The sequence below is a fragment of the Pongo pygmaeus genome, chromosome 22 (genome assembly GCF_028885625.2).
Source record: "Pongo pygmaeus isolate AG05252 chromosome 22, NHGRI_mPonPyg2-v2.0_pri, whole genome shotgun sequence".
NCBI lineage: Eukaryota > Metazoa > Chordata > Mammalia > Primates > Hominidae > Pongo > Pongo pygmaeus.
Genome location: NC_072395.2, coordinates 998846 through 1070934, shown reverse-complemented (window position 1 = coordinate 1070934; position 72089 = coordinate 998846). Strand labels below are relative to the sequence as shown.

The window sequence follows — 72089 nt, the reverse complement described above, 5'->3', positions numbered from 1 at the left end:
ATAAGTGGCACAGAGAAAAATGAAGCGTGGAAGGGAGCTCAGGAATGCTGAGAGCGGGTGGATGTGAAGGTAGTTAGAATGCTCAAGGAGGGAGTAATAGGCAGAAGAATGGCCTTTCTACATGTCCATATCCCTATATGGCAAAAAGGACTTGTGGATGTGATGAAGTTATGGATCATGAGATGAGGAGATTATTCTGGATTACCCAGCTTGGCCCAATGTCATCACAAGAGTACTTAAAAGCAAAAGAGGGAGGCAGGAGAGTCTGAGGCAAGAAGCATGACAGCTAGGGTCAGAATGATGAGGTTGCTGCCTGGAAGGGGGCGAGGGGCCAAGGGATGCAGGCATCCTTTCAAAGCTGGAGAAGGTAAGAAAGTGTTCTCTCTCCCCTAGAGAGAGTGTGTGTTCTCTTAGGCTACTAGAGGTGTGGTAATTTATTCCAGCAGTCATAGAAAACTTATATAGAAGGTCTCACTGAAAAGACAACATTTGAACGAAGATTCCAAGGAGGTGAGGGCAGCAGCTCTGCAGATATCTGGGGGAGAGCACACGAGGAAGAAAAGGCAGGCAAACTGCAGGGTGCCTGGCCCATGTGCATGAAGTAGAGAACACTGGGAGTCAGAAGGCTAACAGGAGACAGGTCAGAGAGAGGGACTGGGGTGGGTCAACACACAATCAGCCTCACTGGCTATTGTAAGAAATTCGAGTTATTCTGAGACACTGAGTATAGGAGAGTCTATGAATATTTATATAAATTCTGAACGTTTACAAGATGAATAAAAGTTGTATGCTAGTAAACCTATGGGTTGGGTGGGGAGAAGCCCAGATTTGTAGCATTTGCTGATTTCCATTGTGTAAATATTTCTACTGATGGTTTGACAAACACTTCATAAAATTTCTGAGTACTTAATTATCAGCTCCAGTAGAGCGCTGCATGTATGACACCCCATTTGCCAATTCTACACTTGGTTCTATTGGGAACAAGCTGTATGAGAGACAACTGGTGGCAGAAATAAGGAAGTCCTCAATAAAAATCAGCATTTACTTTTGACAGATGTGAGATTCTGGAACTTATTTATCTTTACTTGCTCTGCCTGGTGATTAAATTATGATTTTAAAAGAAAGAGTTTTAATTTCTTATCAGAATGCTGCCACCAAATAAATAAAATACGTACTTTAACTATGTGCAATCTTGTCTATATTATACTGTTGTCAACAGAAACATTATCAGGGGCCAACTTCATGAAAGGAGATATGTGATAGAAGATGGAGTTGTTGGAATGAAAAAAAAAGTCAAATTTTACTTTGGATTAATCAGAGGGAAGAAAGCAGACAGATAGGAAAGGAAAGGCAGGCTCAGCCAAGTTGAAGAAAGAGGCTGAACTCAGGAGGCAGTGGGAGAATAGGATCATAGTTTGAAGAGAGCTGCGAGGCTGTTTAGTCCAGGTGAGGATCATAATCCCAGAAGACCCAGTGACAAACACCATAACCCTGAATGTTGAAATCCTGAAAGATCAAAATTCCTAAGGTCTAAATTCTTTTTCTTTTAATGGAGACACAGTGAATTGGTTCATTCTCCTGCTCCCAATAAAGACATACACGAGCCCGAATTTATAAAATAAAGAGGTTTAATTGACTCACACTTCAGTATGGCTGGAAAGGCTTCAGAAAACTTACAATCATGGTGAATGCAAACAAGAAGCAAGGCACCTTCTTCATAAGGCAGCAGAATGTGCTGAGCAAAAGGAGAAAAGCCCCTTATAAAACCTTCAGGTATCGCTCACTCTCATGAGAACAGCACGGGGTTAACCACCCCCATGATTCAATTACCTCCAACTGGGTTCCTCCCACAACATGTAGGGATTATGGAAACTACAATTCAAGGTGAGATTTGGGTGGGGACACAGCCAAACCATATCATTCTGCCCCCAGCCCCTTCCAAATCTCATGTCCTTACATTTTAAAACATGATCATGCCTTTCTAACAGTCCCCCAAAGTCTTAGCTCATTCCAGCATTAACCCAAATGTCCAAGTCCAAAGTCTTATCTTAGACAAGGCAAGGTCCTTCTGCTTATGAGCCTGTAAAATCAAAATCAAGTTAGTTACTTCATAGATACAATGAGGATATAGACATTGGGTAAATACCCCTGTTCCAAATGGGAGAAATTGGCCAAAATGAAGGGATTGCCGACCCCATGAAAGTCCAAAATTCAATGGGTCAGTCAAATCTTGAAGCTCTGAAATGATTTCCTTTGACTTCATGTCTCACATCCAGGTCACACTGAAGCAAGAGGTGGGCTCTCATGGCCTTGGGCAGCTCCACCCCTGTTGATTTGCAGGGTACAGCCCTCCTCCTGGCTGCTTTCACAGGCTGGTGCTGAGTGTCTGTGGCTTTTCCAGGCAATACGGTGCAAGCTGTCAGTGTAGCAAGCTGTCAGTGTATCTACCATTCTGGAGTCTGGAGGATGGTGGCCCTCTTCTCTCAGCTCCACTAGGCGGTGCCCCAGTGGAGACTGTGTGGGGGCGCTGACCTCACATTTCCCTTCTGCACTCACTGCCCTAGCAGAAGTTCCCCATGAGGGCTCCGTCCCCGTCACAAATTTGTGCCCGAACACCTAGGCGTTTCCATGCATCCTCTGAAATTTAGGCATAGATTCCCAAACCTCAATTCTTGACTTCTGTGCACCCACAGGCCCAACGCCTCATGTAAGCTGCCAAGGCTTGGGGCTTGTACCCTCTGAAGCCATGGCCTGAGCTGTACATTGGCCCTTTAGCCATGCTTGGGACACAGGGCACCAAGTCCTGAGACTGCACAGAGCAGTAAGTCCCTGCACCGGGCCCATGAAGCCATTTTTTTCCTCCTAGGCCTCCTGGCCTGTAATGGTTTGAGTTGCCGTGAAGGTCTCTGACATGTCCTGAAGACATTTTCCCATTGTCTTGGTGATTAATATTCAGCTCCTCGTTACTTATGCAAATTTCTGCAGCTGGCTTGAATTTCTCTCCAGAAAATGGGTTTTCCTTTTCTATCTCATCATCAAGCTGCAAAATTTTTAAAACTTTTATGCTTTGCTTCCTCGTGAACACTTTGCTACTGAGGAATTTCTTCTGCCAGATACCCTAAACAATGTCTCTCAAGTTTAAAGTTCCACAGATTTCTAGGGCAGGGGCAAAATGCCGTCAGTCTCTTTGCATAGCAAGAGTCAGCTTTACTCCAGTTCCCAACAAGTTCTTCATCACCATACGAGACCATCTCAGCCTGGACTTCATTGTCCATGTCACTATCAGCATTTTCCTCAAAACCATTCTGCAAGTCTCTAGGAAGTTCCAAACTTCCTCACATTTTTCTGTCTTCTTCCAAACCTTGCAAACTGTTCAACCTCTGCCTGTTACCCAGTTCCAAATTCAGTTCCACATTTTTAGGTATCCTTATAGCAACGCCCCACTACCTCAGTACCAATTTACTGTATCAGTCCATTCTCATGCTGCTAATAAAGACATAACCAAGCTTGAGTAATTTATAAAGTAAAGAGGTTTAATTGACTCACAGTTCATCATAGCTGGGGAGGCCTCAGGAAAATTACAAGCATGGTAGAATGCGTAGGGGAAGCAAGTCACGTTCTTCACGAGGTGGCAGGAAGGAGAAATGCAAGCAAAGAGGGAAAAGCTCCTTATAAAACCATCAGATCTTGTGAGAACTCACTCACTATCATGAGAACAGCATGGGGGTAACTGTCTCCATGATTCAATTACCTCCCACTGGGTCCCCATCATGATATGTGAGAATTACGGGAACCACAATTAAAGAAGAGATTTAGTTGGAGACACAGCCAAACCATATCATGGGGTCTCACTTTATTACCCCAGCTGATTTCAAACTCCTGGGCTCAAGTGATCCTCCTGACTTGGCCTCCCAAAGTGCTGGGAATACAGGCATGAGCCACCATGCCCAGTCCTAAAGTCTAAATTTTTAACATCTAAAATCCAGAAAATCACAATCACGGGAGAGTTGTACCACGGTAGTTGCATCGTGTTAGGTACAACTGTTGCTTTGCTTTCTTTTTATTTGGAAATTATGTATGGTTTAAGGAGGTCCATATGGGTGCCAAATCTACAAGGGGTGGACTTGCAGACTTAATTTCAGGTGTCAACTTGACTGGATTAAGGAATCCCTGGAAAGCTGGAAAGCATTATTTTGGGTATGTCTGTGGTAGTTTTCTCAGAAGAGATCAGTGTGTGGGTCTGAGCAGACTAGGTGGGGAAGATCTGCTGTCACTGTTTTGAATGTCTTGCATATCACAGAAGAAGTGAAAATGAAAGTAAATAATGCACAAAATCTTGTCTGCCAAATTATGCAATCATGTACCAAGCACCTCTACACGTAGCACCATGCTTGCCTTCACAAAATGCCTTTTGTCAGATAATAAAAAGAGTTCAACAAATTCAGTGGCCTTCTGAGCCAGACACCTCCTGGCACACAGCTTCCTCCAGTGCTACAAGACATATTAAATCATGAACTATTCTTGATTAGGGATTTGACTCTTAAAAAAGATAAACATATTTATTTACCACTAAGTTTAACATAACAAAACTGGTGCATGTTTCACTTTGGCTGATGAACGGCACTTTCAAAATTGTCCCCAGTGGGTTTTTTAAATCAACTTCATACTGTTTATGCCCCCATTGGATTACAGAATTCTGTAATTTAATCTGCATGTTTATGGTTTAATAACTGGAAAAAGTGAAGTACTTTATAAAAGCTTATTTGAAGATTTGGAGGGCTTTGCAGAAGAAAATAGATTTCAATTGGATCCCCAAATTATAATGACAAGTTTTTAATTAGATGTGATCAAGGCTTCTAAAAGTGAATTGCAAGTTGTTACCTGTAAAGTTTATATCTTCCATTCAGCCCAGCTCATTTGCCAGAAAATTCAGGTGAGTGGATTGGCCAGGCCATATGGCAATGATGAAAATTTTAGTTTAAAAATGTGTCATTTGTCTGTATTGGCATTCCTTGCACCCGATAAAATTCCAGGAGCTTTTGATCAATTAAAACCACAATTGCCTGAAGAAGCCAGAAATATTACATACTGGTTTGAAAATAATGATGTGCAAGGTAGGATAAGAAGTCATTTAGGCAACGGTGTTGCTGTTCAATCAAGAGTATTGTTTCTGCCAAATGAGTGGCCTGTATATGAGGGCCCGCAAAATGGATTTCCACATACTCAAAACAATAGACAAGAATGGCATAGAAGATTGGAAAATGTAATAGGAAATTCTCATGTCAGTGTGTATCAAATTATAGAAGAATTTCAAAAAGAGCAGTGCCACATAGAAAATGAATGTGAATGTATTTTATGAGGAGAGTCAAACCCTAAAAACAAAATAGGCAACTATTCATCAAGATGCAAGACTTCAAAATATAGTTAATGATCATGAAAGCCAGCCAGCTATGATGAACTCTGCAATTGCCCATAATCTATCCATGTAATATACTTTTTATATGTCAATTTTCTTTTTAGTTATCTTTTTCCATTTTTTCCACTATTTTAAATTGTCAGCATTATTTTTTACAACTTGCTATGCTATGTATTTCATCCTAGTATCATTTCCAATACTGGAGGTATAAATTTTGCAAAGACTTTTAGAGAGTTCTAATTTGTTTTATGCATTTTATTTTTTTTGCAAATTTGACTCCACAAGAGTGCATTATCACAACACTGACTTTGTGTGTAAGCATTGTACATGTACATAAAAACATTAAAGTTTCCTCAATAAATGAGAAGATACCCTTTTTGCACATTTGCATTTGGGAAAGAGAAAATTCCTCATGATCTCAGCTCTTTGACTGCATATTAGATGGTAACCCATCCCAGCTTTTGATGAATCTGGTCAAAAGACTTAGGTTGTCTGTCACAGTATTCCAGATGACCTAAGTTATAAAGCTGAGTGGACCCAGTTACCAAGCATGCTTTTATACATTTTGCTTTTTGACCCATTTCTTTACAAATACAACTCATCTGCTCATTACCATTATACCCGTAAGACTATCGTTAGCATACCTGAGTTTTATGCTTGCAAATATATGTATGTTATTATTGCCTATTGATTGTGTAAAGTGGCCTAGGAAGTGTTCTGCTGTGTTTTTATACGTTTCTCAAATAAATTCCATCTTAAAAATATAAATAAATGCTTTCTTGTTGTTTTTAGACAGCGTCTCACTCTGTCACGCAGGCTGGAATACAGTGGTGCGATCACGGATCACTGTAACCTCCACCTCCTAGGTTCAAGTAATTCTCCTGCCTCAGCCTCCTGAGTAGCTGGGACTGTGGGCACCCGTCACGATGCCTGGCTAATTTTTTGTATTTTTAGTAAACATGTGGTTTCACCGTGTTAGCCAGGATGGTCTCCATCTCCTGATTTTGTGATCCACCCACCTCGGCCTCCAAAAGTGCTGGGATTAAAGGCATGAGCCACCAGGCACTGCCTAATAAATGCTTTTTAAAGAATGTGTTAATAATTTTTTTCCAGAATTCTATTTTCAGAATTTTGTTTTTTTAGGATTGTAATTTTCAGGATTTTAGACTGTACAGATTTAGATCTTTTGAGACTTCAACATTTGGGATTATGACGTTCAGGATTGTGTCTTCCTGGGCTGTGGCCCAAACCCGTGTGGTCCAACACTATTTCACATGAGAGGAAAGCAAGCCACGTGCACAGATGCAATGAAGGCTTAAATAGGCGTCATATATAGATTATATCCCAGGAAAATATGATTAAGATGATACACAGCAACTTTTTTTTTTTTCCCAGTGAAAAAGATCCATTCTTTTTCTTGTGTGGAATTAAACACAATTTCTGAATCAATGTAAGTGAATGCAAATCACCATGTTCACTTAGCTGATGCTCCTTTATTAACAGGGATAGAACGGAGGTGATTCGAAGAGATGATGGCGTGGGACCCAGGACCTGAGGAAGCTGCAGTGGGTGAAGGGGAGAAACAGAGGAGCAGGGGCTAGAGAAAGAGTGGGGAGTCACGAACTACCCTCCTTGCTCCTAGCGTCTGGTGTTCGGAGCCCAGAGGTCTTCTCTAGGGCCTCGGAGAAGCTTCCAAGTCTGTTCATTTCTCTTTCCCCACCCCTGCTTGTATCAAAAATAAAGAAGTTATTGACAACTGAGTTCCTGACTAGGTGGCAGGATTTTAGGGACCCTTCACCTCGTCTGAACCTCATGAAGGTAGTGGGAGTCCCATAGGTTAGTTAGCAATAGTCCTTGAGATTATTTGGTCATATAAATAATCAGAAAACTCATAGTCATCTTGCTTTTCTCATAATGCCCAGCTAAGGGATGGTGGGGACTGGGAAGACTGGAGTGAGAAGAGATAGAACAAGAGCTGGCTTTCATGTATGGGGCTGTACAGAGCAATCAGGCCTAAGTACAACCAAGAGGGGTCTTGAAGCAGCTCTGGCGAGGGCAGCCTGGGCTCAGGCCCCAGCTTGCACCAAGCACGTCACCTGTCCGACAGGGAAGCTTAAGCAATGTGTTCCTGTTTTTGTTTTTGTTTTCTGGTAAAGAATTCAATGTCATTAGCTACATTCACAATGATGTGCAATCGTCACCACTATCCATTTCTGAAACATTCTATCATCCCAGACAGGAAATCTGTGCCCATTAGACACTAACCCCGCCCATTTCCACCTCTTGCCAGTCCTGAAAACCTCTATTCTACTTTGTGTCTCTATTAATTTGCCTGTTCCAGGTTCTTCATGTAGATGGAATCACGTAGTCTGTGTTTGACGTCTCACTTAGTGTAATGTTTTTATGTTTTATCTATGTGGTAGCAAGTATCAGAATTCCCTCCCTTTTCAAAGGTCACTAATATTCCATTTTATGTCTATACTACATTTTGTTTATCCATCTATCCCTCAATAGACTTTTTAGGTTGTTTCCACCTTGTGGTTCCTGTATATAAGGCTGCTGTGATGCTGCAATGAACACAGGTGTAGCAGCCAGGTGTGGTGGCATGCGCCTGTAGTTCCTGCTACTCAGGCTTCTGAGACGGGAAGATCGCTTGAGCCCAGGAGTCCTGGGCTGCAGTGTGCTGTGTTGATCAGATGTCTGCACGAAATTAGACATTAGTACAGTGACCTCCTGGGATAAGGGACTACCACTTTGCCTAAGGAGGGGCGGACCGGCCTGGGTTGGAGACAAAGCAGGGCACAACTCCCAGTTTGACCAGCAGGGGGTCGTGCCTGTGGACAGCCACGCAGCAGGGAGATCGTGCCTGTGGACAGCCCCTCAGCAGGGGGTCGTGCCTGTGGACAGCCCGGCAGCAGATGTCTGTGCCTGTGGACAGCCCCGCAGCATGGGGATCATGCCTGTGGACAGCTCCGCAGCAGGGGGATCATGGCTATAAACAGCCCCGCAGCAGGGGGTCATGCCTGTGGACAGCCTCGCAGCAGGGGGTCGTGCCTATAAACAGCCACTGCACTTCGGCCTGGGAAACATAGTGAGACCCCATTTATTTAAAAAAAAAAAAAAGGTGGGGGGATGGGGGAGAACACAGGTGTACAAGTATCTATTTGACTAACTGCTTTCCATTCTTTTGAAGATACATATAGGTAGATAAAGATACAGATATAGAGATTTATAGATGTGAGTGGGATTACTGAATCATATGGTAATTCTATGTCTAAATTTTTGAGGAACCGTATGTTTTCCACAGCTGATGTACTATTTTTCATACCCACCCTCAATGCACAAGAGTTACAATTTTTCCACATCCTTGTCAGCACTTGTTATTTTCTGGGTGTTTTTGATTTGTTTTGAGGCCGAGTCTCCTTCTGTCTCCAGGCTGGAGTACAGTGGCGTGATCTCAGCTCACTGCAACCCCCGCCTCCCAGGTTCAAGCGATTCTCGTGCCTTAGCCTCTCAATTATCTGAGATTACACATGTGTACCACCATGACCCACTAATTGTGTGTGTGTGTGTGTGTGTGTGTGTTGTTTTTTGTTTTATTTTATTTTTTTTGGTACAGATGAGGTTTCACCATGTTGGCCAGGCTACTGTCAAACTCCCGACCTCAGGGGATCCCAAAGGGCTGGGATTACAGGTGTGAACCAGTGTGCCTGGCCCCGATTTTTTTGTTTTTTCTTTTTTGATAGCAGCCATCCTAATGGGTGTGCAGTGTGTGTGAGTGTGTGTGTTTAATGTCACATTGGTGATTCTAATGTGTAACCAGGAAAGAAAAGCATGGATTCTGGGTCTCAATTTTTCATCTAGGTAAACCGGAGCAAATAAAACCTATTGAAGAGTTCTCCTGATGATTGAATGAGTTCCCCCATAGAAGGCAAATTCTACAAATGTTGGTTCCTCTCTTATTACCTTGGAATTCTACTAAACTTCCTGCCTCAACATACAGAGAAACTCTCTGAAGCCTAAAACTATGCAGATTTGACACAGGGCTGATTTTAACTTCTGTTTTCCTTTTACAATATAGCTAGCTGCAGATGTCACATGCGTCCTCCATGACATCTAAATAGCACTACACCTGCACCAGCTTTCCTCTCAAATTAACTACTCATCAGTTCTATTATTAAACAAACAAGGAGCAGCTGTAATACTGAAGGAGTGAGTGGGATTGTGCTTTAAAATTACATCTCTGCCATCACTTTTAGTTTTCTTGTTGAATAACTACAAGTTTTCCTGTTAAATTAATAGAATACATTATACCCATAAAATCTTGAAACACTTGGCAATACACACAACAAAATATTTTACAAGTAGAGAATATAATAAATGTATGACACCTTAGAAATGCATTGAGATAAGTTTAAACAGTGTTTACTTTTAATTGGTGTGCTTTCTTTCATCTCACAGTAATAAGCTGTGGTTTAGTTTATCGGCTGAATACTCACTATGCAGTCCTTTGTAAAATTTTGGAGGTCCACAGTAATGTGATTATTGAGCTTCAACAGAATACACAGAAGATCCCAGGAACCAAACTAAGGCATTCACTTGCAGTATCTAAAGTGTTTGCAAAAATTAAAACAAACAACAACAACAAAAAAACTGAACAACTGACTTGTAGCAAAGCTATCAGGTTAGTGCAAAAGTAATTGTGGTTTTGCCATTGAAAGTAATGAAAGTAATTGAAAGAATAGGTGTTCTAGCTGGACATTTTACAATGCATGCCACAACCATGGATCAATTATGTATTGAAAACCCAAACCAACTGAGGATCACTGCTGTGCATTATTCCCATCGTGTCATAATGTGGCAAACTAAAACTAAGGACCTGTAACAAGGGATTTTCAGAGGGAAAACAAACATATTGGTTAAAGCAAAGAAAACTGGAAATTTTCAATTTGCTCAAATCAAACTATTCACATACTTTGTATGCTTCTCTACAAAATCCAGAACTTTTGATAGGATCACACTTAGGTAAAACTCTTAAGTGAGCAGCTTCTGATCAATAGGCCTCAACTCCTTCTCCCTTCTGTATCACAGACCGTGTGGGTGAATCCATCACATGACCTAATACGATTTGGCCAGTTGGGAAAGGTCTCTTTAAAGAACTAGCACTCAGGCTGGGATCCAGAGCAAAGCACCGTAAACTTGAATGTGCATATGAACCACCTGGGGACCTTGTCAACATGCAGATTCTGATTAATTGGATCTAGGGTGGTGCCTGAGCTCTAGCAAGCTCCCAGGGATGCCTATGTGACTGCCTTGGACATCATTTACAGTAGCAAGAATATAAGCAGATACCAGCCAACAAAGCAGGAGTGAACGCATCACGGCCCAGGCAGCCCTGGACCAGGTCAGCTCAGGGATGTGAGAAAAGAGTAACTGGACTGAGGTCTATGAGTGCTTCCATGAGAGGTGAGGCTGAGAAGGTGGACAAGATCTAGGTCAATGTGTTAAGTTCCTACTAAATGCAAGGCTAGGCTCTGCATAAACAGAAACAAATAAGGCAAACCTAGTCCTTGCATCTTTAGAGCTTGCAGTCTAGCAGAATTATTTCGTGGGTAGAAAATCATTAAAGATTTTTAAACGAAGGAGAGACATGATCTAATTGAAATTTTTGAAGAACCTCTCTGGGTGTGCCATAGAGAAGGTATTGGAGAGGCAAAAAGTTGGAAAGAGGAGTATATGTTTGCAGACCAGGTGAAAGACGCGGATGACAGAAGCGGATAATTTTAACACATATTTTGAAGGTGAAATAACAGTACTTGGTTGCAAGTTGTGATGGTAGGGGGGTTGCAAGAAGAAGAAAGCATCAAGGATGATGAAGCTTTCTGGAAGAAGCAAATGGGTAAATGGAGATAATTTTTATGAAGAATGCTAAGACTGAAGAAGAAATAAACTAACAAAAGGGAAATGATTGAGGAAGTGGCATAGACGTGGGGGCAGAACTCATGAGTTTTGAATTCTGATTTTAGGAATGCCTGTGAAAATCCCAGTGGAGATTTCAAGATGGCAGGTGCACATAATCTTTTGGAGCTTGGGAGGAGATGTCTGTAGGAGCCATATGCATATAAATGGTATCTAAAGCCATAGGAATTAATAAAACCTTGTCTAGAGTCTGTGTAGGCAGGGGTGTCCAATCTTTTGGCTTCCCTGGCTGCATTCAAATAAGAAGAACTTTCTTGGACCACACATAAATTATACTAACATTAACAATAGCTGATGAGCTACAAAAAATCATAAAATATCTTATAATGCTTGAAGAATATTTACAAATTTGTGTGGGGCTGCATTCAAAGCTGTCCTGGGCCACACGTGGCCCACAGGCCATGGGTTGGACAAGCTTAGTATGGAATAAGAACAGAAGAGGACCCAGGATTTAGGAACTTCAGCATTTAAAGTTTGGGCAAAGAGGGAGAAGCAGATAAGAAAATAGTTCAAGCTAGATGAAGAGGTCAGGGGTCTACTCTACCAAATGTTCCTGAGGCGCCATTGGACTTATATATTACATAATATGTACAATATATGTTACTTGGGTGATGGATACACTAATAGCTTTGAACTGACCACTATGCATGGAACAAAATTGCACATGTATCCCACAAATTTTACATAAACAAAAGTAAATAAATAGAAGGAAGGGAGAAAGAGAGAAGGAAGGAAGGAAGGAAGGGCAAGGAAAGGAAAAGAAAGAAGGAAGGGAGAGCAAGGATAGGAAGGGAAGGGAAAGGAAAGGAAAGGAAAGAAGGAAGGGAGAGCAAGGAAAGGAAAGGAAAGGGAGGGAAGGAAGGGAGAAAGAAAGAAAGAGGAAAGAATGAAAGTGAGAGAAAGAAAGAAAGAAAAAAGAAAGAAAGAAAGAAAGAGAAAGAGAGAAAGAGGAATAGTGTTCATGATGTTTAGGAATCACCAATTCTGGGGGTGCTGAATTGTGTCCCCCCAGATTCCCATGTTGAAGAGCTGATCCCCACTGCCTCAGAGGGGACTGATTTAGAGAAGGCATTCAAAGAGGTAAGTGAAGTCAACTGAAGCCATATGGGTGGACCCTAAACCAATATGGCAGCTATCCATCTAAAAAGAGATTGAGACACAGGCAACACAGCCTGAGGACACAGCAGGAAGGGAGGTATCTACAAGGCAGCAGTTCTCAGAAGAAGGCAAACCTGCTGACATTCCATCCTGGATTTCCAGTCTTCAGAGCTGTGAGAAGATAAACCACTCAATCTGTGGCAGCTTGTGATGGAAGCCCCTAGCAGTCTTATATGGTGACCTTAGCACAACCAGTTTCACAGGCTTGGTGAAAGTGAAAGCCAAACTGACCTGAATAGAGTGAAAGGAAGATGAGCAAAAGGAGATAGTAAGTGTGGAAAATCCTTGAGAAAAACTTGCCAAGAAAGGAGGATATGGCTTGATAGCTAGAAAGACACACAGAGCCAAAGTTAATGTTCCTCCAAGATAGAAGATTTTTTAAATTAAAAATTTATATTTAAATGCTGACAGAATGCATCAAGAAGGAGAGAGATTGAAGATGCAGATGACAAATGGAAAAGCAATGAACAGAATCCCTGAAAAGTCAGGAAAAGAAGGGAGATTATTAGAGGGATGTCCTTTTACAGTAAGAGGAATACTTCCTCCACTGCTCCAGGATTTAAAAAGCTTATAAATCACAGGGAACATTCTACTTAATTATAGAGATTTATGCTTTTCAATAAATTTTGATGTACATAATACAGTCACTCTGTGAATTCAGTGAGACAGATAGTTATCCATATTTTACATAAAAAGAAAGAAAAGGCAGAAAAGAAGTGATTTGCTTGAAGTGACACAGAAATAGCTGGTAGAACCATGCACTGTGTAAATGGCAGGGCTCCTGACTTCTCATTTCACACCAGAAATGTAGACAGAATTAGATATAATGACAGTTATTATATTTTTAAACCTTTCAAATAAGAATATACTTAGATTTCCATTCATTAACAAAGCACAAAGCATGTGATTAGCATCTGAAAATGTTTTATTATACAATCACTAGACACCAAAAGAGGTTTCCATTTTCCTGTGTATTTGAAAGAGTTCAACAGCCCTAAGTCACACAGTTGGAGGAAACTCAAACAAGGGAAGATTCGTTTGAAGTGATGAAATTAGCATGATGAAGTTTAAAATACAAAGATTTTTATTTCAAGACTCTGAGGTTTGGTAGGGAGAAAGGGGAAAGGCAGATGACTGGTTGGAGAAGGGATAAGAAGAATCAATTAGAAAGCTATTCAAATTCAAATGGACCATTCAAACCATCCTGGGACTGGACTTCAATCAGGAAAGACTCTGAAGGAAATGATCTCCTACTCCCATGAGATGGCTAACGTGATTTAGGTAAAAAGCTTTTAGTTTTACGGCTGGGGAGGTAGCAAAAAAAAAATGAACCTCCTGCCAGTGATTCTTTTTCAAGCCCTGCCAATTCCTTTGTCTGGGGAAGCTATAAAGAATGTCCAGCCTCATGTCAAAAGAATTGCCACAGATCTCCAGCTCACCTGCATTTAAGCATTGAAACATCCCTAAGCCTGCTCCCAGGCCAGCCTGAAATGAAGAATCCAGGAGAGTCTTTTCTGTTCTGCTGCTGCAGCTACACTATCTACTTGTTAGCATAACCAGGGCCACCAGCAACAGATGCTAGAGAAATACAGAGAGCAAAAATCAACAGCTAATGAAAAGCAGAATCTTTTCTTTTTGGCAACAATACGAATAGCATGAAGCACGTCCCTTTTGGAGCTTTCCAAACCACTTCAAAAGCGAGTTTTCTGGTTTGGATCAAGAAAGCTAGCCAAATTGCCCCTGAGTGCATAGCCATTGGCCAAGATATTGATGACTGTAGGCAGCTCAGGACCCATCCCCGGCCCCAGTGCTGTCTTTCTCAGAGCTCTGTTTAATTCCATCAGGCACGGGCAGCATTTGGAGAAAGCTGTGTTGATTTTTGTGATCTTCAGCCAGCACAGAGGTGGCCAGTTCCCTAGCCTCCCAGCACCATCCTTCTCCTGCCCTGCTCCTTCATGGCCTGCCTGGGCTCACTGGACCCAGACTTGCCTTTCGCCCCTGTCAAAACCTCACAGTCCTGTGTGTCTGTTTCCCTTTGAACTACACAAACTAACTAATTTTGTGAATCTATTAAGTGAACTTCTTTATACTCATGGTCTAGAGTGCATTGAACGCTAAAGGGTTTGCTAGAGATTGTCAAAATCAATTCTGTCTTCTTCCAACCGGACCAAGGCTTCTTTGAGTTAATAAAACTCTGAGAAATCTGAGTTGATTTTTCATCGTATCTCTTTCTATTCTTTTGGGGGGTTTTTTGTTTGTTTTGTACTTTTCATGGAGATTTTCCTTAATTTAACCCAAAAGATATACCCATATGACATTTGAACTAATACAAAAGAGGAAGTAGGACAAATAATTTGAAGACAGTCTTTCAGAGCCCCACAAAGTACTTGAAATTTATCAATAAACCCCTCCAGGTGCTTCCCACCATGTTCCACATTCTATCTCCATTTTAAGCCATGAAGCTTCAAGTGGCATCTCCTCCTATGAAACCTACTGTTTGGAGATAAATTATTGATGACTAATGATTTAGAAGAACCAAAGAAAGGGTCCTCTAGTGGAGACACAGCATAGAAATGGTGGTCCAGGGTGAGACAGAACTGCTTCCAATCCCAGTGCCGCCTGTGTGGTTCCAGCTGTGTGCTTCTCTTCCTCTAATCTTGTTTACTCATCTCTAATACGGGACTAATAACATATACATCAGACTATTGTGAGGGTTGAATGTAACGATATTCCAAATTGCTGCATGTGTCCAGTACTTAACATAGTGCCAAGAACAAAGCATGTATCAGTAAGTATGAATAGCCTTCCCAGCGCACACCTCCAAACAGTGGATTTCTGGCCGGTGACAAGCAATGCTTCCCAGCGGTCCTACAGGTTATGGTTTAACTTACCACTAGCCAATCAATAAGTTTGCCTGAGACCACATCACAATTCTTTTGCAAACCTGGAGCTTGGTGAAAAACAAGGGGGAAAATAATCAATGTCCCTAAGGTAGATGCTGAAAGATTAACCTCATAACATAATTCTCTCACCAGAGTTGTTTCCTGAATGTCTATTTAAATTTTAATTCTGCAAATAAAATAAAGTTGGTCATAAAGAAGGTGATTAAGATGGTATTTGTCCAGGGAACGAATCTCCTCACAACATACCTAAGAAAGAGATATATGTACAGAAAACGAACACAGTAAAATACCACTTCATTACTAACAGAGATTTTCCCCAAACACAGAGAAAGCTCTACAGAGCTAAGCTTAAGCCAGAACTCTGTTATTTACTTGGTCTAATGCCAAAACAGTCCAGAGACCCCTTTCACCTACTTCTCTTTAATCCCAAACCCATGTATCGGTTTGATCTAAGAAAGAGCCAAATGCCCAGGAGGCACCAGGTTAAAGAAAAGCAGCCAGCCAGAGAGTGCCTCCGTGCCAGGGGAGTGTGTCTCAGCTTTGTTTTATTTTTCTTATTTGTCTGTAGTTGTGTGATTGGTAGAAGAGAGTAGATATGAAGTCTACTGACACAGGATTGGTCTTCAGGCGTGTCTTACCAAGCATTTGGGGGAACAGAGGGATTCCACAGATAGAGCAATGATAAGACTTTCTTCTAAAAGGAGCAGCCACAAGCTACCTTAAGTCTTCAACTTGGCCATTAATCTTCACCTAGAATTAGGAAGATTTCACCATTAGCTGTGGCCAATAAAACATCCTTAAGCTTGACCAACCACAGAGGTCCATCTCCTTGAGGAGGAATTGAAAGGGGTATGGACAGAAGCTGTGGGCTTTCTGTCCTCCACAGGCCCCCAACTGTGTCTTCTACTTCTTGTGCAAGATAGTCTCCAAAATTATGTTTTCTGGCTGACAATGCCACAGAATTGATCCTTATCTCACTATGGAAATGAAAGATTTCAAAGAATTTGTTGCCTGAAATATGGTGCCCTAATCACATATTAATAAAGCTGCTATCCAGAAAGAAGGCAGATTTCAAAAGAAAGGCTGTTAGCATTCTCAGGGACCTAAAAATTACATATTGTAGAACAATGGTAAATAGATCTTGGAATCAGGTAGACTTTAATTCAAACCCTAGCTATGCCACTTATTCACTTATGTGACATTGGGAAAGCCTCTCAAATTTAGATTTGCAAAATCAGAATAATATAAGTAGCCAACAAATAGGATTTAATGGAGGTAATAATGAAGGTGAAAAAGATGATAAAATTAAATAGTGAATATAAAGTGCTTAGCATTTAATAAATTTATTGTATTATTTCAAAGCACGTGCTTGTACCTACAGTGCTATAAAACTGCTTGCAATAGTCAAAGCTAATAGAAGCTCTCATCAGACCTAATAGAAGCCTTGGGTATGTAATTATTTAAGAATTCTGTAAATATACACAATAGGGTAGGAATGAGAAAATCTTTAGAGGAAATATTCAAGTATGTTTGATTTCTAGCAAATCCAGATAGACAGTTTTGGTAACAACCAATTCATAATTGTAAGTCTTGTTATAGGAGCTATAATTTTATTCAAGGGACAACTGATTTGATTAGATAAGATGTTGCGCACTGCATGTTTGCATCAACAAATGCACATGTTGAAACTCTAACAATAGAATGGCATTGGAAGGAGGACCTTTGGGAAGTAATTTGGTTTCGATGAGGATGGAGTTCCCACAATGGGGTTAGCATCCTAATAAGAAGAGGAGGAGACTAGAGCCCTCTTCTCTCAGCCATGTAAAGATACAACAAGAACACCTGCAAACCAGTAAGAGGGCCTTCACCAGACACTGGCTCTGCTGGCCCAGATTTTAATCTTTGAATTCCCACAACTGTGAGAAACAAGTGTGTGATGTTTAAGCCACTCAGTCTACAGTTGTTTGTAGCAGCAGCCTGAGCAGACAAAGATATAGGGTTCCTTTTATTTTCAGAATTCGGTTTAGCTGTAATCACCTACCATCCTGAGATGCGGTTTCCTCCCTCCTCCCTTGAAATATAAGCTCTAGGACTATAGCTTCATGGACAAATTCTGAAGAATTTGTCTCTGCTCTTGTGGGATGCTAACCTAACCAATCAAGGAATGTTTGCTCAATGGAATGAAACATCTTAATGCAGCTCGCCAGTCAATATCTGCAGAGCACACCTCATGGGTTCTGGCTGGCTTGGATTTCTGAGGCTACTTCATCCTACTCATCAGGCTGTGGACTCGGATTCAGCCAGGAGGCCCAGATTCTAGAGTCAGTTTTGCCCTTGGGATACAAATGCACATCCTGCTTCACTGAACATGAAACCCTGAATATTTGGCCATTACTCTGGCAATTGTCCTCTCTCCCTGTGCCAATTGCCAATCAACCCAACTCCCAGGCAGCCATGGCAGTTATGTCTGCTTGGCCTGCTGTAGCAGCCAATGACTTAGTAAAAGTCAGAACATAGATCTGCTAGCTCCCTGTCCAGAATTTCCCCATAACTCGTCCATGTATATATTAAACAACTAGCCTTGCTTTTAAAATTCCTTTTCATTTAGTCTCTTCTTAGGACTTATCATTTCGAGAATCCTGACCTGTCAACATTCCATAATCTTTCTGAAAGTGACACAGCAAATACGATGCATGCACACTGCTAACTGCAGCTGATTTCATTTTCCATCATCTATAAAGCACATAAGGTAATTCTAAACCAGCAGTAAAATCTATTTATAAAGAATGCTGATTTGTTTTCTGCACTTTCCAACACAGAGCTTCAATTTATTTCCTTACCATAAAAAACAATTACTTTTTAAAACAATCATAGTTAGCATATTTTCTAAATGTTTTAATTTTTCTAAAGTTCAACTTGCAAATTGGAGTGTAAATAGCTTTCTTAAAATGGAAGGAACTGTGTTAGACCCAGTATGCTGATTGATGATTTCACTGTGCCTCAAAGCAGACGATTTCACAGTCACTGAGTATATAATGTAATGAGTTTTTATAAAGCAATTGATATCACTAAAAATATAATTATAATAAATAAAATTATAGGGAAAATGAAATCTTCATTCTGACAATGCCAAATTTTTTAACTAATTCATTGTTAAAAGATTATGTTTCTACATGAAAAATTTTACACATTCTTTCCATGAGATACACATGATAACACCTTGAAAACTTAATAGTTATGGAAAAGGAACTGCTGTGATTTTTTTAGAGAATGTCGTGTTCTTGATGTTCTTGAGTGAGCTGTCTCATGTTATTAGAAGGGAAAGAGCAGCACCTTGTGGACAAACAAAGAAAGTGAATGAATTTTTAGGACCCGGTGCAGTGGTTCAGGCCTGTAATCCCAGCACTTTGGGAGACCTGGATGAAGGGTACCTTGAGCCCAAGAGTTCAAGACCAGCCTGGGCAACACAGCGACACGTTGATCTTTACCAAAAATTGAAAAATTCACTGGGCTTGGTGGCTCATACCTCAGGTCCCAGCTACTTGGAAGGCTGAGGTGGGAGGATCACTTAAGCCCAGGAGGTCAAGGCTGCAGTGAGTGTGATCATACCACTGCATTCCAGCCTGGTTGACACAGCAAGACCCTATCTCAAAAAAAAATATATTTACGTAGCACTTTCTACAAGGAATATAGTATCATGTTTGTATTTAAATGACATCAGGACCAGCATGGTGGCTTACACCTGTAATCTCAGCTCCTCAGATGGCGGAAGGCAGGAAGATCTCTTGAGGCCAGGAGTTGGAAGACCAGCCTGGGCAGCATAATGAAACCGCAATTTCTACAAAAATAATAATAGTAATCAAAAGCTAGGCGTGCTGGCACACACCTGCAGACCTAGCTACTGTGGAGGCTGAGTGGAAGGATCATTTTGAGCCCAGGAGTTTGATTGTATTGTGTAATGTGAGCTACGATCAAGCCACTCCACTCCAGACAACACAGCAAGACCCAGTCTCTAATCAAAATAAAAAGACATCAGAGCATTGTTTATAGAGATTTATAAATGATCCCAAAATGTCTTCAGGGAGATAAATCATCTAAATATAGCTATATCGACCCTTCCTAAATTCCAAATTTGGGTGGGAAAAATAAATGAGATAGAAGCAAGACTCAGGAAGACAAAACAAAAACTTTCATTAGGCAGTATCAAAAATGTTCATTAATGCAATTTCTAATTTATGATACGATCATCTAAAGAGGAAATCCCAGCAACAAGATGCCAAAGGAAAGGGAAAGGAAATGAAAACAACGACCATACTTTCTACACTTCCAACCTCTTCTCTACCACCTGTCAGCAAGACCTCCCACAGCCAATCACTGCTTTCTCTTGCGGACTTCCCCTCTACTCTGTGAACACATAAGCCAGAGAACCCTGAGAAGTCCCTGAGTCCCTTCCAGGGACTCTGCAAGGTCAAAAGTCTTTTCATAAAAATACACAAGTTTTGTTTACCTTTTCCACTTTCATTCTCTCACAAGTATAATTGGAGTTCCCCAGAGGCTACCAGACATGGGATGTCACAAGAAATTAAACATAGAAGCAGAAAGGAGAATCAAGTTTTCTTCTATTAAACCAGACATTAAAGACATAACTAAAAATATAAAACAATGTTACTGTTCTCACCAACTTTACTGCTTAAAAATGATAATTTTAAATAAACATGTGATTTATGTAAACATATAAGTATATTATTTTATTTTTTGTAATTTCTCAGTTTTAATGTTTACTATGATAAATATAGATAGATATAATCCAAATAAATAAAAGCTCTTTGGGTCCTCAATAACTTTTAATAATGTAAAGTGTTCCTGAAACCAAAAAGTTTGAGGACTGATGCTCTAAATCTCATAACCTTTGATGTAGCTTCCACCCAGGTCATTTCTTAAATACTTGATCAATCATTTCCCATGTGCCTCACCCTATCCTTGTTGCAAAATTCCATTTTCCTACTCCAGCCCTCCCTCTCGTGAGAAAGTTCCCAGGTTGTAGACATGATTTACTAAATCTTTCTTAACAGCTTTATGATGGTAACATGACATATACAAATTGTATAAATTTAAGGTAACTTAATATTTTGATATTTCTATATTTTTTGAAATGATCACCACAATCAAGCAATTAGCATATTATCTCTACATATTTACCATTGTGTGTGTTGACAGTAATTAATTTATGATCTAGTCCTTTAGCAGAACACAAGAATATGATACAGTGTTGTTCCATGTTGAATGTTATATCTCCAGAAATTATTATAACTTGAACATCGCACAATTTAATTAACATCACCCCATTTCCCCTCCCTGAGCCCCTGGCAACCACTGTCCTATTCTCTGTTTTTATGAATTTGACTGTTGTAGATTCCACATGTAAGTGAGATCATGAAGTATTTGTCTGTGTGTCTTGCATTTTTGCTTGGCGCAATATCTTCCAGCTCCATCCATGTTTTCACAAATAGAAGGATTTCCTTCTTTTTTAAGGTTGTATAATATTTCATTTTATGTATACACGCCGCATTTTCTTTACCCATTCATCTGTTCCTCTGCCAAAAGACATTTAGGTTATTTTCATATTTTGGTCATTGTGTGTCATGCTTCAATGAACAGGGGATGACAGACAGCTCTCTAAGACTCTTATGTCAATTTCACTGGACATATATCCAGAAGTGAAATTGTTGGATTATGTGGTAGTTCTTTTTTTTTAGTCTTTGAAACCAGGTCTCACTCTGTCATCCAGGGTAAAGTCCAGTGGCAAGATCATAGCTCACTGCAGCCTTGAACTTCTGGGCTCAAGAGATCCTTCTACCTCAGCCTCCTGAGTAGCTGGGACTACAGGTGTACAACACCATGTCTGGCTAATTTTAATTTTTTTCAGAGATGAGGTCTTGCTATGTTACCCAGGCTGGTCCGGAGCTCCTGGCCTCCTGCCTTGGCTTCCCCAAATCCTGGGATTACAGGTGTGAGCCACCACACCAGACCAGTGCTATTTTCAATTTTCTTTGGAGGAACTTCAATACTGTTTTCTGTGTTTTACTAATTTGCATTCCCATCAATAGTGTATAATGGTTTCCTTTTCTCCACATTCTTTCCAACACTTATCTTTTCTCTTTTTGATAATAGCCATTTTAACAGGTGTGACATGATATCTCATTGTGGTTTTGATTTGCATTACTCTGAAGTTTAGAGATGTTGAGCACATTTTAACGTACCTGTTAGCCATTTGAATTTCTTCTTTTGAGATGTATTTATTTATGTTCTTTGCCTTAAAATAAAATTACGTTATTTATAATTTTGGAATTGCTGCATATGTGTCCTTATTTTTTGAACTCCTTATAAGAGATATGGTTTACAAACATTTTCCCCATTTCATAGGTTGTCTTATCATTTCATTAGTTGTTTTCCTTGCTGTGCAGAAGCTTTTTAGTTCGATGTAATTCATTTATCTATTTTGCCTTTGTTGCCTGTGCTTTTGGCATCATATCTAAACAAATTATTGCCAAGACCAATGTCAAGAATGTTTTCTCCTGTCTTCTTCCAGGAGTTTGATGGTTTCAGTTATTACATTTAAATGTTTAATCCAATTTGAATTAATTTTTACATAAGGCGTGAGCTAGGGATCCGATTTCATTCTTTTACATGTAGACATCCAGCTTTCCTAACACCATTTGGTCAAGAGCATATCCTCTCCCTATAGTGTCTCCTCGTCACCTTCCAGGGTGATCAATTGCTGCAAATGTGTGGGTTATGCCTAGGTTTTCTATTTTGTTTCAATGGTTTATGTGTCTGTTTTTATACCAGTACCACAGTGTTTTTCTTTCTACAGCTTTGTAATTTAATTTGAATTCAGGAAGTGTGATACCTGTAGCTTTGTTCTTGCTCAAAATTGCTTCAGCCACTCAGGGATTTTTGTGATTCTATATGAATTTTAGGATTATTTTTTTTCTATTTCTGTGAGAGATACCGTTGGGATTTTGATATGGATTACATTAAATGTGTAGATTGCTTTCAGTAATATGGACACTTTAATAATACGGTACTAACTCTTTCAATCCATGGGTTGTCTTTCAATCTACTTTGGTTTAAATTTCTGTCATCAATCTTTTGTAATTTGTAATGTTTAAGTCTTTCACTTCTTTGGTTAGTTCCAAAGTAGTTTATTTGATACTGTTTTTTAAATTTCCCTTTCAGACAATTCATTGTTAGTGTTTAGAAATAGCAATGATTTTTGTATGTCAGTTGTGTATCCTACAACTTTAGTAAATTTATTGTATAGTCAGTCCTTCCTATCCATGGGTTCTGCAACCATGAGCTCAATCAACCATGAACCTAACTTGTACATATTTTCCATCTGCGGTGGTTTGAATCCACAGATGTGGACCCATGGATGCATAGGGCCAACTGTACAAGATTTTATGTGAGGAAGTTGATCATCACAGATTTTATTATCCGAGGGAGTCCTGAAACAAATCCCCAGCAGATATGAAAGACTGACTGTATTATTTCTAACCATTTTCTGTGGAGTCTTTAGAGTTTTCAATGAATAATAATCATGTCTTCTGTTAACAGAGGTAACTACATCTTTCCTTTCAATTTTGATGCTTTTTATTTCTCTTGCCTGATTGCTCTGGCTAGGACTTCCAGTACTATGTTGAATAGGAGTGATGAGAGTAGACATCCTTGTCTTGTTCCAGATATTAAAGAAAAAACTTTCAGTTTTTCCCCATTGATTATAATATTAGATATAAGTTTTCCATATACAGCCTTTATAGTGCTGAGGTAAGTTTCTTGCATACTCATTTTGTTGAGAGTTTTATCATGAATGTATATTGAATTTTGTCAAATGTGTTTTCTGGATCTATTGGAATGTTATATTTGCCTTTCATTCTGTTAATGTGGTATATCACATTATTAATTTTTACACATTGAACCATCCTTGTATCCCATAGATAAATTCTAATTGGTCATGGTGTATGACCTTTTCAATTTGCTTTTGAATTCAGATTGCTAGTTAGTATTTTATTGAGAATTTTTGCATGTATATTCATTAAGGAAACTGGTCTGTAATTATTTTTTCCTTGTGTTGTCTTCGTCTAGCTTTTAAGTCATGGTAACATCGGTCTCATGAAATGAGTTTGGGAGTATTCTCCTTCTATTTTTTCTAAAGAGTTTAAGAAGTTTTGGTGTTAGTTCTTTGAATGTTTGGTAGAAGTTGCCCATGAAAGCATCTGCACCTGGGGTTTTCTTTGTTGGGAAATTTTTGATTACTGATTAAATCTCTTTGCTTGCTTTTGGTCTGTTCTATTTCTTTTTTGTTCCACTTTGGTAGAGTGCATCTTTCAAAGAATTTATCCATTTCTTCTAGGTTATCCAATTTCTTGGCATATAACTGCTTAATTGTCCTTTATAAACATTTGTATTCCTGTACATTTGTTATAATGTCTCCATTTTCATTTCTGAATCTTTATTATTTACTTCATTATGCTAACTTTGGGTTTAGTTAGTTTTTCTTTTTCTAATTGTTTATTTGTAAAGTTAGGTTGTTCGAGTGAGATCTTTCTTATTTTTTAATGTAGGTATTTATCACTGTAACATTTCCCTCTTAGCCCTTCTTTTGCTGCATCCTGTAAGTTTTGTTGAGTTGTATGTTCATTTTTGTTTGTCTCAAGATATTTTAAAAATTCCCTTTTGATTTGTTCTTTTACCCAACGGTTGTTCAAGAGTGTGTTGTTTAGTTTCTGCATTTTTGTAAATGTTTCTGATTTCTTTGTTATTGACTTCTAATTTTATTCCATTGTGGTCTGAGAAGATACTTGGCATTATATCAAACTTCTTAAATTTGTACGATGCCTTGTGACCTAAGATTTGATCTATCTCAGAGAATATTCTGTGTGCACTTGAGAAGAATGTATGTTCTGCTGCTGTTTAATGGAAAGTCCTGTATATGTCAGTGTTTAATCTACTGTGTTGTTCAAGTCAGCTGTTACCTCTTTTTTTATTCCTGCCTAGATGTTCTATCCATTATTGAATTTGGGGTACTGAAGTTGACTACTATTACTTTAGTGTTACTGATTTCTCCCCTTAGCTTTGTTGATATTAACTTGACATATTTAGGTGTTCTAATGTTGGGTGGATATATATTTACAATCTTCCCATTGAAGTGAACTTTTATCATTGTGTAATGACCTTCTTAGTCTCTAGGGACAGTTTTTGATTTCAAGTCTATTTTTTCTAATCTAAGTATAGATACCCTTGCTCTTTTTTGGTTACCATTTGCGTAGAGTATCTTTTCCCATCCCTTCATTTTGAGTCTTTATGAATCTTTATATCTAAAGTGACTCCCTTATAAATATGTACTGATGAGTATCTTTTACGCATTGTGTCACTCTATGTCTTTTAATTAGATAGTTTAACCCTTTCACATTTAAAGTCATTGTTGATAGGTAAGGAGTAACTTGCATTTTGTTAATTGTTTTTCATATGTTTTGCAGTTCTTTCTTTTTTTTTTTTTTTTTCCTCTCTTACTGTCTTCTTAGTTTAGTTATTTCTTGTAGTGGTTTGGTTTCATTTATTTTTCTTCACATTTTGTGTATCTCCTATAGGTTTTTAATTTGTGGTTGCAAATTTACATCTTCTATAAAAAGCTGTCTTAACGTTATCAACTTTTTTGGAATCATTTTCTTTCTCTTCCCTCTTCAGACATATTTGCAAATACTCTGTTTTTCAAGACACGAGTAAATAGGGCTCTGGTTAGGAATTTATCAATACGAAAAAAAAATCCTCTGAGTCCATTGATAAGTTAGAAAATAATGATAGACTGCGGTAGAATATCATGTATTTCAAGCTGTGTTATCTATGTTACTCTGCAATATATTTTCTGTGTGTATTAGTCAATGTTATATATTTATAAGGTAAATCCATAAAGCATACATTCTAGAATGCCCTAAATTAGGTCTTTAGGAGATATGCTCCTTATAGCCTTCTTGGCACTCTTGAAGTGTTAAATATTTCCATTGAAGAAGGTTGCATATGGCTTCTGAGATGAAGTCTAGACAGGTTAGGATTATTTTTTGCTCCTTTTGCCCACACAGCACCCTCTTTCACCTCCCTTTGTTATTTGCCATTATCTGATACCCTAGATGAAACCACCTTCTGTCCTTCAGTTTTGGTGTGGGGGCTGATTTCACCCCCAGTTTCAGGAATAAGCACAGGACAGCTAATAACAAGTATGTTGTTCACTCAAGGAAGAAACCCAGCTAAGGGAGAAAGGAGGGCTGAAATCCAGCCTGCATGCTCTTCTCCAAGCCTCACGCCCCGATACAGGGCTGCATCTAACTGGAGAAAGGGGAGCCATTTTCTAATACTTGCAAAGGCACTGTGTGGACAGTGGAAACCCTGTATGAGCTTGTGACACACACCTGGCCAATGAATATACTTCTAATCCTGGCACAGATGAAACTAGAGATGGACATGAAATCCAAGCCTCACACCCAAATTCAATCTCTAGTCTCTTATTGAAAATATTAGAAGTGTTTCTCTTTTTGTTTTACTCTGGGGCTCTGGAACTAAGGAAATGTAAACTGGAAGAGTGATGATGGCCACATGGCAGCACAAAGAGAAAACTAGTCTGAGAATAAAATCAATGGGGAAGAAAAAAGCAAGGAAGCTGAGAGGAGCCAAGTCCTGAGTCCCTACGTTCAGCCATTCTGAAGCTACATCCTGTATTTTTCCATTATACGAGTCCACAGATTAATATTTTTTTGGCTTAGACCAGTTTGAGTTTGAATTCTATTATTTAAAACCAAAGGAGTCCTACCATATTATCTTAGCTGGATTTTCATAAACATGGTATATGTTGATCAACAAACTTCCTAAATATTTCAAGTTCACTCCAAAGAGTGAGGGGAAAAAAGAAAGAAGAGGAAGATAATGGTTACTTATCATCCACAATAGTCAAGGAAGCTGCAGAAGCATCAAGCAAAAGCAGCAGAAGTTAGTTTTGTACTCCCACAAACCCTGCTCTGAAGTACTCCGCCTAGTGGCCCACCACAGAAGCTGCATTTCTAAAATCTTTAAAAGACAGAAAAGGAATCACCACTTACCCTGGGAAACCTAACAGGAGAGCAAGTCACATGGGAATATGTCCCATTGGTTTGAGGTCGATAAGTCCATTTTCAAATCTTTAGTAATTCCAGAAACAAGAACATATTTATTTTACTTTGATCACACAATGCCTAGTTACATTAAAAGTAAGGAGACATTCAATAAATAACTTTTATGGAAATAAAAACAGACAATTTAGGAGAAAATTAACTATCGATGCATTATTTTCAAAGGTAAAGAAAAAAGAAATTTTTCTGAACACACAAAACTATTTTATCAAATATCACGGTAAATTATCATTATATACTAGGTCACTTAATAAATTTCTAGAGATGATTGGAAAGAGTTTCTACAATAGATTTTGTTTCACCCCAAGAAGAAATTTCACAAAAAGTTAGTTACTTATCTCCATTGTTACTAGTACCAAACTAATCCTATCATTCTGAGTCAAATTAAAAATAAAGTCCACACTTTTCTTCAGTGAGATCACAGGAGATGCCTAAGTGGAGTGTGTTTTAATGTGAGGGGATAATTGGTTTACATTTTTCACTGAAAATAACAAATTCTAGACAACTTAAGCAAAATAGGAATTCAATGAAAAGATATTGAATAGCTCACGAAATCATTGAAGATGCTGGAGAAACAAAGTAAGAACTGAGGGAAACTCAGCACAGCCAAGTTCACTCGATGGAAGCAGATCTTGAGATGCCACCACTAAGATGTTGCCATTTGACACTTGTCACCATGTAGCTGGGCTCTGCAGAACCTAGGCACTTGCTGCCACATTCTTGGACCTGTATCTCTGCTCAATTTCTCAGAATCATCTCTGATTCTTTCAGGTATTTTGCATCATTTCATCGGGTTCCAAGTTCTAATAAAGAGACATCAGTTGGCTGGGCCTAGATATGTGCCCACATGTGAGTGTCCAAGAAACTGGAAAAAGGATCATGTACTCCCTTTCAGCTTTTGTAATGGAAGGTGGGGCCTGTCCTCATATTTTGCTTGGGGTTCAAAACCTAGGAAGGGTGTTTTGTTGAAATGAAACCCAAAACTATAGCTATCCATTTATAGCACCTTATTTGTACAGGAAGAAACCATGACACAAAATGTACAAAAGTGCATGGGAGGTCTAAACATATGAGGGGGTTTCTGAGGAGAGAAAGATCATACTTGATTGGTGCTGTGGTTTCACTGTGCCTCCTCCGAGCTTCAGCGTTGACAATGTGATAGTGTTGAGGTGGAGCCTACAGTAAGTGATTAGGCCATCAGGACTCCTATCTCAGGAATGGGTTTAGGAGCCTTCATGAAACGGCTCCATGGAGGGAGTTCATCCCTCTTGCCCTCCCGCCTTCCACCATGTGAGGACACAGTGTTCCTTGTCTCTGGAAGATGCAGCATCATGACACCATCTTGAACAGAGAGAACAGCCTTACCAGACATCACTCCTGCCAACGCCTGGATCTTGGACTTCCTAGTCGCCAGAACTGTGACAGATAAATGTCTGGTTTTAATAAATTGCCTAGTCTGTGTTATTTTGTTGTAAGAGCATAAATTGACTAAGACAATTGGGGATTAGAAAAACTTTTTGAAGTGCCATTTGAGAAGGGCTTGATAGATAAGATCTCTACAAATAGAAATAGAGAGATGGTTTCAAATCACCCAGGTGAAAGGAATAGCATAGCCATGTTCAGTCTGAATGCAAAATGGAGATGGTAAAAAGTACATAGGATTCCACCACCAGTGGGAGGACAGAATTGCAATGTGGCAGCAATCTGTAAATATAATATTTATCACTCATTCACAGTTATTTAGAGTCCAATGTGTTCTAGGCTCTGAAATTAAGCAAAGAAAATCTAGATATGCATAAGTCCAAGACTTTGCTTTTGTGACAGTCAAAATAATGACCCCATAAAGATGTTCTAGTCCCTGGAATCTGTGACCATATTACTTTACATGGGGAAAAAGGGACTTTGTGATGTAATTAACCCTTGAGTTAGGGGGATTATCCTTGATTATCTTGGGGGCCAATCTAATTGCATGTGTCTATAAAATCAGAGAATCTTTCTTAAGTACAGTCAGAAGGTGATATGACTACAGAACAATGGTCACAGACATCCCACATTACTGGCTTTGAAGATGGAGGGATGGTCCCATGATCCAGGGAATAGGGACAGCATCTAAAAGTTGGAAAAGGAAATGGATTCTCTATAGAGCCTCCAGAAAGCAATACAGCCCTGACAATACCTTGACTTAAGCCCAGTAAGACCATGGTCAGAGGTTTGCCCTACAGAACTATAGGGTCGTAAGTCTTTGATTTAAGCCACAAAGTTGTGGTAATTTTTTATGGCAGCAATAGAAAATTAATTTTAAGGATTTTATTATTTGGAATATAGGCAGACCAGAAAATCCCAATTATAATATAATTTGATTAAAACCTATGGAGATTTGGGCTAGGTATTTTAGGAAAGAATTGAGTATTAACAAGACTAACAGAAGAAACGTTCTAAAATTTACACACTAAGTACATCACATTTTTCTAATGATCACGTTGATAGAGCAACTTAGAATCCATGGTTTTAACAAACCAACAGGCTTATATACATATATATATATAAATATTATATATATATATAAAATATAAAATATATGGAATAGCCCCATGGACATGGGCAGCCCTGGGTCAAAGGGCGGCACTGTACTAGCAGCCCACACCCCACCTCACCCGCCTACCCTGAGCTGACTTGTCTGATAAATGCTAAATAAACCTGTCAACCTGTCTGGTTTAACTTAGAAGGGCCAGGATTCAACAAGCCTGAGGACTGTGACTGGGGGAAGAGAGAGCACAGATGGAGCTCCTCCTCCTTCTGCCACTGCCCACCAACTGAAAACCACCAACTGAAGCTTGCTTAGATTCTCAGCCTACACCTTGTTCCCAACAAAACTCATGCAATACTTTGGCCCCCACTACAATCTCTGGAATAAAATATTCTAAGGATCTGCTTTTTGAGCTGCAACTTATTTTACTAAATTCCAAGAAACTTATGTGAGAGAAAACCATCAGATAATACAAGATTTTCAGTGTGATCATCATTGCTACATTTAACTAGAAATTATACAGTAAATGTATTGTGAACTGCTTTGTGACTATGGTGATTTATTTAGTCTTTCTGATCCTTGGATTGATTATCTCAAATATATGAGTATCACCAATTTTATAAAGTTGCTCTAAAAATTAAATGAAAGAAAAGTAATCCTCCTTCTCCATATATTGAACACTTACAAAATTATACACATTGTGTCCAGGTTTTTACGTACTTACCTGATAGAAGTCTCCTAACAAGCCTCTCTTTTAAATTACAAGCACTTTGCCATGATTTTTACAAATGTATGTTATAGAAGCCCCGTAACAATCACGTATTTTATAGATCAGCACACTGAGGCTCAGAGCAGTTAAAAACACATTCACCATCAAATCATAATGAGGGATGGAACTGGGATTCAAATCCGGTTCTCTCTGATGCAAAAATAGTGCAATTTAAAGAGGACCAAGTTACACCCAGAACATGGAGGGATCAAAACATGTGGATTCCCTTTTCTGCCCCCTCATGTGGGAATTTCAATAGCTTTCACTGCCTCAGAGCAATCCTAAACTCCCTCCCAGGTTGCCTTGCAATGAACCCCTTATTCATGGGGATGATAAGGAATCTACATTTTTGGACCACAAGCAACTATAAAGAGTTGTGTTGATCAAGAAATAAAATTTTCTAGGACGTAGTTTACTGTGAATTGTCTAGCTTCTCTGCAAAAAGTAAAGGGGCTATTCCATGTAAAAAAAATCACAGGATCCACTGAATCCGTGCAGAAAGACTTCGAACTATACTGCAGGAGCATCTTACTGACAGCTGCGCCTGAAGACCAGCCGAAACACACAAAGCAAGAGCACCTCCAATGACAAGGTGTGGTGGCTCTTGCCTGTCATCCCAGCAGTGTGGGAGGCCAAGGTAGGTGAATCATTTTAGGCCAGGGGATTGAGACCAGTTTGGGCAACACAATGAGACCTTGTCCCTACAAAAAAATCATTTTTTATTATTAGAATCAAGAAAAGTACCTCTAACCCCTTGCCGTTGCTTTAGGGTAGAGAGCTCTGGTCTATAACTCAAGATATGAAATTGTGAGTCCCAGTGTAGCTACTTAAGTTTAAATACAAGAGCTGTCAGACATTTCCTCTACAGCAACGAAATCTGTAGCATCCATTTTGTACTTTGAAAACTTAGTTTTTGGCCAGCCTCTAGGAAGAAGAGGGTCCAGAACTGGGCATATGGGTAGGGAGGGGAAAAGAAACCGGCTGGATGCAACAGGGAAAGACGAAGGGATGGAGAAGCCAGGCAGAGCCAGTCCTCATGACTGGGGCCTGGGCCTAGGAAAGGAACTAGGTGAAGAAGGGAGGAGCCCCAGGCTGTGGATGTCTCTGGGGGAACCTTGGTTCAGCAACGGCCAGAGGAACTCCTGAGGCCAAGCCATATCTGTCGCCTCCCTACCTTTGGGCGTCTTCTGGTCGCCAATGTGCTGCAGGTCCTGGCTCCGGAATCAAATTGGGCTCAAATTGTGCGAGCTCCAACGCAGTGGAGCCTGGCGCTACCCCCACCTCCACCTCCTGGATTTCAGAGCTGCAGGATGGCTCTGCCCACCGCACCCTAAGCTGGCCCCGCTTGGGGCTGGCATTGGAGGACAGCATGTTCTGGTCGTCTCTGCTCCTCTCTGCTGGTGCCTGTGCCTTTGCTGGCCACCCACTCATAGATGTCAGCCACAGGACGGCCCTGCAGAACCCCTGCGCTGGCCCTGCCGGGGGCTGGCTTTGGTGCACATGCTACCGGTCATAGTGGTCTCCATTGGGCACCTCTCCTCTTCTCGAGGCAGCCTGGGCCTTCGCTTGCCCCCACGTCCGCAGAGCTGAGAACCTGCCGCCTTTCCCCAGGAAAGGCAACCAAATATCACCAACTTAAGGCACCCACTGAAGGCTACCAAGAGAAGGCGGGTTGCCCTGCCAATCAGATCGTGTCCTGCATAGAAAGAACCAATCAGGCCTTGAGTTCTCTCCACGCGCTGGCCTTCCATTTGTGACGTGGGAGTCCAGGCACTGGCTCACAAAGCCGCGCCCCCCAGCGACCCCGCCTCACCTTTCATTTATTGGTAGCTAGTAGCAACTTTCAGGTTTCCTCACTGTGAATTATGAATATGAATTATGATGAAATTACTGTATCCTAATGTACCTCATGCACTATCTGACAGCCAAAGTCCCCTCTTCCCCCACGGCCTCTGAGTTTTTGGAAACTAGAAAGAAGATACATTTCTGCAGGTGCTTTCAGAAGAAAACATTGCCATGACGTAAGGTTACTCTGTGATGTCAAGTCATATTTCATATGTCATACAGATTCATATTTATATTCATAATTCAAAATGCACATATTCAATCAAATTAACAGGACTAAAAAGGAAATTTTCTAAAATTTATACACTAAGTACATTATATTTTTCTAATGATCACTTTGATAGAGCAAACTTAGAATCTATGGTTTCAACAAATGAAGAGGCTCATGCAAGAGAAAACCACCACCTAACACAAGATTTTCAATGTGATCATCATTTCTACTTTTCATTAGCAATTATCCAGTCAATAGATTGTGAACTGCTTTGTGACTATAGTGATTTATTTAAACTTACTGATCCTTTGATTATCTCAAAAATATGAATAATACCAATTTTAGAAACTTGTTCTAAAAATTAAATGACAGAAAAATAATCCTCCTTCTCTATATATTGAAAACCTACAAAATTAGTAACATTGTGTCCAGATTTTTACACACTTACCTTATTGAAGCCTCATCACAACCCCGTCTTTTAAATTACAGGGATTATTCCCAGATTTTTACACACTTACCTTATGCAAGTCTCATAACAATCCCATCATTTACAGATGAGCAAACTGAGGCTCAGACAAATTAAAAACACATTCACCATCAAATCATAATGATTGATGGAACTGGGATACAAATCCAGTTCTCTCTGACACCAAAGGTGGTGCAATGTAATGAAGACCAAGTTATATCCAACGCATGGAGGGATCAAAACATGTGGATTCCCTTTCTCTACCCTCTCCCATGTGAATCTCAATGGCTCTCACTGCCTCAGAACAATCCTAAACTCCCTCCCAGGTTGCCTTGCAGAGGTTCCCTTCTTTTTGGGGGTGATTAGGAATATGCAGTTTTGGACCACAGGCATCTATAAAGAGATGTGTTGATCAAGAAATAAAATTGTCTAGGCCATAAGTTATTGTGAATTGTCTAGCTTCTCTGCAAAAAATAAATGGGCTATTCTCTTTATTTTTTATTATTCCACTATTCACAATAGCCTAGAATCAACCTAAGTGTCCAAGAAGACTTGGTTTAACCCTGAGGATTACTAACGTTTTCACTGTGGTCAATGTGGTAGATTATATTACCATTCTCCCATTATCTGGTCTTCCTACCGCAGTGGCCCTATCTCCTAGAAGATTATACGCTTCTGTTCTATTGAAGGAAGGGTCAGATTTAGACATGTGACCTGCTTTGCCAGTGAAATGCAGGTAGAAGTGGGATGTGTAACTTGTAAGCAGAAAATTTCCTTTTTCAAGGATCTGGGAGCCATCCTTTCAAATGTAATCCTCCAGAAAGATAATACCTTATTTCCCAGTCTCCATGAGAGAGTAAGAGCCTAATCTTGCTCCAAGTTGTAAAAACTACCTTATATCATCAAGATAAAAGGAAGTTTATTTTTCCTTTGAGAAAAGACAGATAGCAAAGACAGGTGGCCTATGATCGCCCCCTTACCCTCACTTTCAAAAACTCCACTGCCCTTTGTATCAGGGGAGCTGAGTTCAGACTAGGTCGGACCTCTCTCCCCTATTGCAATAGCTTGAATAATATCTTCCTTACTTATTTAAATTTTTCCAGTGCAATTTTTTCTTTGGCTCTTTCCTCCCTCTCTAAAACTTACATTGAAATTTTAGTAGGATTCAAGGTAGCCAATCTCGACCCTTGAATATAAAAAAGAACGCTTTAGGATTTAAAAAACCCATGTTCTCTTCCATAAGTTATTTCTTTGGACTATTGCCTTATTAAAAGTTTCTAGTTCTTATTTTTGCATTGAAATGGAGAATGATGATTTTTAAATAAGTTCCTACTCACTTTTAATTTCTACTACCACAGTTTTATTGCTTTTCATGGCAATAGATTCCTCTCGTTCAACAAAAAGGCCAGAGCAAGGAAGTACAAAAACAACTCAATATATCTCAAAAAGTTATTTAACATGGACAGTGTCATTTAATATCTTTAACATCCCTATCAAATGGATGCTATTATTATCCCCCTTTTACAGGACATTAAAACTTACATACTGTAAATAACCAGCTGAAAGTCATATAGAATGGAAAATACAATAAGCATACAAAGAAGCAATGGTATTAGAAGTGGAGGAGGGTGAAGGATTAAAAGGCTAAACTTAGTTTGATTAAGAAAAAAGAAAACTAGGAGGTGGTAAACTCCTGTTGGAAAGGGGAAGGATTTGGGCAGAGCCAGGTAGTGGAGTAGATCTCTCCAGTAATCATACCCCTACGGACACATCTATATGAACAACTATCCACATATGAAATTAACTTTACAAGAGCTAATGAACCCTGAATACATGAGTGAGTCTATGAAGCCCCTTTGGACTGCAAAGAGGAGTAAAACCATGCTTGGACAGTAAGGGAACCAGTACGCTGTGACTGTGATACTCCTCCCCCAGGCCATTATGGTATCATATGCAGAAAGTCCTCCTGAACTCACAGTTCTTACACTGAATAAAGTGAGCAGAAGTCGAATAATTTTTTCCTCCATTCTGAGTGCCTTCACAGTAGACTTACTCCTGCATAAGCTCACAAGCAGCATCATGAGTGTCAACAGAGCTGAACCACCAGAGGCATGCTAGGGACATAGAGAAGGGATTGGGTTAGCAATACTTACTAAATGAAACTTAGCAGTGGCTAGCCATTCCTACCAGAGGAAACATTATACCAGTCAGGTTGTTTATGGGCACCACGCTGTGGGAAACATGATACACAGACTGTACATATTTGATGGCCTGACTTGTTCTCCCCCCACAGAGAGCAGCCTTTCTGTGGATCACCCATGGGCCCATCCAGTTACATTGCATCAGTGGTGAAGCCCCATTGCAAGACTTATGTCTTATCTTTGCTTTGGGCACCTCCTAATGCTAAAATGGAATATAATGGAAATCCACACGGAATTTCTAAACAAGCCCACTGAGAAACAGTCAAAAACAAACCCAGACTGAGAAGACTGAAATATTTAATTCATCAATGTGTAGACAGAGATGTACACCTACAAAAAATAAGAATGGCCTAGGAAATACTGCCTCCCCAAATGGAGAAAACAAGGTGTCAGCAACTGAATCTAAAGACATGAAAATGAATGATGTGGCAGACAAAAAAATTCAAATAGCTGCTTTTTTAAGAAAAAATCTGTGAGCTTCAACAAGGTACAGAGAAACAATATGGAAATTTATGAGAAATTCAACAAAGAATTTAAAATAATGGAAAAAAATCAAATGGAAATCCTGGAGGTCAAAAGTTCAGTAAACACACTGAAAAATGCACTAGAGGGCATCAAGAGAATAACTGATCAAGTAGAAGAGAAAAAAACAGTGAACTCAAAGACAGGCTCTTTGAAAGTACACTGTCAGAGTAGAAAAGAGAAACAAATGAGAAGAAACAAAGAAAACTTATGAGATCCTTGGGGCACCATCAAAAAAAAAAAACAAATCTATAGTGTTAAAGTGGAACTAAGAATGAAAAAGAGTTAGAAGCTTATTCAGAGAAATAACAGACAACTTTTTAAACTGGGAGAAGGATTAAGATGTTTAGGATGGCCAAAGCTCACTAATCAGATTTAATGTGAATAAGACAACCACAAGACATATTTTAATTAAATTTTCAAAGGTCAAAAACAAAGAGTAGGTCCTGAAAGCACTAAGAAAAGGGAAGCATATAACACATAGGAGAATTCCAATGTGCCTGGCAGCAGACTTCTCAGCAGAAACAATACGGGCCAGGAGAGAGTAGGATAATAGAATCAAGTGCTGAAGAACAAAACTGTCAACCATGAATACAGGATCCAGCACAGCTCTCATTTAGAAATGAAGGAGAGGTTAAAACATTCTAAGACAAACAAAAGATGAAAGAATTCATTGTAACCATACCTGCCTTAAAAGAAATGTTAAAGAACAGTCTTCAAACTGAAAGAAAAGGGCACTAATATGTAATACAAAAAATTGGAAGGTATAAATCCGCAGGTAAAAATGAATATTCAGACAAATTCAGGATGCTCTAATATAGTAATAATTGAATGTAAACCACTTACATGTTTTTAGTAAGAAGGTAAAAATAAAAAAAAAATAATAACAACTACAATAATTTGTTAAGGGATAAGTGATATAAAAGATGTAAATGAAGACATCAAAAATGCAAAATGTGGGGGAGTGATTGAGTTAAAGAGCAGAGTGATTGCTTTTCCCCATTTCTTATTATCAAAATTAAGTTTTTATCCATTCAAAATTACCTGTTGAAACTATAAAACATTCTTCGCATGCCTCATAGTAACCAAAAGGCAAACATTTTTATTAGATACACTAAAAATAAAAGAACAAGAAACAAAAGCACACAGAGAAAATCACTTAACTACAAAAGAAGAAAATAAAGGGACAAAACGGTACAAAAATTATAAAATACAACAAGAAAACAGTATATGGCAGTACAAGTCCTTATCTATCAATAAGTACCTTGAATGTAAATAGATTAAATTATCCAGTAAGAAGACAGAGAATGGGTAAATGGATTAAAAACAAGGCCTAACTATATTCTTTCTACAAGAGACTCCCATCACCTGTAAATACAGACATAAATTGAAAGTGATCAGATGGAAAAACATATTTTATGACAATGGAAATCAAAAGAATGCAGAAGTAAATATATTTATATCAAGTAAAATAGACTTCAAATAAAAAAGCTGTAAACACAGACAAACAAGGTCATTATGTAATAATAAAGGGGTCAGTACAACAAGAGAATACAATAATTGTAAATATATAATGCATTCAACATTGGGGAACCTAAGCATATAAAGCAAACATTAATAGATCTAAAAGGAGAGACAAAAAACTGTACAATAATAGTAAGAATCCTCGACATCCCATTTTCAGCAATGAACAGATCATTGAGAGAGAATCTCAACAAAGAAACATTTAAACTGCACTCTAGATCAGAAGAATTTAACAGTTATTTACATAACATTTCATCCAACAATTGCATAATTCACTGTGTTTTCACCTGCATATGGAATATTGTCCATGATAGATATATTAGACTACAAAACAAGTCTTAGCTAATCAAAAAATCAAATCATATCACGTGTTTTTTTGACCATATGGAATAAAGCTAGAAATAAACAACAGGAGGAACTTCAGAAATTGTGCAAATACATACAAATTAAACAACATATCCCTAAACAGCCAATGGGTCAATGAAAAAAAATTAATTTTAAAAATGTCTTAAGACAAATAAAAATGAAATCAGAACATATGAAAACTAATGAAATACAGCAAAACGGTTCTTAGAGGGAAGCTTATAGCAATACATTTCTAAATCAATAAACAAGAAAGATAATGAATAAACCATCTAACAATGTATTTCAAGGAACTATAAATTCAAGAACAAACTAAGACCCAAATTAGCAAAAGAATATAAAGATCAGAGCACAAATACACAAAATGAAGACAAAAAATACAAACGACTAATTAAATGAAGGAATCTTTTTTGAAAAGGTAAAATTGACAAATGTTTCGTCAGACTAAGAAAAAAAGAGAAAATTCACATAAAATCAGAGATGAAAAAGGATATACTATGATAGACTCTAGATAAATATAAGGAATCATGAGTAAGTACTACAAACAATTATACACCAATAAATTGAAAAACTTAGAAGAAACACGTATGCTCTGGACACATATAACCCATCAAAATTGAAGAAAGAAGAAATAGAAAATATGAACACACCAATGACAAATAATGAGATTGAAGGAATGATTTAGGCACTCAGTCAAGGAAAATCCAAAAGACTTCACACAGTAGCTCACACCTGTAATCTCACAGTTTAGGAGCCCAAGGCAGGAGAATCACTAGAGACCAGGAGTTCAAGATTAGCCTGGGCAACACAATGAGACTCCATCTCTAAAAATAAAAATAAAAATTCCCCAGGTATAGTGGTGTGTACTTGTACTCAGGAGGCTGAGGCAGGAGGATCACTTAAGACCAGGAGTTTGAGACTGCAGTCAGCTCTGACTGCACCACTGTATGCCAGCCTCAGTGATAGAGTGAGACCCTGTCTCTAAAATAATAGAGGAAGAAAGAAAAGTTCACGACTTGGTGGTTTTCGCTGACAAATTCTACAAAACATTTAAAAAACTTATACAAATTATTTACAAACTATTTCAAAAAAATGAAAAGGAGGGAACTCTTCCAAACTCATTCTATGAAGACAGCATTTCCTGATTCCAAAATGAAACAAGAACAGCAAATAAAAGAAAACTCCAGGCCAATATCATTGATAAACATAGATGCATACATTCAAAACCAGCAGTTCTAGCAATGATAATTAAAAAGCACATTAAAAAGATTATTCACCATAATCAAGTGGTATTTACCCGGGAAGGTAAGGATAGTCTAATACATGTAAATCAATAAAATGTGATACATCACATTAAACAATGAAGGAGAAAAAACATATACTCATTTCAATAGATGCAGAAAAAGCATTTGACAAAATTAGACATCCTTTTATGATCAAACCTTTTAACAAATTATTTATAAAAGAACCTAATAAAATAAAGACCATATGTGATAACCCACAGGCGACATTATACTGAATGGTGAAAACTTGAAAACTTTGCCTCTAGGATCTGGAACAAGACAAGGATGTTCACTTTAATCACTTTTTTCAACATAGTACTGGAAGTCCTAATCAGAAAAATTAGGTAAGAGAAAGAAATAAAAGGCATACAAATTGCAAAAAAAAAGTCAAATTATCCCTCTTTGCAGATGACATGATGATACATGGGAAAAACCCTAAATACACCACTGAAAATCAGAAATGTAAATGAATACAATAAGGTTTCCGGATACAAAAGCAACATAAAAAATCAGTAACATCTCTATACACGAATAGCAGACTATCTGAAAAAGGATTCAAGAAAGTAATCCCGTTTAAAATAGTGATGAAAAAAACAAAATACCTACAAGTAAATTAAGCCATGGAAAGATGAAAATTATTAAAGATTGATAAAAGCAATTAAAAATTAAAATAAATAGAAAGATATCCCTTGTTCAGGGACTAGAAGAATTAATATTGTTGAAATGAAAATACTACCCAAATCAATCTATAAATCCAATATAATCTCTATCAAATTTCCAATTTCATTCTTCACAGATATTAAAAAAGATCTTAAAATCCATGTGAAACTACAAAACACCCCAAATAGCCAAATAAGTCTTAAGCAAAAAGAGCAATGCTAGAGGTATTACACTATCTAATTTCAAAATATATTACAAAGCTATCCTAACTAAAACAGCATGACATTGGCATAAAAACAGGCATGTAGACCAGTGGAACAAAAATAGAGAACCCAGGCATAAATCCACACATTTACATGCAACTTTTTTTTGACAAAGGTGCAAACATTCAATGGGGAAAAGACAATCTTTTCAACAAATGGTGCTGGGAAAAGTGCATATCCACATACAAAAGAATGAAAGAAGACCCCTGTCTCTCATCATATACAAAAGTCAACTCAAAATAAATTACATATTTAAATGTAAGATCCCAAAATATGAAACTAGTAGAAGAAAACATAGGTGAAATATTATATGTCATTGGTCTGGGCAAGGACTTTTTAGAAAAGACATCAAAAGACATGCACAACAAAAGCAAAAATAAACAAATGGGATTACACCAAATAAAAGCTTCTGCACTGCATAGGAAACAATCACAAGAGTGAAGAGGCAACCTACAAAATGGAGGAAAATATCTGCAAACTATTCACTTGATAAGGGGTAAATATCCCAAATTTATAGAAATCTCAAACAACTCAATTGCAAAAATATAAATAATTGGATTAGAAAATAGTCAAGAGAGCGGAATAGACATTTCTTCAAATAAGACAAAAAAATCACCAACAGTTATATGAAAAAATGTTCACCATCACTAATAATCAGAGAAATGCAAGTCAAACCCACAGTGAGATATCATCTCACCCTGTTTAGAATGCTTTTTATGAAAAAGTCAAAAAATAACAAATGCTGGCAAGGATGTGAAGAAAGGGGAATGTTCAAACACTGTTGGTGGAAATGTAAATTGGAGCAATTGTTATGGAAAACAATATAACTTCCAAAAACATTAAAAATAGACTTACCACATAATCCAGCAATCCCACTACTGGGTATATATTCAAAGAATATTAAATCAGTATGTCAAAGACATTTCTGGACTCTCATGTTTATTACAGCACTATTAACAATTGCCTAGAATAAACCTAAGTGTCTATCAATGAATGAATGAAGAAAATGTGGCATATATGTCGTATTTGGCCATTCTTGCATTGCTATAAAGAAATACCTGAGATTGGATAAATTATAAGAAAGGAGACTTAATTCATTCCATGGGCTGTACAGGGAGCATAGTGCCAACATCTGCTTGACTAGTCAGGAAGCTTGAGAACTCATTCACTATCATGAGGATAGCACCAAGCCATGAGGGATCCACCTCCATGACCCAAACACCCCCTACCAGGCCCCATCTCTAACAGCGGGGATTACAATATAACATGAGATATGGGTCAGGACAAATATCTAAACTATATCATATGCACATTTGGCCATAAAAAAGGGTAAAATCGTGTCATTTGTGACAACATGAATGAGCATAGAGGACATTGTGGTAAGTGAAATAAGCTAACCACGGAAAGACAAATATCACATGATCTCATTCATATGTGAAATCTAAAAACACTGATCTAATAGAGTAGAAGAGTGGTTACCAGATTGGGAAAGATAGGGAGGAGAGGTTTTTAACGATGTGTCATGTATCAAAATACCACACTGTACCCCATCAACATGTGAAATTATCATGTATCCTCTTAATAAAAGAAAAGAAAAAAGAAAATGGAAGAGTCAAAATACTGGGGCACTGGAAGAGACAGAAAAGAAGGTGAGTTGGCAGTAAGGAAGAGAGAGTCTGAAAGAGCAGGTCATAGAGTGGAACATTAAAGTTTATAACATTAGAAATCAATTTTTAAGTTATTGAAGAGTTAAGTTTATAGACATGAAAGTGAGTAGCTCAATTAAAGTGAAAGTAAAAGTCAATGAAAGATTAAATTAGAAAATATATTGCTTGGCATTTAGTAGTTACTTCAGAAATATTAATAAATCTTAAGAAAATTAAGAACACCAAAGCACTCATAGTGGGCCATTATCATAGTACGAATTTATGTGGTAATATTTTACTCTTTCCAGTAAAGGGAGTAATTCAACAGCCTTTATTATAGGTTAGAAAATGATTTCTCCAGGTGTGACCCACTGACCACATTCATTGTATTTGAATTGCTTAAGCAATTGGTTTCAGGAGAACATGGAAAGATTTTAAGATGGACCAACAAAATTACCACTGAGTGTCTTTAATGGAAATCTCAGCCTTGTCTAGAATAACTGGGTTATCTGTTTCTATGGGGTCTCTGTGCCTTTTGTTTTCCTTGTTATTTGCAATTCTGTTAGTTGTAGATTACTGATAGTAATGCAAATATTCTTGTCTATAGACAGGCAAATGATTCATTTTGATGGAAGTATAATTAATTTTCCTTTTTCCACCTTCCATCAAGAAGTCAGTTTTGAACCTATCAAGCGAATTTATTTCAGTGTTCCTTGGTGCCTAGATATGTGCGGCTCCTTTAAATCTCCATAAAACTCAGTATAACATCTTACTGGCTCCCTCATTAAATAAATGAGTTAAACAAAAATCTGAGACAAGTGTTCATTTTATATTTGTAAGTCATAATTTACCCTATTTTAAACAATTTTCCTTTATCGTTCCTAAAAATACAGATTCCTATGCCCCATGCTAGACCTGTTGAATCAAAATCTCAGGCCTAAGGCACAAGAATTTACATTGTTAGTAAGCTTTTCAAGTGATTTTTAGGCATACTAAATTGTGTTAACCATTACCATTCTAATTCTTTAAACATGAATTATTGTATTTATAATTCCATCTTCATCAAAGTAAACTTTTGGTTAGCAAAAACGGTAGAAACCCCCTTATTCAATCAGATTGGGACCAGTAATAAACAGATTAATCACAAATTTAAGTTAGATGGAGGAATCATAAGAAGTATTAGATGTAAGTCCTTAAAACGTAACTTTAATTTAAAAGACATCTGTCAATAAATTTGCCAGAGTTTTGATGACAAGCTCAAAGCCTTGCACGGATTCAGAGAGGAGATTCTTGTGGAAACTATGCCAATGATATGTTGTCATTGATTTCTTGTTCACTTTCCGTGAAGACAACTGGGGTAAAGCAATCTGAAATCCTAGATTACATAATTTTTCCCATTTGTTTCTAGTTGTCTTGCCAACAGTTAAGCTGACAGAAACTGTTTGAGTTTCTCATTTTTCCAACACATTTAGTTTATTTCTCAGAGAAACAACAATACTACTCTTGTTGTACTCATTTTCTCAGTTTACATAATATATTAATTAATTAATTAATTTATTTATTTATTTACTTTGAGACGGAGTCTCGCTCTGTCACCCAGGCTGGAATGCAGTGTTGCGATCTCTGCTCACTGCAAGCTCCTCCTCCCAGGTTCATGTCATTCTCCCGCCTCAGCCTCCCCAGTAGCTGGGAGTACAGGCGCCCGCCACCACGCACAGCTAATTTTTTTGTATTTTCAGTAGACACGGGGTTTCACCATGTTAGCCAGGATGGTCTCGATCTCCTGACCTAGTGATCCGCCCGTCTCAGCCTCTCAACATAATATTTAATTAAATTGCATAACTACAAGAGCAAGAAAAAATGGTGTAAACATATTTAGGAATGAACACAGCTTCTTCTTAGAAACTATACAATTTCTGTGATGGAAGGAGAAATGTACAGGCATTAAAAGTAGCTCAAAGACTTTCAATTTGCAGTGGGCAACAGTCAATAAGTTGTACAGGGGTGCCAGAAAGTGCTGATTGCAAATCAGTTAAGTGGAGGTCAGTTAAGGCAGCATCCACTGTATCTTAATTTGTAAAGTGAATGTTCTAAAACTGGGCTCACTTTTTCTCTAAAGGACCAGATAATAAATATTTTAGGCTTTGCAAACCATATGGTGTCTATAGCAACCATTCAACTCTACCATTGTAGCAGGAAAGCACCATAGATCCATGCATGTGCTCCAATAAAATTTTATTAAAACAGGCAGCTGGTCTCAGGGCCATGTATATATCTTGCTGTTTTCTTACAATTTTCTAAGTTAGTAGTTCCCTGCCTTTTTAACAATCAAGGATTACTTTTAATCCTCTCCTCTGATTTTACGTTTCAAAAGCCTTAAGAGAAACCCACAAAATATGCTTTACTTTGTAATTTTGTGGGGGTTCTTATTTTACTAATAAGTAATCAATGATATATAAAGGCTACCCATTAGGTCAGTATGAAATAATCAACATTATTAACCCTAATGACTCAGTTCTGGAGAGAAATAAAAAGTATTCAACCATATATATATATATAAACCTTAAAATCTGTATAGCTTTTTCTGGTGTAAATATATAACTTTTCGAGATTTTTCAAGTATTAGATACAACTTTTGGGAATCCTCACACCTGGCTCCCTATGATGACATTCAAGAATTCCTTAGGATTCTGGGAATCTTAGAATGAAAGTCACTGCTCTGTAGGAATGAATGAATGAATGAATGAATAAGAAAGGGAAGGAAGAGGAAAGAGCGTGTCTACTAAATGTAAATTAATCATCAAGGAACGTTTATTTTATTAATAAATTTGTCAACTTTAGGTTGCCAAATCTAACAAGATACCAACATGGCATTCATGGTGATCATACCTCTAGTCAAATTTTATTTTAGTTCATTGACTATACTATTAATATCCTGAAATACTCAAAACTTCTGTCTTAATTCTGTGAATAATTCACTTATTATTCACCCTATACACTACTGAATGAATGGAATGGTGCTTGGAATAAAGATAATTACAGGGCTAAAAGGGTTTTCTCTAGAGGCAGGTTATAGTATTTTTTTGTCTGACTGGAATAAAACAAAATTAATCAATATTTTCTGCGACCAGTGGCTTTTGACTTAGTCTGTTAATATCTATCAATCACTATAACCTCAGTCCTATTTCCTCCGTTCTTCTTTTTCCTATGATAAAAACTTGTCCATTTTTTTCCTGTTAGATCTATATGTTTCTCCTGTTTTCTTTTCATCCAAACAACTGGACATCAACTTAGTACAGATAGTGCAATTGATCCGAACCCTACAGAACTCACTGTTTCCCTTTACATAACTTATATAACTGTCAAGCTGAAATCACTCTCAAATTTTTTTATTACAATATTTTAATTTAATTTAATCAGATTCATTAATTAATTTATTTTGAAACTAATTTTAACTTGTATTTTACATTCAGGGGTACATGTGCCAGTTTGTTACATGGGTATATCTCATAATGCTGAGTTTTGGGGTATGAATGATCCCATCATCCAGATGCTGATTTGGTATGGTTTGACTCTGTGTCCCCACCCAAATCTCATGTTGAATTGTAATTCCCAATGTAGGGGGAATGACCTGGTGGGAGGTGATTAGCTCATGAGGGCAGATTTCCCCCTTGCTGTTCTTAGATGATAAGATCTGATGGTTAAACATATGGCACACTCACCCTGGCTCACTTGCTCTCCTGCCGCCATGGTAGAACGTGCCTTGCTTCCCCCTTCACCTTCTGCCATGACTATAAGTTTCCTGAAGCCTCCCAGCCATGCTTCCTGTACAGCCCGTGGAACTGTGAGTCAGTTAAACCTCTTTTCTTTATAAATTACCCAGTCTCGCGTAGTTCTATGTAGCAGTGTGAGAACAGATTAATACATGAGCATAGTACCCAATAGTTAGTTTGTCAAACCTTGCCTTCCTCCTTCTCCCCTCTAGTAATCCCGGTGTTTATTCTTTCCATCTTTATGTCCATGAGTACCCAGTGTTTAGCTCCCACTTATAAGTGAGAACATGTGGTATTTCATTTTGTATTCCTGCATTAATTCGTTTAGGATAATGGTCTTCAGCTACATCCATGTTGCTTCAAAGGACATGATTTTATTATTTTTATGATGGCATAGTATTCCATGGTGTGTGAAATGGTTTGGAAGGTGGCCTCTATAAATCTCATAGTGAAATGTGATCCTCAGTGTTGGAGGTGGGGCCTGGTAGGAGGTGCTTGGGTCATGGGGGAGGATCTCTCATGGCCTGATGCCGTCGTTGTGATAGTGAATTCTTTCAAGATCTGGTTGTGTAAGGGTGTGTGGTATTTACCCCCAATCCCATTCTCTCTTGCTCCTGCTCTGGCCATGTGATGTGCCTACTCCCTCTTCGCCTTCCATCATGAGTAAAACCTCCCTGGAGACTCCACAGGCACCATGCAGATGCCGTCACCATGCTTCCTGTACAGCCTGCAGAGCTATGAGCCAATTAAATCTCTTTTCCTTATAAATTACCCAGCCTCAGGTATTTCTTCATAGCAATGCAAGAACGGCCTAATAATACAGTGTAAATGTACCACATTTCATTGATGCAATCCACTGTTGATGGGCACCTAGGCTGACTCCATGTCTTTGCTATTGTGAATAGTGCTGCTATGAACATGCAAGTGCATGTGTCTTTTTGGTAGAATAACTGATTTTCTTTGGGTCATATAACAGTAATGCAATTGTTGGCTTGAATGGTAATTCTATTTTAAATTCTTTGAGAAATTTCCAAACTGCTTTCAACAGTGGCTGAACTAATTTACATTCGCACCAATTATGTGTAAATGTTCACTTTTCTCCACAGCCTCCAAAGATCTGTTGTTTTTCTATTTTTTAATAGTAGCTATTCTGACTGGTGTAGGATGGTATCTCGTTTTGATTTTGATTTGCGTTTCTCTGATGATTAGTGATGTTAAGCCTAATCTTTGCCACCAGAAAACTGGGAAAATACAGTGTTGCTTGTCAAAACAAATTGTTTTACTTTGCTTTAAAAATAATCAATTGAGTAGTATATTTCTTCCAGCAAAATTAAGAAGTAAACATTTAGCAATGTACAATACCTTGCTGTTAAGTCTTCGCACATGTATACCAATCGAACATAAAGGCCACCTTAAACTTTCGTTTGAAATGAAAGAGAATTTTTAAGAGGTTAAGGGCTAGTAATTTGTTAAAGTCCTGAAGTTAAATTAGCTCAAGTAAATGCAAAGACTTTCTTTTAATTAAAGACTTTTAAATCAACACTTTAAAACATAGTTGGTTTCTCCCTCAAATCTTGTCCAAAGCCACTGTTTTCAACTCAGTATATCAAAGAAACTTTCAGACATGATTATGAAGCTCCCTCAACTTACAATGTGCTATTTGCAACCTTAGATGGCTATTATTCTGGCTTTTCTACCTTTAGCAACAATAAGAACACCCTTCCCATTTCACCCCCACCCTGACTTACCCCTCTTTGAATTTAATATATAATTTTTCTCAGAGTGTTCTTACACATCTTTAACTGTAAATATGACAAAAGTACACAGTATAGTACATGTGCCACATGTATAAATGTTGTATCTAGTCATACAATTTTCCTTTTAAAAAAGAAATATTTTATTTTCAAAAAGCAAAGACTCTAGGAATCTTTTCTAGCTGCCAGTCATAAAAACATAAATTCCTGGTTAGATTCCAAAATTTGCGTGACCATAAGAACCACTTGTGATACTTGTCAAACACATGTATTCTGAGTCCCATCCGTGATCTCCTGAATCAGAATCAGCAGGTGAGAGGCCTGGGAATACACATTTTAAACAAATGTGCACAGTGACTATGATTAGTCAAGCTTGAAAAAAATTTCACTAGGATCTTTATGACTGAATAACCTCACAAACATAGGAAAGTTACTGGAGAAAAATATGAGCAGAATTTCAGAATTCTGCCTTTGCTGAAAGTGTTTGTTCCCTCCTCCTCTACTCATCAAGACCTGACTGCTTATGTAACTCCCCCAAACCACCAACACCTGGGAGGAGTTGAAAATAATTTTAATGAAGAAGAAAAGCTGATGTTTAATTTCAAAACTGACGGTGACAATAGAAGGGAGAGGCATGAATTTATCTTGATTCTAACACAAAACATTGTATTTGAGTCTACAAACGAAATTGGTTTCATTTTTATTTTTTGTAAGTTTTGGCCAAACTCTTTGCATATATAGAGGCTGGGCAAGAAAAAAAGAAATCCAGAAATATGGCATATGCCATCCCTTATTTATTTCCCCATGCGACCAGCCAACAGCTTCTTCACCTAGTCCCTGTTTCAAGCTGACTTTCTGTCTACTTCTCTATTGGAAATGGAGCTTCCCTAAAGACTGCCTCGATGTCAGTTTCCCAGAGGCCTTTTTTCCATCTTGTGCTCCTAAGTTTCTATGATATTAAATGATATTACCATTTCTGGAAATTCTCCTTAGCTTTGATTTTATAATTTTACTCTAACTCTGTTTCATTTCTTCTTTTATAGCCCTTCTTTTCTCTATCCCTTTACTGCAGACATGTTGTACGGCTTTGTTCTTGACCTTCTGATCTCTCCACATTCATTCCCTCAGAGCATGTATCCATTTTCTTGGTGTCAGCCTTGTTGACTATCTGATTATTACCATCATATAACGATGTTGGTGATGAGCATAGCTAACATATCCTAGTCATTTTCCATGTAGGTTATAATAAGCACCCTATATAATCTGTACCATTTAATTCTTCAAACCTAAATGATACTATTACTAACCACATTGTATGAGATGAGGAAACAGATTTTCATCAAAACCATGGAAAGCAAACGTGAGGAGCCCCTGTGTGTCTCCTTTGTTAATGCCTCTGGGCATCACGGCATGTGGATTGCCGTGGAATGGGGATTAGGAAGTGCAGCACTGTGAAAACACCAGAAAATACGTTATGATAGCGGGTAAGGCCGTTCATCTCTGCACATTGAGATGGTTTTGTTTCTGAGTCAGGTTTGAGATGAGCCAATCCTGACTCCAAGGTGCCACCAGGGATCACGAATTTAATAAGATATTTGTGGATGCTTGGAACCAAACTGGTCTCTGTTTTCTACTTTAGGGAAAGAGCCACAGCTTGAGTGGGGTGGTTTTGGTGTCACATACGCGATCAATAATACCCACGGTTTTGGTGTCACATACGCGATGAATAATACCCACCTCTGCAGAGGAATCACTGTGGACTGCTCCTCGTTTCATCCCATGCTCTTGCGATGGATCCCTCTCACCTGTTTACTGATTTCATTCAAATTCTTCAGCGACCACAGGACCCCGACTTGCCTTCTCTATCCTAGTCCCCATTACTCTGCTTTACAGGCCTGGCCTGCTCCCGGCTCCTCACACCAGCGCTGCATGGCTCCCTCCGTGCCTACGCCCTGTTTCCTCCATCAGACAGAACTAACTTCCTCCATCTCTATCGGGCAAAAGCCTGCCCAGCGTTCAAGACCCTCCTCAGATGCCGCCTCCACCATTAGGCTTCTTCCTGACCCCTGAGCCTGTAACACGCGCCACCATAACTCTCCACCTCAGCCCACATTCCCACAGCACTCGCGACGTCCGCGGCCCTCAACATGGCGCTTCATTCTATTTTAGGGTATTTCCTGCTTGTTTCCTGCACACACAGTCGCGCGAGGCACAGCCCCGAGTGACCCGCGCACCAGTGGCCCGCGCTTCCAGCCGCGCCACCGCAGGCCGGCGAGGGCAGCCTGAGCCGCTTCCCGCCTCCGCGGGGCCCGTCGCCAGCCCGCAGCTGTAGCGGGAGGCGGTTCCACAGCGCGCCCGGCAGCCCCACCACAGCCAGCACCTGCGCCTCAGGCGGGCTTTCCTCCCCTCGGGGAGGCGCGAATACTCAGGGGCTCCTCGAGAGGGAGCCAGGGAGCAGCTGCGTGCGGACATCTTTCGGCCCTCTGCGGCCGCCGTAGCTCCCCAGCAGAAACGCGGAAGTGGAAATCTCAGCCATTCAGCGTTTGGGTCAAGACGAAGGCGGGTTCTGGACAGACGTTCGCTGTCAAGGAGTGTTTACTTCCCCTCCACTTCTGTTCCTCCCCGCCCTGGTGCTGCTCCGGGTCACATACTCGTACTGAGTAGGCTTCAGCCTCTCCGTGCAGGAGTCTCCCGGAGCCATGGCTGAGTACTCTTATGTGAAGTCGACCAAGCTTGTGCTCAAGGGAACCAAGGCGAAGAGGTGGGTCCTGCAGCTCCGGCGGGAGCCTCTTCAGTTCTTTTCGGACGCACTCCACCCCCGCGAATCCGGTAGAAGTCGTGGCCCGGAGAGCCGGCTTTGTGGCCTCCCAGGCTTCGCCCTGGCCCCTCTCCAGGCTGGACAGAGGCAGGACCGCAGTTCCTGGCGCCTGTGCAGAGAGGAGCAGCCTCCCGCGCAGACGACCCTGGAAACAGGATAGACGGGCGGGTGACCCGTGGCCCTGTACCCACGAGTTTGGGTCCCCTGAGGCATCTCTCCAGGCCTCTGCCTGGTGGTCTGCGTTAGTCTGATCTCGTAGTTCATGATAATAACTTCCTTTGTTAGGGATTATTCTTTTCTCCATTGTCTCTTCCTGGAAAAATTATTGATTAATTTTTTCTAAGCTAATATGTAGAGTGAAACCAGGATGAATCACACAGTGGTTGAAGTGTATATGGGCTTTGATAGGGATGTGGGCTCGAACCTGCACTCTGTCATTTACTAATTTTGTAATTTGTGGCAAATTGGTTAATATGTCTGAACTTCCATTTACTCATTAACAGATCAAATATCTTTGAACCTCCGTTTACACATTTATACTTTCAGACCATTTTTTATACCTTTAGAAGACGGTGAGGATTAAATGAGAGAACATATATGCAGTAAATAAATTGAGCCAAATGTGAGGAGGAGGTCGTAGTGGTAATTTATTAGCTCTTTAGGAGAAAAATACCTGTGCACTCATATCACCGCTTCTTTTTTAACTGGCAGATTTGCCCGAGGTTGACTGTGCATACAAATATTGAGCATTTCCTCCTGGTCTCCGTGATAAACAGAGGTTTTGATATTTTTAGACGAGATGGAAAGAGAGTATCAAGGAGTGAGCTGAAGCCACTGCCCTTGCGAACCCTCTCGAGGAGTCTGGGCTCATGAAGATGCCAGAATAAGTGGCAGATATATTCTGAATGAATGTGAGATTTTTACTCTGTGAATTTCCTGTGAGGAGTGGTGAGTTATCTTCTGAAAACTTTATGATGAAAATGCAGACAAGAGTGTCTTAAGATTATCGTAATGATCATAATTAATGCTTATATAGCACTTTCAATGTGCCAAGAAATTGTTGTAGCCACTTTGCACATTCACTTTTTTCAAATCGCTCTTGGTTTTTTATTTTTTTATTGAGATGTAATTCATAATTATAAAATTCACCGTTTTGTACAGTCAGTGGTTTTTAGTATATATTCAAGAGGTTCACCACTGTCTAGTTGCTCAGCATTTTCGTCATCTCAGAAGGAAATCTCTTCCTACCCATTAAAGCAGTCACATCTCATCCCCTCCCTCTCCTAGTCCTTGGCAACCACTAGTCTGCAATCTATGTGAAATTGCCTATTCTGAATATTTCCTAAGAAATCATGCAACGTGTGGCCTTTTGTATATGGCTTCTTTCACTTATAACATTTTTGAGGTCCATCATTGTTGTAGCACTTGTTTCTTTTTATGGCTGCCTAGTAGTCCATTGTATGGATGTAACATTTTGTTCATCCATTCATCAGTTGATGAACATTTAGGTTGTTTCCCCTTTTTGACTATTGTGACTAATGCTAGTGTGAATATTCTTACGTAGGTATTTTTGTGGGCGTATGTTTTCATTTCCCTTGGGTATACATACTTAGGAGTAAAATTGCTGGGTCATATGGTAACTCTTTAACTTTTTGAGGAACCACAAACTGTTTCCTGTAGATGCTGCACCATTTTACATTTCCACGAGCAATGTGTGAAGATGCATATTACCTCTTAATTCTCACAATAGCCTTGAGAGTTAAGTTATTATCCTAATTTTTTAAGTGGGGAAACTGACTCACAGAGAGATTCAGTACCTTTTCCAAAAATCACAGAGCTAAGAAGTGACAGAATCAGGATTTAAAATCTGGCAGTGTGACTCTACAATCTGCTTTGAACTTTAACATAATATGTACAAAGCCTGAAGCAGATTCTCAGTACTGTATTTAAGAGGGCATAGCAATGTAAGTCTTCCTAAATCAATAATTTATAAACGAAACAGCTTAAAAGACTTCCAAGTTTCAATCTTACGATATTTATTTATCACACAAATCAATATACCTAAACTCATCTATATAAATTATGTCCTGTAGTAAGAAGAAAAAGAGCAAAGGTAAGAAGAGAAAAAGAGAAGAAGATGAAGAAACCCAGCTTGATATGGTTGGTGAGTCAGTTTTCAGTGCTCTATTCTGAAAAAAGTTAACATTTCTTGAGATCTCATTGAAAATATTTTCCTAATTAGAAATTTATGATGTATTCATATTTGTCTTAAAGTGCTTAAATATTACCTACAGTTGTAAATTCCATTTATTCTTTAGCACAGTAGATGCTACTGATGCCTTTACTTCATTGTCAGAACAGAGCACAGAAGAGAAGAATTACAACCCTCTAACTTAGTAGGCACCATTAGACTGCTTAATAGCCAGAGATTCTGATACATAATTTTAAAGGCTTAATGTAAATGTTATTCAACCAAATATATTTTACAAGTTATTTTCTTTGAACATGTATACATTTTAGTTATAGAAGTCAGTTGTCTCTTAAACGAAGTATCTTCACAGGAAAAATCATAATTTTGTCAACTCTAAAATGAATGAAAAATTTAAATAAAATATCAGGGTAGCCTGTAAATGATACTAGAAATAAACTGACCCAAACACACTTAACCAGCCTATTTTCCATTTAGTTGTTTCCATACTTTTTTTTTCTCTTTTAAAACTTGGGAAGTTGCATTTTGAATCTTCATAAATTATGGTAGCTTAAAAAATATATAAAATATGGAATGGTATAAAGCTAATGTTCTGGAAGAATCATTGCTTTTGAAATGGCAAATCAACAATTCTAAAATTAGGGTAAATATCTAGGGTAGATATGTAGATGTGGAATCGCTGTGTCAAAGGCTAGGTGAATGTTTAACTGTGTAAGAAACTGCCAAAAATTTTCTGAAGTGGTTGTGCCACTTTACCCTACCACCAAGAATGAGTTAGTGCTCCAGTTACATCCTTGCCAAGAGTTGATGGTGGTATCAGTCTTTTCTCCCAGTCTGAGTTTTACATTTTCAGTTTCTTAATGGTGGTTTTCAGATGGACAGCTTTTTTTTGTTGTTGAGATGGAGTCTCGTTCTGTCGCCCAGGCTGGAGGCCAGTGGCGTGATCTCGGTTCACTGCAAGCTCCTCCTCCCAGGTTCATGCCATTCTCCTGACTCAGCCTCCCAAGTAGCTGGGACTACAGGCACCTGCCACCACGCCCAGCTAATTTTTTGTGTTTTTAGTTGCGACGGGGTTTCACCATGTTAGCCAGGATGGTCAGAAGCTTTTAATTTTTATAAAGCTTAGTTTATTTTTTTTCTTTTATGGTTACTGCCTTATCTCTTTGATCTAAGAGATCTTTGCTTACCCCAAAGTCAGGAAAATATTGTACATTGTCTTTTAGAGGCATCATAGTTTTAGTTTTTACATTAAATCTGTCATTAATCTCAAATTAATTTTTGGCATGGTGTGAGTCTGGTTTCAAGATTTACTTTTTTTTTTTTTAACATCTTGATAACCATTTATGCCAGCACCACTGGTGTTTCCTTTTTCCATTAATCCAGTTTCGTATCTTCATAAAAAGTCAATTAACTTTCTATGTATTGGTCTATTTCTGGACTGTGTTCTATCGATTGTCTGTTTTTCTGTTGGTATATTTCTCTTGATTGCTATAATTTCATAAAGTCTTGAGATCAGGTAGTCTGAGACCTCCAACTTTGTACTTACTAACTATTAGTTTATTAATTTCTACAGTGAAGTCTGTTGGATTTTCTCAGAGAATTGTATTGAGTCCAGATCATTTGGGGGAGAATCAACATCTTAATATTGGGCCTCAATATTTCATAATTTTCAATGTAGCAGTCTTGCATGCCTGTTTAAAAATTTATTCTTAAGTGTTTTATAATTTTACACTACTGTCAATAGAACTTTTGAATTTGATTTTCCAGTTTTTTGCTGTTAGTACGTAGATCTACAATTGATTTTTGTATAGTGACTTTGTAGTCTGATAATTCTGTTTCACTTATTACTTCTAGTGGTTTGTTTATATAGAAAACTAAGAAATTTGCAATTATGTTTCCTGTGACTATCGTTTTACTTCTTTCTTTCCAATCCTTATGTCTTGTCTTGCTTTTTATTGGTTTATTATACTGTTCAGGACTTCCATAGTGTTGAACAGAAGTCGCGAGAATGGGCATAATTGCATTGTTTCCAAGCTTAGGCAGAAAGCTTTCAGTAGTCCACCATATGGTGTGATGTCTATAGGATCTGCAGAGAAAACCTTTATCAAGATGAGGACATTCCTTTTAAACTTTGTTTCTTGGGAGTTTTTATCATAACGATGTTTAATGCTGTCAAATGCCTCTTTCTGTATCTGTTGAGACGATTATACAATTTTCTTCATTCTGCCAATGAATTACATTGGTTTCATTTTCAACTTTTAAACTAACTTTACATCCCTGAGATAAACCCCACTTGGTTGTGGTGCATTGTCCTTTGGGATATTGCTAGATTTGATTTCTAGTTTTTTTTTTTTTTTTTTTAAGATTTCTATATTGGTGTTGATGGGAGATATTGGACTTTTGTATCCTTTTCTTGTAATATCTTTATTTGATTTTGGTGTCAAGGTGATATTGGATGTCATAAAATTAGATGGACAGTGCTGTCATTCCCTGTTTTTGGAAATAGCTGTATAAGATTGGTATGATTTCTTCTTTACATGTTTGATAGGATTTACCAGTGAAGTCATCTGAACCTAGAGGGTTTTGTTTGGTTTGGTTTTAGTTTTTTGTGGGAGAATTAAGATTTTTTAAGAGATATTTTCAGATTTTTCTGTTGTCAGTTTTGGTAATTTGTGTCTTTTAGGAAAATTTCCTTTAATCCAAGTTGTTGGATTTATTGGCAAAAAATTGTTCAGAATATTCCTTTAATATCCTTTTAATGCCTGTAGAATCTAATCTGTATTGCAGTCTCTTCATATTGGTAATTTGTGTTTTTTCTGTTTTTTCCTGGATCAGTCAGTCTAGCTGGAGGTTTATCAATTCTTTATAAGATCACTTATTTTAGATCATTAATGATCTTTTAGTACAGGGGTATTCAATCTTTTAGCTTCCCTGGACCACAATGGAAGAAGAGCTGTCTTAGGCCACACATAGAATACACTAACGATAAGCTGATAAGCCAAAAAAAAAGAAAAAGCAAAAAAATCTCATAATGTTTCAAGAAAGTTTATGAATTTGTGTTGGGCTGCATTCAAAGCTGGCCTGGGCCACATGCAGCCCTCAGGTTGGACAAGCCTGTTTCAGTATTACTTATTTTCTCTTTTTTTCATTTTCTATTTCATTTATTTTCAGTCTTTTTTTTTCCTCCCTTTAACTTATTTTCAGTTTTCTTTGCTCTTGTTTTATTGCTTCTTAAGAAGGAAGTTAGATCTCTTCATTCCACTTTAGTTTTAGTTATAGTCAACACATTTTGCTTTCATTTTCATTCCATTCCAAATATCATCTAGTTTTCCTTGTGATTTTTCTTTTCTTGGACACTTGAGTTATTTAAAAGTGTATTGTTTTTAATTTCTACTACATAGAGATATTATAGGTATGTTATTGTTGCTGATTTCTAATTCATTCATAGTATAGTTGGAGAACATACTTTCTTAGTGAATTTCCATGTACACTTGAAAAGAATGTGTATTCTGCAGATGTTGGTTCAGGGTTTTTTTTGATTTTGCTTTTTTTGTTTTTTGGAGATGAAGTCGCGCTCTGTTGCCAGGCAGGCTGGAGTGCAGTGGCACTATCTCGGCTCACTGCAGCCTCCACTTCCCAGGTTCAAGTGATTCTTCTGCCTCAGACTCCGGAGGAGTTGGAATTACAGGCACCTACCACCACGCCTGGCTAATTTTTTAAATATTTTTAATAGAGGCAGGGTTTCACCACGTTGGCCAAGCTGGTCTCAAACTCCTGACCTCAGGCGATCTGCCTGCCTCGGCCTCCCAAAGTGCTGGGATTATGGATGTGAACCGTGGCGCCCGGCGGTTCAGTGTTCTTTAGATGTCAGTTAGATCAACTGGTGGAGATTGTGACTATGCACATCTTCTGTGTCCTTACTGATTTTTTACTCATCCTACAATGTATTGAGAGTGATGTTAAAATCTCCAGCTGTAATTCTAGATCTGTCTACTTGATCAGTTTTTGCTTAAAGTATTTTGAAGCTGTCATGTGTACACATTTAGGATTGTTAAGTCTTCCTTGTAAATTCAGTCTTTCATTTTCATAACATTTTAACCTTTATTTCTGTTAAATGTCTTGATGCCTAGTTAAATTATTTGACCACCCTTTTCCTCCTGTCAAGCCTGGGCCTTTGTTAGTTTGTGCTTATTTATTAGGTTTTTGCCTGTAGACTTAGACAGTGACTCTTACTCTAGGAAAGGCTCATCCTCATGGGCCTCTGTCACATGTTCTAGGTATACTTGGTGAGTTCTCGCCACTCTGCTGTGTCCCAAATTTGTGTGATCTCTGGCATCTCCAGTCATCCCTCAGAAGTGCCAGCCACTCTGCATAGGCCTTGTGGAGCCTGTTTGCTGTATGCACTCCCCCAGCCCTTGGCCCCAGACCTGCAGAGAGCTTTTGCATACACTTTTGAGGCCTCACCTGTATGTAGTTCCCTCTTCTCCTGTACCTTATTCTATAAACTCCAAACATGTTAGCACTGCAAAACTCTCAGCTTAGTGAGAGTGACATTGCCTCATTTTTGGAGGTCTCTACCTCTCTCTGTGTGGTCAAGAAACTGCCATTCGGCAGAAAACAGAAGTGTGTGTGAGATTTGCTTCCGGTGTTTTCCTGTTCTCAAATATCACAGTCCCGTTCTGCCTGTGTTCCAATCCCCGAAAACAGTTTTCTCAAATATTCTATCCAGTTTCAGTTTTCTCATTGGTCATTGTGGGAGGGCAAGTCCATCTCGGCTGGAAGAGGAAGTCCTTCTGCGACTTTTTCTCTTTGTCCTTCCACCTGCTTTTGCATTGTGGATTTTCTAAACTTGCCGTATAAGTAAGCATGTGTCTATTTGTGAAGGGAAAGAAAAAAACCTTTTAATTTTTTAAAGCTGTTCTGTTGGTTGCTCACAAGGATCTGAAGGGATTGGTAAATAGGATGAAAGAAATTCTGTCTTTCACATGGAGAATACCATGTGTGACATTAATAAAAATGAGCATGTCTGTAAGAAAGGAGTTTCACTGAGCTCTGCTAGATTCAGAAGCAATTGAACTTACAACATTGTAGTTTGCAGAACACAGATTTGATTTACCCAGGAAGTAAAGCTAAGTAAGCTGTGGGTTAATAGAAGGTCTGTGAAGGGTACTTAGACTACAGTAAGACTGGGGAAGAAAATTCCATTTCCAAATCTAAGATATATCATTACTTTGTGCCAAGCAAATAATGAAGGCAGAGATTTAAAGGGGCCCTTAGCACAGAAGCACTGGATTAGTCAGAAGGCGAGGTGAGCTGTCACACAGCCTTGATGCTAGAATGAGGGTGCCCTGGTAGTATCATATCAGCCATGACAGTGGTGCGTCAGGCCTTTTTTTTTTTTTTTTTTTTTTTTTTGAGACAGGCTCTTGCTTTGTTGCTCAGGCTGGAGTGCAGTGACATGGTCATGGCTCAGTGCACGCTCGAACTCGTAGGCTCAAGCAATCCTCTCACCTCGGACTCCCGAGTAGCTGGGACCACAGGCTCCTACCACCATACCCAGCTAATTTCTTAATTTTTTTGTAAAGATGGGGGTCTCCTTTTGTTACCTAGGCTGATTTTAACTCCTGGGCTTAAGTGATTCTCTTGCTTCCACCTCTCAAAATGCTAGATTACAGGCATGCCAGACATATGTAAACATTATAAACTATGTGAAAATATGTGAAAAGCTTTATTATGCATTGTGAGACAACACAGCGGGAATATTTCACCATCTGCCTAAGGTTTAAAAGGAAATAACTTTAAGCATGTGTCTAAATAGCAGGTAATGTTTTAGAGCGGATTCTGTCAAATTCAGCTTGGGCGTCTGCAGCATATACACAGCTTGAGCTGTAACCTGACATAGAGACAGGCAACTTCAGTGCCCACTGTTCTTAGGATCCACTGCTTTTTCACAACTAAAACCCCCGAGTGGCACTGTTAAGTATTATGTTATGTTACTTTAGTCGTTAAACATATAAGCATACCTCCAAAGGTTGAATGTAGGCCACTTGCAGAAAGTAGGCAGAATGCTCACGTTTAATTCTTGATGATACTGTGTTTAGCTTTCTTATTCTTTGAAATCTCATGGAGAAAAAATGCTGGCATCTGCTCAAAGTAATTTCTTTTTCAGTTGACAATATTATAAGTAATGTTATTGTATCATTTCCCTACTTGGACAGAGTGTGAAAATTTTGAGGAGCTTGTCTGCCAGAAATTTCTTCTTCATTTGCAAAACATTAATGAGATATTATATTTAAATGATTTTATTTAATATTAAGTGTACTTGTTGAATGTGTCATAGAACATACAAAATAAAACTAATTTAAAATTATTAACTATTACGTTTATAAGAAAGACTTGCTAATCATAACACTGTTCATAATGATTCTGAATAAAGCATTATTTCTTTTACTGAAAACAATTGCAGCTATAACACAATCATCTAAATTGTCATTAGTTTTATTGCTTTCTAATCATCTTTAGCTGAAATTTTAATTTTGATTAATGTTCTTTTTCTCCATTGGTTTTGTGTGTGTGTGGAGGTAAAATACACAGAATATAGAATTTGCCAGTTTTTCTATTTTTACGTATACACTTCAGTGGCACTTAAATGCATGCACCATTTTACCTTCCCACCAGCATTGCAGAGGGTTTCAGTTTCTCCACATCCTGCCCAACATTTGTTTTTCTGGTTTTCTTGGTTTCTGTTTTTTGTTTTTTGTTTGTTTTGATAATAGCATTCTAATGGGTGTGAAGTGGTATTGCATTATGGTTTTGATTTATATTTCCCTAGTGACTAGTGATGTTGAGCATCTTTTCGAGTGCTCATTGGCCATTTGTATATCATCTTTGGAGCAATGTCCGTGTATATCCTTTGCCCAGTTTTGAATTGTGGTGTTTGTCTTTTTGGAGTTCTCTATATAGTCTGGATATTAATTCATTATAATGTAGGTAGTTTACAAATATTTTCTTCATTCTCTGGGTTGCCTTTTACTCTGTTGACAGTGGTTCTTGATGCACAAAAGTTTTTAATTCTGATGAAGTCCAGTTTGTCTATGTTTTCTTTTGTTTCCTGTGCCTTTGATGTTCTATATAAGAAATCATTGCCAAATTCATTTTCGTGAAGCTTTTCCCATTTTCTTCTAAAAGTTTTCCAACTTTATCTCTTACATTTAGGTCTTTGGTCTATTTTAAGTTACCTTTTGTATTTGGTGTTAGATAAGGGTCCAACTTCATTTTAGCTAAAATTTTATGTATTTTAAAATTCATTATGAAAAGCATGAAATGTTTAGTTGAATACAGAATTTTGTGCAGTGGAATTAACTGAATCTTTAAAACCTTTTTATTATGGAAATATCCAAACTAATCCATACATAGAAGAATATAATGAGTCTGCATGTGCCCAGGCCCCAGCATTAATTAACAATATTTTGCCAATCTCGTTTCATTTACTTAATCACCCACACACACATTTTTTTCCTGGAAAATTCTAAGTAAAATCAAAGATATTATGTCATTTTACCCATAAGTACATAAATGTACATTTCTTAACGTGGTATGTATTTCTCTCATCACCTGTTTTGTTCTTTATTTTTACACATTATACTATGTCATTATCAGATCTTGTAAAATTAACAAGAATTCCTTAATATGTCATATCCAGTTGATGATTGGCTCATTTCTACTCTAGTTAAAGTACAATTTAGGAGGAGGTTTGAGGATATTTTTTAACATTAAGATATAAACTTTTATAATAACTGTTAAAATAATTTTTGCTAGAGTCTAACATTCCTATTGGCAAATTGGAAATTAGTATACATAGACACAGATTCTGCTAGTTTTGCTTTCAATCTAAAATCATAGTTAAGATTACTGGCCGGGCGCCGTGGCTCACACCTGTAATCCCAGCACTTTGGGAGGCAGAGGCGGGTGGATCACGAGGTCAGGAGTTCAAGACCATCCTGGCCAATGCGGTGAAACCCTTTCTCTACTGAAAATACAAAAAAAATTATTCGGGCATTGTGGCAAGCTCTTGTAACCCCAGCTACTCGGGAAGCTGAGGCAGAGAATTGTTTGAACCCGGGAGGCAGACATAGCACTAACCCAAGATCGCATCACTGCACTCCAGCCTGGGCGAAAGAGTGAGACTCCGTCTCAAAAAAAAAAAGATTACTATGCTATAAAGTCTTCCTGTAGAGGCATTTTTAAGAAACACTATGATAGGCATTGCCTCTGGAAAGCAGGCATGAATAGATGGCTGGGGTCTATCATGAGAGTGACCATTCTCCATATATCAATTTGTATCTTACATGTTGTCTTTTGTTTTGTTTCGGTCTTTTTTTGAGACAGGACCTTGCTCTGTCACTCAGGCTAGAGTGCATGGCGTGATCATAGCTCACTCTAACCTTGAACTCCTGGGCTCAAGTGATTCTCTTTCCCAGCTCCCCGAGTAGCTGGGATTACAGGCATGCACCTCCATGGTTGGCTATATGTTGCTATTTTGTAATTTAAAAACCTAATTCTGACTGTGCTGGTAGTTGCATGAATCTGTGCACATACATGCAAACATATACATGTAAAACTGAAATAACATGTAAAACTGAAATCTGAATAAGCTTCATGGATTATATCAATGTCAGTTTCCTGATTCTAACAGTGTATGATACTTATGCAAGATGTCATCATTGAGACAAAGCGAGTAAAGGATATGTGAGATCTTTGTATTATTTCTTACGACTGAAAATAAAAAGTTTTTAAAACTAAGTTATAATAACAAAGAACTCTGTCTCAAAACTAAAATACAAAGTTGAAATATCAATTTTATTTTTTAGGAATCTGGTGGACAGTAACAAACTTTGGTGAAATTTCAGGAACCATAGCCATTGAAATGGATGAGGGAACCTATATACATGCACTCGACAATGGTCTTTTTACCCTGGGAGCTCCACACAAAGAAGCTTTGTGTCTGGAAGGAAAGATCCTGCCACAAGTGTAGATTTTAGGACATTCATTCACTTAGGCCAAACTCTAACTAGTCTCAAACATTTTCCAAAGGAATGGAACCATTGCATTTGACTCTTCCATTTTTTTTTTTAATTCCTTAATATTTACCAGCCATTGGCAAGTCCCTCTTTCTAATATAAGCATTTGAAAACATTCCGTGTAGTTCCAGAAGAGTATCTTTGGAAATCAAAACAACATGAATAATTAAAATAGTAAGTGGAAAGAAAAAAGAAAACCTATTTGAGTCAAACATGTTTGAATTTCTTTTTTATTCAGACCTGTTACCAAAACTAACCTGGGTGCATTTAACAATTTGAAGTTTCCTCATTTTCTTTAGCCCATTAGAGGAAGCACTAATGAGATACAAAGTAATTAGAAGATAAAAAGCAGTATCATTTGGTCAGCAAGGCCATCCATTGAATAAATGAAAGCATTTAGCTTTTTAAATAAGTGCTTATTTATGACTGTATTTTAAAACATAAAGAGAAGCTATCTCAAAAGTTATTAAATAAGCATTAATCACCCTGTTTTATTCAGTGTATAAAATTAACACTGTAGTTAAAAGAAGGTAAAATAGATCTTGATTCCAAAGATACAGTATTACAGTGACATCAGTATATCTGAATATTCTTACATTTAATTGCAGAAGAAAATAACCACATTTTTTAAAGCAAAATAATGTCTTTATATTTACAGCAAATGTCAAATTTATTTTCAAATGTTTTTTCTCCAATAATTGATGAGGGCCCTAGTCCTGCAGAGCAGTTTATGGCTGTCAGATTATCTGATTCCCAGGTGAGCTTATGTTGTAATATAACTAGTAACCAGTTATTTTAAAAATTTAATTGTATTCATTAAAAATTTTATTATCTGTCTTAAGCCCATGGTAATTTTGATATAAAAAACAAAATAGCTTTTTTGAAAAGTAGATTTTGTGACCTACTTTTAATGGATTTCCTATCAATATATAATGCTAGGCTGGAAAAAAGATGTGTAAGTTAAAAAATGCAGATTAATAATTTCACACACCAAATAAGATAGATTAAAAAATAAATCAAATAGTACAAAACCTGGTTCACTGTTGCTGTGATATTTAAACTCCCTGTTTGGAAGTCTAAAGACAAACAGGAAGACTAAAAAAAGGAATATTGTTGAAACCAGCAGAGAATGTTACAGCATCATAACGACCAAAAGAATATTTTTACTCACTATTTTTACAGTCATTTTATAAAATAACCTTTTTTATTCTCACTTTGTGCAGAAGTATAGAATGGTTCTTTGGGTAAAAGATACTGAAAGTGAATTTACATATTTTAGTAATTGGTTATATCAACATGATAATGATTTCCATTATATAATCATTAACGTATAAAGGAGTAAAAGTCAATTCTGGCATCCGAGAAGATTCTTGGTAAGGTGAAAGAAATCATAATTTTAAAAAATCACATTAAGATGATTATTTCTATAGTTTCTTTGAAAGTCTGATAAGTAGGTTGAAAGACAAAGAATAAAAGCGAGGAAGAAAAAATTCAATAGTTTTAAACTGCTTTACAATTATAAACAAAAAAGGATTATAAAGAAAATTAACTGACAAATGAGGAAAATATTTGCAACAACCTTGATAGGCAGTGAGTTTTTACTCTTCATATGTATCTTGTATAGAATCCATAGCACTGAGGACCCCAGTAGAAAAATTGCGAACAATCAGATCTGAATAGAAAAATCGACAAGGGACATTACCAGATAATCTAAAAACTAAAAAGGAAAGGAAAAGAAAAACAATTGTTATTCTAGTTAACTACTAAAATGCAAATTAATAGGATACTGTTTTTTTTCCATATCAGGTTTTCAAGGATTTTTTTAGAGTCATAATGTTTAAAAAAAAATCCATGAGACAAAACATACTCTGTTAATTTGAGGTAAGAATGTAAATGGAAGCAGCATTTTCTGGAAAACAGTTTGATGACATAAGAACTTTATAGTTTATACCCTTCGATCCAATTATTTCTGGGAATTTTTTCTAAGGATAAATCAGTTTTATATACAGAATAGATGTAAATAGAACTATTTATGATAAGCGAAAAAGTAAGTTTTAGTAATGTATTATTGAACTTTGTAACTAAAGAGGTATAATTGAAGCTTGATGAATTTTGAAAATATTTGTTACATAATATATAAGGTAAAATGTTTATATTAAAAAAGCAAAATATAAAACTAAATTTAAAACTGCGCACACCACCATGCCCAGCTAACTTTTTAAATTTTTTGTAGAGATGGAGTCTCACTCTGTTGTCCAGGCTAATCTTGAATTTCTTGCCTCAAGCAGTTCTCCCATTGGCTTCCCAAAGCACAGAGATTACAGGAGTGAGTCACCACTCAGCCACATGCATCTTTTGAACACTTGGAATATGTCCAGTCTGAAATTTTAGATATGTACACACCCATACACATACACATGTCCTGTTTTGTTGTTCTATAATTAATTTTCTCTCAGTTTTTAACTTTTATCTATCATATTAATGTATAGAATTGCCCTGAAATCTGGCTATGGAAAATATCTTGGTATAAATTCAGATGGACTTGTTGTTGAGCGTTCAGATGCAATTGGACCAAGAGAACAATGGGAACCAGTCTTTCAAAATGTAAGTGCTGTTATTGTTTATAAAAACTTCCTGTCAGTTTAACAGAAAGTCTGTAACCGTCAGTCATAATATATTTAAAAAGAAAAAGTAGGATGCAATAGTATAATACATTAAACTGGAATAAATCAGTAAGAACATAGAGCCTTAAAGAGATCTCATAATATAGTGCAACAAAAATAGCATTAGTACTTTTGCCCACAATTATTTCTGTATACCCTTAGTGCCTAGATATGGATCTCATTACCATTGAAGAACCAGTCAATTTTAGGTCTCAGAGTAGGAAAACAGAATAGTTCCTAAGTATCTTCTTTGTAGCAGAAATCATGGATGCTTTCAGAAACATTACAGACTGTAAGCAAACTGTGGAGCCAGCTAAGACCAAGTTGTGACAATTTGCATATAAAATATAAATAATAATAATTCATTGAAGTAAATTATCTCTAAAAGACTTTCAGTTCAGAAGCCTAAAATAGTTTATGAAAAGATAGTTTTAATATAAGAAGAAAAAAGATAACATACTAATTCTTAATTTTAGTAAGTAGACAGTTGTAGTATATGGATGTTTTGTTAAATCTTTGTTGATACAGAATACATAATTTCCCTTTTCTGTTTGTGTGAGAAGTAAAGATTGAACAAAAATATGTGAGTGCTAAACTGTCTTTAAAAAGTAGATAACTATATCAGAAACAGTAAGGACCAGTGGGCACCACGCAGAACAAGCAAATAGAAGATAAGCTCAGCCTTTGAGTAGCAGCTTTGGTAGTATACAATAATGAACTGAAAATAGGAAGTCAGCAGTGTTTTCTAAGATGACAGATTAAACAAACATCCTACCAGAAAGAGGTAATCACTTAGACTAAGTTCCTCATCCCCTAGGATAAAATCTTAAGTCAGTGACTTGAAAACTATTTTGACCTAATCCATTGAGAGATGCATTTTTACATTGCAGCCCAGCACACACATATGTATAACCGAAGCAAGAGTTGTACTTAACAATACTTACTTATCCATGTGTTATGCACCTTGATATTTCTTATTCTCTTTTACCCCTTCCTCTGTGTGTCTGTGTGTATTCCTTTTCCCCCCCACCCACCCAATACCGTTCAGGAAACACTACATTGATTTCATTACCTGTAATGTGTTGCAACCACTTTGAGATGATCCTACTAGTTATGATGAGATACTTCTAATAAAAGTTACACCAGTAGAAAATGCCAATATTTCATAAGGCCAAGGTGATGACTTAGATAGTACTAATAATACAACACTTTAGGAAAGTTCATTTCATTTTATTTTTAGGAAGGACACTAAGTTTCAAAAATTTAAATTTAAATGAAAGAGGGTCTTAAAACTCTATTGCAAAAAGGACTCAGCTGAATAATCTGTGGCACAGGTTTAAATCGCCTGGACCACACCATGCGATGTGAACCGCCATGTTCCAGGGCTCACCAGGAGCCATCCAGATGAGAGACCACCCAGCCCTTGTGACTTGACTAAGATATTAAATCCATGTTATCAGCACGTTTTTAACTGGATGTGATATAAGGTTAACATATTTTGTAATCATTGTATTTATACATATTTTGTCTAAATGTTATGGTATTCTAAGTTTTCCAAAAGAGTCAACGAAATACAAGTTATAAATAAACATTTTATTTGTTACGGGAGTTAAGCTAACCACATTTATAACCCAGATTTAGATACACAAGAAAATCAGTTTTTAAAGTTTTGTTTAATAGCAGTGTAATACATCAAAATTAAACAACTAAAAAAGTGTATGAATATTTATTTTCACACACAAAAGTCCCTCAGACATTGATTCTTAAATTCAAAACACCAAAGGCATTGTATATACCTTTTCATGTTTTCTAATTCTGAAGAAAATAAATGTTACTTAAAATGCTAATATTTGAATAAAGTATGCATTCATAATTATGTTCTTGTCTTTAAAGTTAATTTTTGAAACAGAACTAAACAGTTTTATCTTCAGTAGATCTTTTAGAAAGGAAGCAATCCTACCTCATCTAATTAGAATTTAGTCCTACTAGGAAGATACACTACAAATGTTTATTGTGGTAATCTTTGAATAGTAAAATGAAAGGTGATTTTGGTTTCCTTTTCTATATGTTCTTGTATTATATTTTCCATGTTCCTCTCTTAAGTTCTTTTCTGTGATTTTTAAATCAGGGAGGAAAAATTAATTCAGTCTAAACACTTAATGTTTTTTCTAGAAGAAGTATCCTCATGGCTATTTTGTTATTTTGTTTCACTTAGGGGAAATGGCTTTATTGGCCTCAAATAGCTGCTTTATTAGATGCAATGAAGCAGGAGACATAGAAGCAAAAAGTAAAACAGCAGGAGAAGAAGAAATGATCAAGGTAATGATGACATTTTATACGGATGACTGCATTCACACATGCGATGTGACTGTATCTCTTTAAAATGTTAAATCATCATTTACTGTCACTTTAAAGATTTAGTTAATAGCTTTTTATAATGTGCTGTTTCAAATAGACTCATTTTTAATTATAAGTCCCATAGTGGATAGCTTGTTTATACAATGTGGTAGAGAAATCAGTGCATCTAGGAGCTACCTTGCCATTATCTCCATGGATTAGTATCTTTTTCTGGTAGTTCCACATGCTCTTTTTAAGCTTTCATTTTCTTGTTTTCTTGCTTGTATTTTAAAATCTAATTTTTAAAATAGATAACATGTACACGTGATCCAACATTTTTAAATAAAAGCATATGAAGATGAAGACATATGCCTACCATGCATCTTACTCACCTGTGTCCCAGCTCCTGTTCCTCTTTCCCTTTGTTTTGTTTTTTTATAGCCTCCTAAAATTTCTTTATAAACATATGAATACATTTATAATTTTCAACTTTTTTACACTAAAGGCAGCCTCCTCTATAGTCTTCTCAGCTTTTGATTTTTTTTTTCCTTAAAATGGTATCTTGGAGAGTTTTCTACTATTAGTTTGAATGTACAAAATTTTCTCTTTTTCTTGCTTTTCTTCTCTTTCTCTCTCTCTCTTTTTTAACAGCCACATAATATTACATTTTAGGGATGTACCTTAATTTATGCAGTCTTTTATAGATGGAAATTTAGGCTGTTTCCAGTCTTTTGCTCTTATAAACAGTGCTGCAGTACATAACATTGAATATGCATCAATTTGTAGATGTGCGGGTGGACCTGAAGATAAATTTCCAGAAGCAGAATTACCAGGTCGGGGTATACGCATTTGTATTTATGTAATGCTTGAGCTTCTGTGATGATAATCACTCTATGAAACAAAAAATCATAGCAGAACTTCTGGGGCCTTAGCCCTTACATTTTAAAAATATTTTTATTAATAGTACCTGTCTTCTTTGCATTAGGAGAAACATGAATCACATAAAATATGATTTTTATTTTATGTTTAAAATGTGTGTGCCTCACTAAGCTGGAAATAAAAATTCCTTATTCCAGGCTAAATTCCCTCATCCATAGTCAGACGCGTTATCCATTTCACCAGTGGCCTGTGCCTTCCCTAATCCTACTGTTTGTTTTACATCATTGTAAAAGTTAAACAGACATCTTCATATCAAGGTGAAATTCTAAATAATACTGTGAATATAACCTAGATAAATCAGGTAGTTAACTGGAATTTGATGAAAACATTTAGGACTTAATCTCTTAGACTCACAAAAGCCACTGATCTTTAATGATAAACATATACCAGGATGTGTCTAAAGAATAACTCCCCCCTTCTTGACACATGGTTTTTCTGTGTCTTGGCATTCCATCCCAGTGCTGAGCAAAGGCACTGCTCTTTAATGATAAACATATACTAGGATGTGTCTAAAGAATAACTCCCCCCTTCTTGACACATGGTTTTTCTGTGTCTTGGCATTCCATCGCAGTACTGAGCATCGTGAACCTTGATTTGTTTGTCTCTGTTGGGAATCACAAGTTGCATCCAGTCTGACCCAGATTTGTTGGCATTGTGGGGGCCAGAGTGGAAGGCTCTAAGAGAGGGGGCAAAAGCCTTTTCTAAAATGCCCTTCATTCTTATAATTAGAGCATAAAAATTTATGTTACATTTCTCTCTACTGCCAGTGTAATTTAAAAGCATCTGTCAATTCTCTGTACGTGCTTCATGTTAGATTTCCGGTCATGTTTGATTTTCTTTTTAGAATAGTTTTGATTTCAGATACTTTCAAATCTAAAGCTCAAACAATTTCAATCTAAAATGTAGATATTTTCTTACAGTTAGAGAAGTGAAATGCTATATTTTTTCACTGCACGCATCCAGCGTATGCGTTGTAGTCTTGAATTTCCATAATGCTCCTGTCAGGTGGATGTGAGCTCAGCCTTACAGACAGGAAGACAGCCTCTGACCCTCCTTACATCCTCGTGGTTTTTGTCAGTCAGTTCATGGAAATCACAGTGATTTCAAGGTGTGGTAAGACAGGATGTGTACCCAGGCTCAGCTGACTCCAGAGGCCACTCTCAGTATTTCATAGCACATTGCTTCTCAGGAAACAGGTCATTGAGGAAATGCAGATGGGTTTGTGACTTGCATTTAAATTTATTTATTTATATTTTATTGTATCATGTTTAAATTTTTTTCACCTGGATATCATCACAAAAGTGTTATTGAAGGCAACAATTGCAAATATATGTGCAGTGCTTTTCACTTATACAAAGACACAAAGATTCACAAAGATTGCATTTTTCACTATTTAAAGCAATTTTCAGATGAAATACAAAGTTTTCTGGGTCTCTTTGGTTAGTCAATTACTTGGAAGCTCTGAACAGTGATTATTTAGGACTCTTTTCATACCATTTAATTGCAGGCTGTCCTAATTAATCTCTGTCAGCCCTTCACCTTTAAGACCTTGCCTTATCTACCAGAACACAGATCCCTCTTACTAAAGGTAGCATTGTGTTACAGGCCCTAGCAGGGAATGTTTTGAGGTCTGGGACCCCTCAAATCAAAACTATCACAAAGATGTCATTGGCACAAACATGTTATTTGTCATCACTTTCTAAGCAGCTCTGAAACTGGACTCCGGCCACAGAGATCCTTTAGGAGACATGAATCCTTACCATTGCCCATTGCCTGTTCTGTGGGTGATCCTAATTGTTGAATGCAGATTAATTAACTTATGACATGTGATAGTAAATATCTATCCAACTTAGGAGGACATAAGAAGCTACTAAAAGTGGTGGGTTCCAATTAGTTAAAAACAAGTTGTGTAATGTTAAAAGTTTTAATAGTTTGGTAATAGCCTGTGCAATGTAAAATAGCTATTGAGCTTTCAATCTGATCAAATGACATTTGTCTACTAGGGATAATTTGATCCTAGTGTATTCACTTGGAGGACAAAATTAAATTAATGATTGCTTTATTGTCTAGCAGGATCTGATGTATAAAATGTTTCTGAAATAATTTTGTCTGTAGTGTTTCTGACACAAGGGCTGAGGAGGAAGCATGTGATAGCACTTACTCATATAGATTATATATATGAAGTAAAAACACATAGCCAGAACCGGTCTTTTTCTGAATATTGTTGCTCAGTTAATTTTTTCTTCTGCATAAGAAATCATCTCGAATGTTCTTATGTGATATGTAAAGTGGGGGAAGGTGGAAGATAAACATATAACCCATTGGATTCTCTTTTCCAATATCTAGATTAGATCCTGCGCTGAAAGAGAAACCAAGAAAAAGGATGACATTCCAGAAGAAGACAAAGGAAATGTAAAACAATGTGAAATCAATTATGTGTATGTATGCTTTTCCTTTTAGACCTACAGATTTGACAGTGAAGTGCTTCTCAGAGTGCTTTCAAAATAAATTACCTAATTAGCTGGGGATGGTGGTGCATGCCTGTAGGCCCAGCGACTTGGGAGGCTGAGAAAGGAGGATTGTTTGAGCCCAGGAGTTCAAGGCTGCAGTAAGCTCTGATCACCACTGCATTCCAGCCTGGGTGACAGAGCAAGACCCTGTCTGAAAAAATGAAAACTGATGGACAAGATGAGGCAACACAATATAGCCTCTAGGACAGAGCACTGAGCTAAATGCTTTTTTTTCTTGAGGGTTCAGTTTTCCTAATCATCCTACCAGCTCCCAAAGCTAGTCACTCGGGTTAGTCAATCTCTCTATTCATTCATAGAATGGGCGTGATGCCAGTCAAAGTCTGTGCTATGGCCAGGACACAGGGGACTCCAGCCAGCATGCCCTAATAGAAGTGGGGCCTTGTGCTACCCAGTCAATGAGTGGCCCTGCTCTTGAGAGGTCATGAAGGTCGTCTTCATTGTTCAGAATCTCCAACTTATTAAAAAAAATACAGTTAGACTTTTTTTTCTTCCTCAATAAGGAGTCTCTCTCTGTCCCCCAGACTGGAGTGCAGTGCCACGATCTCAGCTCATCGCAAACTCCGCCTCTCACGTTCATGTGATTCTCCTTTCTCAGCCTCCCGAGTAGCTGGGACTACAGGCGCATGCCACTATGCTCGGCTAATTGTTGTATTTTTAGTGGAGACGTGGTTTCACCATGTTGGCCAGGCTGTTCTCGATCTCCTGACCTCGAGTGATCTGCCTGCCTTGGCCTCCCAAAGTGCTGGGATTGCAGGTGTGACCCACTGTGCCTGGCCTATAATTAGACTTTTTAATAAGTGAAAAAGAAATTAACAGTATTTATAAATTTAATAGTAAATATATATAATCAGAGTTTGAGGTATTTTTCAATGAAGACATTTTCTTTGCAGAAAGAAATTTCAGAGCTTCAAAACCGCAAAGTTAAAATAAGTAAAGAAGACAGTAAAATTCTTAAAAAGGCTCAGAAAGATGGATTTTTGCATGAGGTGCTTCTGGACAGGTAGCTATTTATTTACTTATTTCCACTATTTTCAGTAGCCAATAGAAATCGCATGTAGAAAACCTATATTCTCTTAAATTACTGTAGTTTTCACATTTTTGTCGTTATTTCTAATTTATGAGTGTGGCAATATTACCTAGAGAGGACATCATGAGTTTGGGAAAAGACTGTCAAGAAAGAATATCTAAAAATTATAACCAATTCTAAGTATATACTTTAAGAAATTCAGGTTTGACTGTATCTACTTCATAAATTTATCATTATCTTTTTATAACTATTACAACAAGAGTTAGAAAGAAGCAGTTTGACTAATATAAAAATTATGTGGATTCTGTTAGAGTAGCTCAGGTTCCTTAAAATAAGCATAGATCAAATAAAAAACTAAGTATAAAAGCTAAACAAGTGAAATTGAAGCAGTTTTATTGTAAGATTTGGAAGAGTGCAGGATGTTTATCATAGCACATTATTAATATTTGTTACTCTTCCTATGTAGATAAGTAATGTCCTAGAGTTACAACGTAGAAAAACAGAGATGTTTAGCTGTGAGTGTACAAGTATAAATCAATTAAGTGCCAGATTTTGATAATCACCAGCCGCTCATTCAAGTCGTATGTTCCAAAGTTACTCTTACCCTTTTTGTACATTACTTGATAAAGGCAATGTTTAATTACATATTTCCTGTTAACTAGCTGGTAGAGTTCATACCTAAATTCGGTAAATAATGTTAAGAATTTTTTTCCAGCTGAGCAAATGAATATGTATGTAGTTGTGAGAAATCAAGAAGAGGTTATAAAATATAATCAGGACGTGGACTCTAAAACGGAATAACCTCTATGTCCTGTAACTTTTATCACTTGTAATAATACAGCATTCTCACCCTGTTAAATGGAAATTTAGAGCACCATTAAATTCTGGAATAATTAAAATTGCTATTTGGATTGAAAAAGCCCTTAGACAACATTTATTGAATATTAGGAAATAACTTTTATAAGATTAGAATCCATTTTTTATAGAAACCAAATTTAAAAGTATACATATTTTAATATAAGTGTTGTGGTAACACAGTAACCAAAATTGAGCACACATTTTTAAGGCTTTTTATATTTATTAGCAGTTGAATATACATGGCATGTTTTACATAGATTAATTTTACTATTTTTCTTTTTTTAACAGGAGAGCCAAATTGAAACCGACAGATACTGCAAATGACTGGGACTTTTGTTTCTGCCTTATCTTTTTGTGTTTTTTTCTGAATAAAATATTCAGAGGAAATGCTTTTACAGAGTTCTTGAGTTGTTGTGAAATTTTTGTTTAGCTAGTAGCTAGTTTAACCAGGATTAAGCAAGTTTAATCAGGATTATTCATGGATGTACTTTTTAGCTAACTACAGTTTTTCATATGGAAATGAAACTTACAGTACACACTTAACGTACCACAGAATTTTTTTCTGGATTTCCTGTGCTGAAGCATGAAGTGTACTAGAAACCAATTCTTCCTGCGCTACTTGTGGAATCTTTCTTACTGGATCATAATCTTACTTTACTTTATACAATAGATGCTTAATCAGTGCCTTTAATAGGAAGTGAGAAACTCCCAATCCAATCAACAAGGCTTTGATTCTACCTCCTAAGTACTACCCAGATCACAGACAATCCAAATATCAGAACTAGGGGGCTGGGCAGAGAGGAAAAATCATCTATTAGGGAGTGGGACAGAAAGTGGAAACATTACAAAGAAGCAAGTGGGCTCAGGACAGAGGCGAGGGTAGTACTGGGGAAAATCCCTACTGAGGACAGGTTTGCCACAGTGTATATGTATGTGATGCTTTTGTCCTCGTGGGCTGGAATGGAAGCTGATAAAGAAGTTCAGATGCTACGTGTTGCTTAGGTCTGCTTTGTTGAAGCCTGTCTCTTTCAGAGTTCCTAAACACAATATTCCCATGGCATCAAATCCCAGTGAGAGCTCCAAATCCAGGCCGTGTACCAGATGCCACGGGAAATTCTGCCTCAGGACTGAGGTTGGTTCAAGCA

The 72089-nt window shown here is 37.7% G+C and overlaps 1 pseudogene; it reads left to right on the top strand.

The window, feature by feature from the left end:
• Positions 1-49014: 49014 nt before the first annotated feature.
• LOC134738961 (protein FRG1-like) lies at positions 49015-71341 on the top strand (annotated as a pseudogene).
• Positions 71342-72089: the final 748 nt, after the last annotated feature.